Source organism: Rattus norvegicus, chromosome 8, assembly GCF_036323735.1.
Source record: "Rattus norvegicus strain BN/NHsdMcwi chromosome 8, GRCr8, whole genome shotgun sequence".
Lineage (NCBI taxonomy): Eukaryota > Metazoa > Chordata > Mammalia > Rodentia > Muridae > Rattus > Rattus norvegicus.
In genome coordinates this window covers 46728950-46801038 of record NC_086026.1, presented here as the reverse complement: position 1 = coordinate 46801038, position 72089 = coordinate 46728950, and the positions used below count along the sequence as shown (strand labels likewise).

At 40.4% G+C, this 72089-nt stretch overlaps 3 protein-coding genes across 6 annotated transcripts; all 3 read left to right on the top strand.

Annotated features, from left to right (window-relative positions):
• The first annotated feature begins 4 nt into the window (after nt 1-4).
• On the top strand, nt 5-5419 carry LOC134480031 (disks large homolog 5-like). 2 transcript variants are annotated; one of them, XM_063266322.1, is made up of 5 exons: nt 5-792; nt 1825-1993; nt 3210-3359; nt 4000-4186; nt 5132-5419. In XM_063266322.1, exons 1-5 carry the CDS (start codon nt 666-668, stop codon nt 5144-5146), a joined length of 648 nt encoding a protein of 215 aa, XP_063122392.1. In that variant the 5' UTR covers nt 5-665; the 3' UTR covers nt 5147-5419. The 2 variants fall into 2 exon arrangements, with proteins under 2 accessions (XP_063122392.1, XP_063122393.1); XM_063266323.1 differs by lacking the exon at nt 3210-3359.
• Nucleotides 5420-31645: 26226 nt separating this feature from the next.
• LOC134480026 (disks large homolog 5-like) lies at nt 31646-36695 on the top strand. Its single transcript, XM_063266316.1, has 5 exons — nt 31646-32081; nt 33111-33279; nt 34492-34641; nt 35277-35463; nt 36411-36695. The coding sequence occupies exons 1-5, from the start codon at nt 31955-31957 to the stop codon at nt 36423-36425; spliced, it is 648 nt and encodes a 215-aa protein (XP_063122386.1). The 5' UTR covers nt 31646-31954; the 3' UTR covers nt 36426-36695.
• Nucleotides 36696-54311: 17616 nt separating this feature from the next.
• LOC134478912 (disks large homolog 5-like) lies at nt 54312-59134 on the top strand. 3 transcript variants are annotated; one of them, XM_063266314.1, is made up of 5 exons: nt 54312-54511; nt 55545-55713; nt 56927-57076; nt 57712-57898; nt 58847-59134. In XM_063266314.1, exons 1-5 carry the CDS (start codon nt 54385-54387, stop codon nt 58898-58900), a joined length of 687 nt encoding a protein of 228 aa, XP_063122384.1. In that variant the 5' UTR covers nt 54312-54384; the 3' UTR covers nt 58901-59134. The 3 variants fall into 3 exon arrangements, with proteins under 3 accessions (XP_063122384.1, XP_063122383.1, XP_063122385.1); XM_063266313.1 differs by lacking the exon at nt 58847-59134 and having other exon boundaries at nt 57712-58659; XM_063266315.1 differs by lacking the exon at nt 56927-57076 and having other exon boundaries at nt 54313-54511.
• Nucleotides 59135-72089: the final 12955 nt, after the last annotated feature.

Below are 72089 nucleotides of genomic sequence, written 5' to 3'. Positions count from 1 at the left end.
GAATTTTGTGGCAACTGTCGAATGTTAAGCTAAGGACAAGGCTTCATGAGTGTTCCCATAACACACACCCATGTCGCAACCTAACCTACAGGCTATTTCTTGATGTGATTTCAAGCACGTGTACGTAAGGAGACAGGAGAACCTTCTGACTGCTTATTCGAACTGGTATTATTTCTCAGGAATTTTTAATGGCTGATATTGATGAGTAAGGATAATTTGACTTAAGATGAGATATTTTTGGGCAGGATTTAGAGGGAAAAATTCATTAAAATGCATAGGAAATACTCAGGTTTTTTTTTTTCAGCTGGGGAGCGAACCCAGGGCTTTCTGCCTCCTAGGTAAGCGCTCTACCACTGAGCTAAATCCCCAGGCCCTACTCAGGTTTTTATAATCAAGCCTGGACGAAAATTTGGTCTTGCATGCAGGAGTTGTTCAGTGGCTATGCCCTGGGAAGGTCTCCAGGAAAGGGCACCTCAGCTTATGCACTGTACAGGGAGACTATTAGCAGGGAGGCAATGTCTGTTCACCATGACATCAGGGACCTTCTTGGACATTCTATTGTGTCCTAGAGAGTTCTTGGCATACTCTGTGATGTCACCAGTGTTGTAGTAACCACCAGTGCCCTACTTTTTCTCAGTCCCTGCCTGGCAGATACACAGGAAGACATGTTTTCCCAGCTTCGCAAGAATTTTGGGAGAGTGAACGCCGATTTTGGACAGACTGGAGTGAGGGAATCTCGCCTTTCATCAAAAATAAATGATGGACGACGAAAGCTGGCCTGGGGAATGCTGAGTAAGTTCTGTGACTTGTATGCTGAGCTTTCTGTCAGAGGGAGAATAGGCTTATGCTGACCTGTCTAGCAATAGGCCAGAACAACTGGAGTATCTGCAAAGGAATTGAATTTCCATGAAGATCACAATTCCTAAAAGTCAAGGATTTCAGAACATTAGTTTGCCCATCCCCAAAGGGAGGATATGGTAAGGCCAATGCTATTATTCTGTTAACTTCTGGCCTTCACTTTTAACGTGCATATGATACTTTACATTGATATAATAACACGATCAGGAGACACTGAGTGTCCAACTTTATTGAATTTAGACAGGGCATCAATCTACTTCACTCTCATTGCTTCTTTAAATAAAGTAGATCTCTGTCTTTACTATCAGGGAGAGAATTATGCTTCTGGCCATATGTTCTTAGAACTCCTCTGACTTTTTCTAATTGGCAGAGATGGGACATCCTTAGCATTATAAATTAGACTTTGTGTGTTACAAACATTTTTTTACAGTACTAAAACTATTTGTAGAAGGTAGACCAAGATTCAGCCTGTAACCAATTGGCACTTCTGTGGCATTTGGTGTTTCAGTTAGGGGAACTTATAAGTCCGTTGACCATGACATCCCCCGCAATGCTTTTAAATTCCAAATGGTGTGGCCTAGAGTATCAGTGCAGGACATCTGAGTATCTTCAATCACTCAAATCTTTTGGAGTTGAATTTATCATCTGACTTCTGAAAGTACAGCGGTGAGGGTCCTGAAAGAAAGTTGTACCCTGTTAACTTGATAACAATCCCGTAGAAGCCATCTCTGCGGTACATGTAGCATGGGTCAGCAGGCATAGGGAACACCCGGCATCTGACATCTCTTGGTCTCTATAGAGTGCTGAGAGTGTTGACTTCCCCTGAGGAGGTCTCTTAGGCAACAACAAACTCTTTGTGGTGACACTGTGTTCTACACATGTTCTCCTCCTGTTTGGGGCTTGCGATGGTCTATGCACACTCATCAGTTTCCCCAAAAATGTTCACTTGTGTTCTTCTACCTACAGACGGTGGGAGACTGACATCATCCCCTGGCCCTGTGGTAATCAACAAGGAGGCCCACACGGAGAACACAGAAGAGCAGAGACTGATTAGACAGCTGCAGTCAGCTACTGAGGAGAGAAATGAGCTAAGGGATCTCCTGACTTACGTGACAGAGAGATACAGGAACAACAGGTATGCATTGCTCCAAACTGCCTTGTGTCATTCATGGACCTGCAGAGTCACCTACATCTTATTCTATTAAGGTGTTGGGGTCTAGAAAGCTGTGCCTCCCAAAGAACTTGTCCTAAACCTCATTTCTGATATAGAGGAGATTCAGAACCTGACCCTTGGTCAGGAGTGAGGTGGGAAATGGTCTCATCTGCAGTCTCCAGCTGAAAATCTGAACTTGTGGCCTTAGTGTGGATTCAGGGATAACGTTACTGGAGCATGAGTTCCCAGTGTGCATTTGGAAAGCCCTTGACAGGTGGTAGCTTTGCAAGGTTCTAGGTGCTGTGAGTTTGGGTGTGTGCTAGGAAGGTGACTGAGTGCTGGACTCTTGTTGCAGTAGCCTGAGGTGACAGATCCCAAATTGTTCATCTCAATGTTTGACTAGATGGCCAGAGACACAGGGCTTTTCCTTCTTTTTTCTTTACCTCTGAGCCAATAATGTGGCATGCGTTTTTTCTGATTCTGATTGTGTTCTCCGTTTGCATATTTCCCTCCCTTTTTCATTCTCTTACTGTTTACTTTTCTTTTCCTGTGTGTGTGTCCCAGTTTCTGTGTCTCTGTGTGTACACACCTACATGCATATGCGCAATTTTTATATGTATATATTTCCCCCCCACACTTGGAATCTAGGGGTCTATGTTTTTTCCTGAGTATATTCATGTATAACAATGTCATGGTGATGTGAGTGCTTTGTTTTGGGAGTCCCTCTTTCAACTGCAAACTTCTTTGCCAATGTGGTCACATTTGTCTGTATATTTGTGCCATTTGGGCAGATTATAATTTTGTGGCGATTTATGGTCTCAACTCCATAATTGTGTGAATTGTGTGTCTCTACAATATTAATTATTCAGGATGTAGAATTCCTGTTGTCAAAACAAGAAAATTGAAATCACAGTTTTCTAGATCTTGGATGTGGGAGAGCTGTGGCCTAGGCCCTTGTTAGCATAAGTAGCTTGACTGCAGATCCAGCCCTTCTGAGTGAAGAAAGGGAACCTGGGAACCCTTTATCTCGATGCCGAGCTTATGGGGTCCTGGGCCCAGAATAACAGGTTTCTGAAGCTGAAGAAGCTCCCAATATGTAGAACTCAGAAATTGTCCTCCCAGGACTGGGGTACTAGAAGACCCAGCCTGAGTTCATATATTCCTAAACACAGATGTTCATTGGGTTTTACTCTCCTAGGGCCAGCCGCTACATCAGGTCAAATCCATTTTATGAAAAATTGAAGATAAAGGAGAGGGAGGTCATGTCATTACTGCACAACTTAGAGATGAGGAACATCGAGCATTGTGAGAAATTTCAGGAGCTCCAGAAGGAGATTAACTTTTATCGGTGAGCACTGGTCAGAGAGGCCATTAACTGTTCTTTGCCCACACCTGCCTTCCTTTGTTCTGATTGGAGGTCTGCAGCTCTGTTCCATGTCTTGTGCTCTTTAAACATCACTGTGTCCTGGGTCTATTGGACTCAGTTTTTAGGTCCACAGGAGACTGTTACTCATACCCAGAGTGTCTAGAGATCTTCAGAAGGCTCTAGGTAGACCAGTACTGATTCAGCGCACCAAATGGCTAATAGGCTGAACTGGGCCTCTGGGGTCACACCAGGTTTAACAAAACTCAATGTGTGGACCAACTGCATAACATGACCTTCCCTTAATTCTACTGACCTCCTTTGAGGGTATTTGCCCACTATTTATTAATGTTGCCCCCATGCATTTTCTTTCCATGGATAGATGTAGATCCCCTGTTGTTTTGGAGAGACATGGTACTTGGGTACTTATTGGTACTTGGGTCACTGAATCAATTTATTCTTCCCTGAATTGGCTGCTTGATGTTTGTTCAGCAGCCTTGTGTGCATAGAGAGGTAGTATATGAAGTTTTCACTGGTATCTAGGTCCAGGGCAAGTTTGTGGGACTTGGGAGTAGAAATGGGAGGAAGAAGCTGCAGGATCTAACTATGCAGAGTGTGTTTCCAGCTACCTGCCCAGCCGGATCCATATGGACAAGATATGTGTGCAGAAGAAGTTGTTCCCATTCAAGAAGGCGAGCAAAGCAGAACATCTGGATTGTGCACCGCTGGTACAGAAATACTTGATTGACTTGCACAAGAATGATAAGGATGAACAGGATAAGAAGAGCAACCTCCAGACCCAGCAACATCTGGTAGGGGCAAGCAGCTGTGTCAGTTTAACAACATCTCATTCCATTTGCTAATTTCATACCTGTTTGCTTTCCCCTACCACCTTACTAATTTACACTCCCAACAAGCCAACCACCTCATGCAATTGAACTGTTCATTGCTCTGTCTATGCACAAGTATTCACGGAAGTCCAGCACTTTTCAGAAACTGAATGGTTAACAAGTATGCTTTGCTGCTCTTTTTGAAGCTGCAGTCTAGAAATGGTGACAGACAATTGATATCATAATATTTCCTGTCCCAGTGATAGAATGGATGCTATGTAGCACTTTGAACAAGTTTTGGTCCTGTGATAAATGACATTTTTTGGTCATGTGACCTCCAAGTTGGGAAGCACCTTTCTGTGATAATTACCACGTGCAAATGGCAAATTAATCCTTGTCATTGTCTTTAATCTTGGTGACACATGGCCTTCACATTTCTTCCTGTAACCCAATGAGGTCTCTTCCCATTGCCCTGTTCTTGGTTTGCACTGGTTTAAGTCTGAGTCCCAGATGGGCAGCCCACATTACTGTCAGGGTTGCTGTAGACTTTACCCTGCCCACAGACACACCAGCAATGTTATCAGTTAACACATCAATGGTGACGTCCAATAGAGCTGAGGTGGTACAAGGCAGAAACCTGACAGCTGGCATGCAGGTCTCCAACAAATCAGTGTCTGAATAACTGCCTTCCTCTCCCTGGTCTCAGAAAGTGCAAGAGAGCGGGAATGGGACACAGCAGGAAGGGAGCATCCTGAAGAATGGGTTGCTTTCTCAGGAGTCCCCTGCTGACTACCATCCTGAATAGTAACAACATATTTTGGATGAATAATATCCCTCACAGTTAATTTATTAACTGCTAAGAAACCCTAAATTTATCTTTCACTAAGCCAGCCTGACTGATTGAGGTCTTACTCCCTTTCTTTTTAGGATAACACCACTTGAGAGAAGACTTGGGGACTGCAATGCCATTTTGCCTGCTAGAGGAGAAACAGCAATATAACTGTGCTTCAAAATGTTCACTAAGAATATGCTGTTTAGAAATATTTTTTTATGATTTTAAATGAAGTTTTCTTTTTGTTATTTCATAGTTATATGTTCTTGTTAATATTTTTCACGTTTGAAAATACTTTTAAATATATTAATATTCATTTTAATACTTTTTTGTTTTAAATTGCATTCCTTATGAATAAAATTTGATTTGTAAGTCTTGACTCTTGAAACCATCTTGCTTATTCAAGTGTTCTGTCCCCTCCTGTGCTCTTAAAACTGACGGCTAGAGATGGATTCTGCATGGTCCAGAGTTTCTGGCCTAAACAGTGAATTCAAAGTCACCAAGGGGTACTAAGTGTGATAGCGTATATTGGCTGGATAATGTGTTCTTTTCTTGGATGCACATTTTATGATGTGATCACTGCCATTCTTTATCCATGCGGTCATGTGTTCTGCTAATCTTAGTATATAATAGTCTACAACACACATTCATCATTGATCCTGGGTACCACATATTGACTAATATACACTCATAGTTGTAGAGCTGCAGAAAAATTGACAATGATTCCAAAGAAATATAGAAGTAATCATAATGGAGAACCATGTGCTTCGTGCTTTCTTGCAGTACGCGGTCAATATACCCACACAGATAATGACCTTCAAAATCATCTTGGGAAATAGGTTTTGATAAATGCTGTTGTCCTAGACCATACATATGCTGTGTTGTTATTGTTGCGGATTAGGCATAGAATGCTCATTTATGTCAATGGGTCTTTTTCTCTACTGAATGTCTGTGGCTTGTCCTGGGTGAAATTCCCTCATAGTCCAAAAGAAGAAATCACATCCCCTGTTGTAGATGATTGTTAGGAACCATGTGCTTCTTCTGAGAGAGCAGCAGATGCTCTAACCTGTGAGGCAAGACCACAGCTCCTGCAGGATGCTTTTGTATTTTGAGAGCATGTGCTCTCTTAGGTGGACAAGGTCACCTCCAATTAAATAGAAAGATCTCAGGAAATGTGTATTCACATTTACCTTACTGAGCTGTGCAGGCTCAATGTGTTAGGCTACCAGGAATCCATACAGGGCCCTCTGTCATTCTGGATTCAGGATGTTCCTCCAGCATCACTTAGTTTCCATATTAGAGCAGATCCTTCACCTAGTATCAGTGATGACCATATCTACTATGCACATTTATAAATACAGAATGGGGACTATCTTCCTGCAGGCCAGCTGCACATAATGAATTCTTTTGATAGACAGCAAGAAAATTATCTTAATCTAAGCAGTTTAGGGAGGAACCTAAGAGCAAAAATAGTGAATGCAGCCTACAGCTGTGAGCACATGTTTCATTTGGATAGCAAGCCTGTGCAAACCCAGAACCTAGGTGGGCCAGTAAAAGCTGCCTTTTTTCCATGACAAATCTAGGTCCCTGTTGTAACAAGTATTTTTTCCAGGTGACTGATTTCCAATTTATGGAATTGAACTGATTTACTCAGAGTCTGAGTTACTCAAAACGTAAAAATACAGAAGTAATAATCCAGAATGTCCACAAACAGTTGCTGTCACACCAGGGCTTTAAAGCTCAGCAGTTACAGAAGCAATGTAGTGTTTGTTTATTCTCAAACATAGGTCCTCTAGTCATTCATTATGAGCTAACCATGCCACAGAAAGAGTCATCTGTATCAAAACAGAAGCTAGTGGTAACTCGATATCCACCACACTATAACATTGTTACTGTAGTTGAGGTCCTCAGTTACTAGGTAAGGACCTGGGTCTTGCTACACATACTCATAATTTATAAGACTTCAAGACCATATGGGCTTTGTCCTGTTAATGCTACCATTGGCATACAAACCTTGGATAAATTCAACTGACTTCTGTAACAGGAAACAAAATTTCATGTCATCCCTTTCTGAACAAACTGTCCTTAGTGTAAAGTGTAATCTCAGGGGCCTTCCATTCTCTCTGTGATTCCCAAACATTTCAAGTCTTCAGACATTTCTGTCATTGTCCAGTACATGTCTTGAGATGTCCACATTGTCAGCTAGGTGTCTTCATCCAGCTTGGCCTGTAATTTTCTAGAACATTAATAGTGTTCCAGCCTTAGGATTCAGTGTTACAGTACTTGACAACCTGCTGAAAACCCTACTTTCCACCCTAGTCCTGTGTGCTATGGAAAAGAAAATAACGAACCCCAATTGCACTTGAAGGATAACCTCCAACAAAAGGAGAGGCTGCATATAACCTTTTAAGTAACTCTAAGCCACCATTTCCCCACACCTTCCTCCATTTATTCAATTACTAGTATATTTTCATTAATGCTCACCTTATTTTGGTGTACAAAGAATATGCACCATGTCAGTAAAGTGTGTGTGTGTGTGTGTGTGTGTGTGTGTGTGTGTGTATGTGTGTTCATGTCTAGGTTTGTGCCTGTTCTTCCATGAACTCACTATAAAATTTTATAAAATGACTTAGAAGACTCTAGTGAAAACTGTCGAGGTGCATGCAGACTTGCGTTACTACTGTCCCATGGTACCTTGCAGGAAACACTGAAACTATGGCCTACTTTAATACAACCTGAATCCGGGCTCTTCATGGTTCTCAGTAACATTTTGACATCGGCACCACTATAGAGAGCAGCAAAAGCTTCATTTAAGACATGCTGTTGGTACCAAGGTGAGGCAAAGCAGGTAGTAGGATGTGATGGCAGCAAATAAACAGGCTTTTCCCTGTCCTGTGTGTCTTTCCATCCACAGAGGTCTCTCCTGCAGGAAATACTTTCACGTGCTTCTTTAAAAGCACTTGTTCCTCACATCTAGATCAGCTGTGAATATAGACTTTTCCAGGTAAGTTGAGTGCTCCCACTCCCAGCTCAGAGCTGCACCACCATAGGGTCCTCCAGCCACAATGAAGGGTAGGTCCCATGGAGGAGTTAGAGCAAAGTGCCCCTTCTGAGAAGTGACATAGAAAAGAAGGTTAAGAAATTATAGTCAACACCCAAGTGTTTCTTGTGGAGAAAGGAACCAGATCACACTGTTAAACAGTGTAGTCTATCACAGGAACCAGTTCTTTGCCTGCAGAAGATTTTTCTGGAGATTAGTTGCCCAGTCAGAATGGGGTTACATTCTTGATCCTTGCTCACTCCCACAACAAAAGCTCCTCCCCTAGAAGTCCTTGAGTTGACCCAAGTCCTTTTAGGACCAACAGACAAGAGAGAACAGAGTGCATCCAAGGGAAGAGAAGAGGCCAGAATGATTATAACCTGGAGAAATCCCCCAAATCGGCCACCTAACAACTCTAGGGTTTGTGCATATTGTGGATTTCAGAATCTTAAGGTCAGATTTTTCTGATAACACCTGCTAGGTGAAGCTGAAGTCTACTGTAGGTGGGATTATCCCAGGCAAGGAGGGGATCTGGGTCTCCAGGCCTGGCCAGCTTCTTCATTCTCCTGAAAGTAAATGTTGGTCAGCTCTAAATCTGAAGTGGGAGTTGGTTTTTCTCAACTCGAACAGATGATATTTCAATTCTCATACACTATGTGAGAGACACACAGTTACCCACGGGGGATTTGAACTTATTTCTGTACAAGTGACTGTGGGCCGAAAGAGGGAAACCATTCCTGCCTTTAGCATTCTGCCTTTTTCAGAGACTACAGGGACTAGCTTCCTGGACAGACATGTACAAGCAGACAGACATTGTAAGGGGGAAAATTAAGGTAAGAAATGTGCTGGGGACAGTGATTTCAGATTGTGCCTTTAGCAAGAAAACTCTGTTGTCATTAAGGCAAGCAGCCTTGAGCCTGCTGACACTTGTTACCACTTCTCCGTGTCTCTGCCATTATGACTACTCCAGGTCCTCCTTATATAAAGGCTTTCTTTTAAAAACATTATATAAAGCAATGTTTCTCAGCCTGTGAGGCACAACCTCTCACACTGACAGCATATCAGATACGTTGCATATAAGATACCTTGCATATTATGACTTATAAGAACAGCAATATCAAGTATGAAGTAGCAATGAAAATGTTATGGTTGGAGTCACCACAGCACGAAGAGCTGTATTACAGAGTTGCAGCACTAGGAGTGTTGAGACCCACTGCCATAGAAGCTGACACATGGGAACAGACTCCTCAGATGAGGAGAGGCACATGGCAAGGGATACTGTGTCCCACCCTAGGACCCAGAGGCAGAATCTATCCCAGGAGTCTGTGTGCTCATCTTGTCTTCAGTTCTCCCAGGTTCAAGAATAGCATTGATCATCTCAGGAGAGTCAGCTTGCACAGCCCACATCAGGCCCAATGCTTCCCTTCACAGAGAAGGATGTGGGTCTAACTGACAGCCAGTGAGACTGAGGGATCTGGTGATCATTGGTTCTGAGCTGTGATTTCTTCACCTGTAAAATGGAGGCCTTTCTGCTGAATTGGGTTGTTGTGGAGATGAACAGAACATACACACTTGTCAGGGCCTCCCTGGCATGGTTAATTGGAAATTTTCTCTGGTGATGCATTTAAAAGTAGAATCTCCAGCCACATGGGTTAGATGCCGGGCACCTTACAGGTGGTGTAAACGTACTGTGACTATAATGCTACCTCGAATTTAAACCAAAGGATCTTGTTTTGAATTTAAAAAGATGAATCAAGTATAAACTGCCAATGTGAAATTGTCATGATCAAAATTAAGCTAATTCCTCTGAAGTCATTTAGTTTTTCTTTTTCTGCATCTATATTGAAGGCATCTAGAGTAGCACTAAATGAGATCCTAAAGCCTTCTATTAAAGTGCTACCCATCCATTCCTCTCTCCTTGAGGACCTCTCAGGTGACTAAAGGAAACCTGATTTCTTGTTAGATTGTTCCCAGCTGGTGTGATCTCTCTGTCCATGGACCTTGCCAAAAGCTGCAGAGCCAATGTGTTGTTTTACAACACAAAATTCCAGACATTAATTTTACCAATGAAGTTCCTGGACTCAGATGCTGACGTCAAGTAAAGCTCCCAAGTGTCTTTCCTAAATCACTGACCTCCCAGACGAAGGGGATTCTTGTTCCCTCTGAACACTTTCTTAAATATCCTTCAAATCAAAGACTTTCCATTGCCTTAGTTATCTTCATTTGCTTTCAAGTCCTGCCTTGATCTGCTCTGGACCTAAGTGCACTTTTTACCTTTGCAAGAAAGGTGTGTGGTAGGTGAGCCATACAGTAATAAATAATACAGTCCATGTTTACAGCAAACAAACGGCTCTTGCATAAATGTCTGTGCCCTGGCAATGCTAACACACAAAGTAGTTTTTCATTAAATAATACATTCTTTGAGATCACAGTCTGATCAGTTATTTTGTAACCTAACTTACAAATGTTCTCTCTATTATATAAATCAAGTTCCCTCATGTGTATTCTGGTCTTTCTCTGTCATGTCTGATTGCATCATCGTAGGAATCCCAGGGAACATAAATCCCGGGCTTTAGAAACTGTTGTATTTGGCCAACCAGGAAAGAAACCCATCTAGGAGACTACTGATACTTGCCACACAAGTTCACCTCCCTATTTTCATATACTTTATGGCAAGAGGTCACCATTCCTGACCATGTCTCATTATCCATCAGGAAAATAAATTGAAGAGTTGGGGTCAAGGAGGTCACCCAAGAAAGCACAAAAATCCATCTCAGATAAACATTTACAATATATTGAATCCAAAATATCCATGAATTTCAGGACACAACTTAAGTCTAAACCTAAGGATAACAGATATAGAAGAGAATTGAAAAAATCAAAAAAAAAGAAAAAAAGAAAAAAGAAAAAGAAAAAAAGAAAAAAAACCCAACAAGCCTACAAAACATCAAATTAATTGTAGGAGAAAAATTCCTTCCTTCACATAAAAATTAAAACATTAAATGCACAGATCCAAGAAAGAACATGAAAAAGAGGTAAGGTATAAATATCCAGTACCAAATGAATTCAGACCTATTTGAATTACACCACATTTCTCAACAGAGACTCTAATAGCCAGAAAATCTTGGGCAGATGTAATGCAGACCCAAGCTCCTATACACTGTGTAATTCCCAATCACCATAAATGGAGAAACCAAGATATTACATGACAAAATCAAATTTAAACAATATTTTTCTCTAAGAAAGCACAAAAGAGGATGATAGGAGGTAAAATCCAAGACAATGAATTAAATTTTACCCAAGAAAAGCCAAGAAATTAATCATCTGACAAAAATTTCAAGAAAGAAAGGACACAAACATAATTTCGACTATAACCAGAAAAAGAAGAGAAAGCAGCAATCATTGGTCTTTAATACCTAACCAGACCCTCTGTGACCAATTCCCCAGCTCCTAGGGATTTAACTGCAAGCCAACGTGTATACAAGTATGGGTCTATGGTCCTAGGTACTGTGTATAAGAGGATTGATTTATTTTGTATCAATGTGGTTGTAGGACCTTGACTCTGGTAGACCTGTTGCCCCACCAAATGGAGATCCTAGAGGTGTGAGGTGGGAATGGATATGTGTGAGTTGGGGAGCACTGTTATATAGGGAAAGCTGAGCAGAAATGTGATGATAGGCTTCATTAGGGGATTTTGGAGAGAGGAACAACATTGGAAATGTAAATAAATAAAATAAACAATTAATAAGAGGTAGCCAAAAATCAAATAAAAAGTAAAAAGGTAAAGGAAAAATTAAACCAACCAAAAAAAAAAAAAAAGAAAAGAAAGAAAGAAAGAAAAAAGAGAAAACCCTGTACAGGATTGACCTAATTCTGCTTGTATTTTAATGCTGATTGGTAGAATGTAAGACTGGTTAAACCCCCAAAAAGTGATCCTGCTCCCAGTTAATTGTATTATAAAGAAGCACAGCAGAGAGATTGTGGAGGTGAGTTTTTGAGGGCTTTGCTAGAGAGGATCACTAGGATCAATAAGGAAGAAGTAGCTGCCAAAGAAGAAAGGACTAATGGATGCGATGGTGAGGAAGGAGGAAGCAGGACAGCAGCCACGGTTTAAGGCAGAGGATAGCCTGATCCTGAGGGCTGTCCAAGTGGAATAAAGAGCAGCCAAGATGCTGCATAATAAGTAAGAGTTCAGAGTCATTGTTTGGAAATGAGACCTATTTCCATGCAGGACAGGCAGCTGCCCAGCTACTGTGCTGATTAAGGGATATTATAAATAATTTAAAAACTATGTATAACCAGTAAGCCAGCTCTATAGAGGATCCTAATAGGAATACTTTATTTGCAAGGAAGGATAAAATACCAGAGGACACAGGAAATAAATTTACACCACTAGGACAGTCAATCAAAAGCAGCCTACAAAAATCTCATAAATTAACCAAATGACAACAGTTAACACAGAGGTTTAAATAATATTTTCATGTCACTAAACTCAATTCCCTAGTAAACAATCATATATTTAGCCTGAAACAGGATTACCATCATGAGAGATATACAGGTTATACTAGAGAAACAGAACTAAGAAACATGTCCCTATAGCAATCCTATGCAGTTTCTCTATCTAGCTAACGGAATAGATTTCAAACTCATCCTGTCCAGAGATGTAAGGAAATTCACTTCATATTTTGCAATTACTAAAACATACTACGATTCTAAATATATACATATTAACACAGGCTTCCCAAATTTAAAAATATATGTTATCAGATAGCTATGAAACTACAGATTCGTTCTAATAGTGTTTGTGATTTCTTTTGCTTCTCCATTCTGACCACTTAACAGATCATATGCAAATAAACAAAACAGGAGGTGCAGAATTAAGTGACATCATCAGGCAAATGGAACTAACAAACTACAGTGAACTATACATATATTTTCTATCAGCCTGTGGACATTTCTCCAAAATTGACCAGAGAGTAGCAAAAAAAACAAGCCTCAGAAAATATAAGAGCATTGAAATAATGTTGTGCTTTCTATCTCAACCCAAAGGAATCAAACTGGTATCACACAATTAAAGGAACAGAAAATACAGACACTCATGGAAAGTAAGTAACATAAACAATATACTACTGAAAGGGTAAGGGGAGAAATAAATAAGGAAAAAGGAAGAATTCCTAGAAATGAGTGACATTGAAAACACAACCACCATCCACAGATCTATATGATACAACAAATGTTTATGAATTATGTTTCAATCAGCAAAGGCAGAGGAGTGAACCCATCTAATCTCTTTCTCTTATGTCAGAAGGAGAGAATGTGGAGTGTGGGCTATTGCGAATATGCCTTGAATTGGCTGGCCATCCTTCCCAACTTCACTTTGCAATGATAACATATGTGATTTGGCATTACACATTGGATGTGTGTAATTGGCCATTTGACTTGATAGGGGGAATAATTAAGGGACTGCCTGTAGTTTTATGAAGCTCTTTGGATAAACTGTGTAGACAGTAAACTATAGGGCTTTTGCAAAGCGAGCTAAGTGCATTTTTCATTATGATATGTTTAAGATCCTATGGACAATTAGGAGTAGAATGTGGTCTTTTGAATGATAATGGTCTCCATAAACTCACATGTATGAATGTTTGTTGCTGGTTAGAGGAAATGTTCGGGAAGCAGTAGAAGATATAGTTTTGTTTTGTTTTCTTTTGTTTTGTTTTGTTTCGTTTTGTTTTGTTTTTTTGTAGGATTGTTCTGGGATTGGCCTTTGAGGTTTCCAAATTCAATACCATTTACACTTAAGTCTCATTTTCTCAGTGTCCAACTTGCAGATAAGATGTAAGATCTCAGCTAGTTCTCTAGAAACACGGTGACCTACCTGCTGCCATGTACCCCTGATATCAGACTAATGATCCTTGAAACTGTAAGCCCCAATAAACTCTTTCTTCGAAAAGTTCCCTTGCTCATGGTATCTCTTTGCAGCCTATAAAACAAACAAAGATTGGAAGGAACACATGAGTGAAAAATTTCTCAATAGAATCCTGGCAAATAAAATTCAGACATATACCAAACATATCAGGTACCATGATCAAGCTGGCTTGACTCCAGAGAGCGAGAATGTTTCAACAAATACAGATGAATAAGCAATACACCACATGAAACCAAGAACAGGAAACACATGATCATTGCACTAGAGGCAGACAATTTCTTTGGCAAAGTCTCACAGTGATACACAAAATAGTCCTGGAGAATCTGGGATATGGAGAAGATGTACCTTAACAATATAAAGGCAATATACAAGGCCAACAGCATCCTAACTGGAGAATATCTTAATGCATTTCACTAAAATAAGTAATAAGTCACAGGTGTTCAATCTTTTCATCTAATCCAAGTAGTATGTGAAGTCTTATCCAAAACCGAAAATAGAAAGATGGAAAGGCATGTCCATATGAAGGAAAGCAGTCAGAGTATTCTCATTTGCAGGTGATATGATCTATATGTAAAGAACACTACAGTTCCACTAGAAAACTCCTACAGCTCATGGTCCCATTAACTGAAATCACATTAAAATCAATAAAATTCCTGTATACCAACAATAAATATCAACAAACATACCAAAAAAACAAAAACATTCAGAATAGCTTTAAAAATCTTGTAATAAATCTAAGAAAGTGAAGACTTGTTACAATGAAAACATTACAACAATTAAGAAAAAAATTGAAGAAACCAGAAAATGAAAAGACCTTTCATTTTCATGCATCAGTATGATTAATATTGTTATATCAAATCCTAGCAGAATCATTTACTAGTTAAGATCCATCCTGTCCTAATTAGGATGCAGGGCTTTATGGGAATGAAAAAAAGATCTCAAAATCCATGAAAGCACAAATGAGCAGGGCAGTCAGACACTGCTAAATAGTAAAACAGTACATCACTGCAGGATGCATCACCTTTAATAATTTCAAGTTCATTTTGGAGAATAGTAAAAAAGAAACCCAGCCTGTTGATGTCATGAGAACAGACACAAAGTCTATAGGAATTATATAAAAGACCCAGTTATTGGTGTATGTTCTCATCAGCCTCTGGTTTTTGAAAAAGAGGCCAAACTAACAAACAAAACAAAACAAAAAACCCACCACCACCACCACCTCCACACACAAGATGCAGTTTTCAATCTGTTTCTTGCAACCCCTTCTCAGGGCAATCACTCATGAGACATACTTTATACAGGATAATTACATTACAATTCCAAAGAGTAGTAATCTTACATTTATGACTTAGCAATGAAATGATTTTGTAATTGGGGGTTGGTTACCACAATGTGAAAAACTGGATTCCTTGAGATGTTTTCGGTCATGGTAGTTTTTTGCAGTAATAGATATGTGACGGATATATAAACTGGAACCAGCACTAGTGGACTTTTTTTTGCGAGGAATCTCTTGTTTTTTGGAGGAGGGTGTAAGACTTTGTGTGGGAAAACTTTTGAAATATGTAAGCAGATCATAACAGTCCATTTTAGTTTGCCACATGGGAGACATAAGTATTGTGAGTAGTGTGCAAAATAGAGCTTCTCTGAAAGACTTCAAAGGATTGCAGGAATTCTATTGGTGACTGGCATAGAAGTAATTAACATTATTTTGGCAAACAATCTGTCTCTTTTCTGCCTGTATACTAAGAAGATAAATGAAGCTATATAAAATAGTAATTGACCAATTATTTTGAGCAAACATCAAGATGTAGATAGTGTGTGACCTTCCTCAAATTGTATGAATGTGTGTTTGTATTTTCAATTGTTAATGTAGCAAAGACTTCAGTTATTCCCTCCACATTCAGGGCCTGAAAGCATAGGAAACTGTAAGAAATCACAGGATTTGGAAAATATCCCAATTATTGCAAGGTCCCCAAAACTTGTTGTCACCCCACACTCATAGAGATACAACTTTAGAGAACATGACACCCTCATTCTCAAAAGAAGGATGGGTGGCTGCTTATTTGTCTTCAGTGGGTTAGAGATGTTTATTGTCATTTAGTGGGTTGGATGCAAGTTTTTACTGGTCATGGAATGTGAGGAAACAGTAAAGGAGAATAGAATCAGGGACATCTTACTTACTTTCTCTTTCTCTCCTCAACCATTTATCTCTCCTATCTAGGGTTTTGTGAAGCAGGAGAAAGGGGCTAACATGACAAAAAGCATAGATTATTCAATCTTTTTTTATACTAGGAAGCAACACCAAGTGTCAAATATTTTAGGATGACATGGAATTTGAATGATGATAGAATTTCATATTATACTTGAATAAATGATTAAACTCTTGTTTAAGATATAAGTATATGCATCTTATTCACAATACGGTGTAAAATTCTAATTGTATAAAATTACTACTGTACACTGCCATGGATAATTAAGGAATGCAAATAGTACTATCCAACTATAAATAATCAGTGTTCTAGCGATGTTAGGTACTTGTTTAGTTAGGTACAGAAATAAGCTTTATTTAGCTTCTTGTATATGTATTCAAATTAAACAGTAAATCCTTTGAAAAAATTCCACATTTGTGCACTGAGATAGACTTTACATAAAAAGATGGTTCTCTAATTCTTTAGAGATCTGAAGAATCTGCCATTTCAAATGTCCTAGTAGTCAAAGGCTTTTCACAGTGGGAGAGACCTCAACTCCGAGCAGTGTCCTCAAGCTATTCTGAAGAAAATGATGTGCACTAAAGAACCCTAACTGGAGTGTCCTTCATATGTGGCAAAGTGGCCATGGGGTGAAACACTAACCACTTACCTCCACTGCTGCCAGAAAGCTGTCCAGACTGTGGAGAAGGGGATCATGGGGAAATCTATTGTCCCAGGCTTTGGAGAGAAAGTGAGGATAGTCCTTCAAGTGACCTACTTCAGAGTAGTGTTGTCAGCGCCCCTGACCCGTTCAATTGACACTGGATGCCACAATGACACAAGAATATTTGCTGACTGTCTGTCACGGTAGCCAACAATTTCTGTCATTTCTTTAGAATTGGAAGCTATTTGCTCTGATATTCCTGTTTCTTCAGGCAACATTTCTCCTTCTCAGGTCTCAAATGGAGTTGAAGACTAGATAGTTTACTGTTAAATTTTCTTGTCATGAGACTCAGAAAAGAAAACGAGTTCACCATCACACAGGAATGTGACAACTAGGAACCTGACAGGACCAGGGGGGACATGGGAGGTCCAGAATGAGGGGCTCGACAGACAACCCACTGCAGCATCAAAATGCCCGCCACAACCGCTCGGGCACCATAAATCCTGAGCCCCAATGGGGATGACAACAGAATGTGCGTGGCCTGAGTGCTGCCCCGGACTTTTCAAAGCTTGTATCACCCCCGAGCACTTAGAAGAGCTTGAGCAGAGAGGGAGATGCCCAGAAGCTGCTGCTGTAGTAGGAGGCATTTTCAGCTGTTGGAGGTGGAGGTAGAGGCAGAGGTGGGATGGGAGGAGTTTCCCTGGAAGGACCAGAACAGACAGTGTTCTTACCATGCCAGAACCACACCCAAATACACCCCACCCCCACAAATACCCAGTCCACTGCCAAACCTCTGCACGCTAAGCATTCACTTCTTTATCCCCAATGTGCACATTTTAATTTTTTTAAAATTCTCATTTGTTCTCTGTGAATTTCGCAACATGCAGTTCAACTACGTTGATATCCACCACCCCCTCATATCTGAAGTCCACCCTTGCATCCTTCTCCATATCAGAGAAAAAAATGATCTACTTGTGGAAGATGAAAAAAGAAAATATAAAAAATGGCAATATGTCCACAAAAGAGGTATAAAATTAAAAGGTGAAGGACATAGACCCTTAAATTGTTTACAATGAAAAATAGTACTTTTTGATTCAGGGAAGTTATTATGGTTAATAAATGAAAGTTATGATAGACAGAGGATAAAAAAGTTTAAGAACTGAGAGAAAGTGATTCAGGTACAAAATTTTACACTAATATAATTTAGTTAATGAAGTACCTTCTCCAATTTTGCCAATAGAAATGGACTGAATATTGGGACTCTCATTCTTATGTGATGCATCTCAAAATTTATCTTACTTTATCTAGCTTATCAATGTAAAGATAAGGGTATTTCTTGGTGTAAAAGAGGAAATGCTGAGGTGACGTCTCTTTGTACTAAGGTGTGTCAACTTCAATTCTTAGTTCTTTACTGGCAGAGAGCTAAGTGATAGCAGGATTTCTTTCTAATCATTTTATGATCCATCATCAGGTTTGCTACTTTGTAGATGTTTGTCCTTCTCACCAGCTCAACACAAGCTGAGAGTTCTATCAGGTCTTGTCTCACTGCCGATTGTACGTAATGAAGATCTTATGGCCAAGAGCTACCTCAGAATGTATGTGGGCAGAACTCCAGGCAAACAGAGGAACATAGGGTGAGGCAAGCTGAAGCTGGAGATTCAGAATAGACATGGTAGGGAAGCGATATGGACCAAAACAGTACGTACTTGTAAAGAGATAATCACCACTTTGGTCTTAAAACTAGAAGAATGGGGTTAAATTTACAGAAGGTGAGGGCATGCCCAGTGAAAGGCCCAAGGTAAAAACTGTCAGATAGGATCTCATGGTATAGCTTACAGAGGCCTGTGAGCAATGGTCCTTTGGTGAAATTGGTGCAATGAGGAGAACCCCACAAGCAGCATGAGGGTGCCTTCATTGGTGGCTCCAACATTTTACTTTTCCTCTGTCAATTGGACTCCAAACTGTTCCTAGCACAATAATGATTTCAACTCTTTCTCCTAAGGGATTTTGTGGCAACTGTGGAATGCTAAGTACAAGGCTTCATGAGAGTTCCCATAACACACACCCATGTCGCAACCTACCATGCAGGCTATTTCTTGATGTGATCTCAAGCACATGTACATAACGAGACAAGAGAATCTTTTGACTGCATATTCAAACTGGTGTTATTTTTCAGGAATTTTTAATGGCTAATATTGCTGAATGAGGATAATTTGAGTTAAGATGAGACATTTTTGGGCAGGAATAGCAGGGAAATATTCATTAAAATGCATAGGAATTACTAAGGTTTTCATAATCAAGCCTTGAGGAATACTTGGCCTTGGAATCAGGAGTTGCTCAGTGTCTATGCCCTAGGAAAGTCTCCTGGAAAGGGCACATCAGCTTATGCACTATACAGGGAGGTTATTAGCAGGGAGGCAAATTCTGTTCACTATGATATCAGATGTCCCTTCTTGGAAATTCTATGGTTTCCTAGAGAGTTCTTGGCATCCTCTGTGATGTCACCAGTGTTGTAGTAACAACCAGTGCCCTACTTTTTTCAGTCCCTGCCTGGCAGATACATAGGAAGACACGTTTTCCCATCTTCCCAAGAATTTTGGGAGAATGAATGGCAATTTTCGACAGAGTAGTGTGAGGCAATCTGGCCTTTCATCAAAAAAAAAATAATGAACAAAAGAAACAAGTCTGGGGAATGTGGAGTAAGTTCTGTGAATTGTATTCTGAGCTTTCTGTCAGATGGAGTATAGGTTTAGGCTGATATTTCTAACAATGGGCCACAACAACTGGAGCATCTGCAACGGAATTGAATTTCTATGAAGATCACAATTCCTGAGAGTCAAAGATTTCAGAACATTAGTTTTCCCATCCCCAAAGGGAGGATATGGTAAGGCTAATGCTATTATTCTGTGAACTTCTGGCCTTTACTTTTAAAGAGCATATGTTACATATGTTATGTTACATTGATAAAATAACACCATCAGGAGACATTCGGGCTCCAACATTTCTGAATTTAGACAGGGCATCATTCTACCTCGCTCTCATTGCTTCTTTAAATACAGTAGACATCTGACTTTAGCTTGCCTTGTAATTTTGTAGAACATTAATAGTGTTCCAGCCTTAGGATTTCATTCAATGTTACAGTACTTACCAAATATTCTGAAAACCCTAGCTTCCACCCTAGTCCGGTGTGCTATGGAGAAAGAAAATAACGAACCCCAATTGCACTTGAAGTTTACCCACCAACAAGAAGAGAGCCTGGTGAGGACCTTTTAAGTAACTATAAGCCACAGTCTCTACACAGCTTCCTCCACTTATTCAATCATTAGTATATTTTCATTAATGCTCACCTTATTTTTGGTGTACAAAGAATATGCACAATGTCAGTAAAGTATATGTATATGTATGTATGTGTGTGTGTGTGTGTGTGTGTATGTTCCTGTCTATGTTTGAGCCTGTTCTTCCATGAACTCACTATAAAATTTTATAAAATGACTTAGAAGACTGTAGTGAAAACTGTCCAGGTTCATGCAAACATGCATTACTACTGTCCCATGGCACCTTGCAGATAACACTGATACTGTGGCCTACTTTAATACAGCCTAAGTCCGGGCTCTGCATGGTGCTCATTGACATTTTGACATCGGAACCACGACAGAAATCAGCAAAAGGTTCATTTATTACATGCTGTTGTTACTAAGGTGAGGCAAAGCCTTGCCCCATATAGAGACTGGTAGGATGTCATGGCAGTACATAAACTCGCTTTTCCCTGTCCTGTGTGTCTTTGCCTGCAGAGGTCTCTCCTGCAGGAAATACTTTCACATGCTTCTTTAAAAGCACCTGTTCCTCACATCTAGATCAGCTGTGAAAAGAGGCTTCTCCAAGTCAGTCTGAGTGCTCCCACTCCCTGCTCAGAGCTGCAACACCATAGGATCCTCCAGCCACACTGAACGGTAGGTCCCTTTGAGGAGTTAGACGAAAGTGCCCCTTCTCAGAAGTGATTTAGAACAGAAGGTTGAGAAGTGAGAGTCAACACCCAAGTGCTTCTTCCTGGAGAAAGCAACCAGATCTCCCTGTTAAACTGTGTAGTCTATCACAGGACCCAGTTCTTTGCCTGCAGAAGATTTTTCTGGAGATTAGTTGCCCAGTCAGAATGGGGTTACATTCTTGATCCATGCTCACTCCCACAACAAAAGCTCCTCCCCTAGAAGTCCTTGAGTTGACCCAAGTCCTTTTAGGGCCAACAGACAAGAGAGAACAGAGTGCATCCAAGGGAAGAGAAGAGGCCAGAATGATTATAACCTGGAGAAATCCCCCAAATCGGCCACCTAACAACTCTGGGGTTTGTGCATATTGTGGATTTCAGAATCTTAAGGTCAGATTTTTCTGATAACACCTGCTAGGTGAAGCTGAAGTCTACTGTAGGTGGGATTATCCCAGGCAGGGAGGGGATCTGGGTCTTCAGGCCTGGCCAGCTTCTTCAATCTCCTGAAAGTAATTGTTGGTCAGCTCTAAATCTGAAGTGGGAGTTGGTTTTTCTCAACTCAAACAGATATTTCAATTCTCATACACTATGTGAGAGACACACAGTTACCCACGGGGGATTTGAACTTACTTCTATACAAGTGACTGTGGGCCAAAAGAGGGAAACCATACCTGCCTTTAGCATTCTGTCTTTATCAGAGACTACAGGGACTAGCTTCCTGGACAGACATGTCCAAGCAGACAGACATTGTAAGGGGGAAAATTGAGGTAAGAAATGTCATGGGGCCAGTGATTTCAGATTGTACCTTTAGCCAGAATATCTCTGGAGGCATTAAGGCAAGCAGCTTTGGGCCTGCTAAAACTTGTCACTACTTCACGGTGTCTCTGCCTTTATGTCTGCTCCGGGTCCTCCTTATATGAAGGCCTTTCTTTTAAAAAAATATATATAAAGCAATGTTTCTCAGACTATGAGGCACAACTTCACACACAGATTGCATATCAGATACCTTGCATATTATGACTTATAAGTACTGCAAAATTCATTAGGAAGTAGCAATGAAAAAATTTTATACTTGGGGTCACCACAGCATGAAGAGCTGTATTAAAGAGTTGCAGCACTAGGAGTGTTGAGACCCACTGCCATAGAAGCTGACACATGGGAACAGACTACTCAGATGAGGAGAGGCACACGGCAAGGGATACTGTGTCCCACCCTAGGACCCAGAGGCAGAATCTATCCCAGGAGTCGGTGTGCTCATCTTGTCTTCAGTTCTCCCAGGTTCAAGAAGAGCATTGATCATCTCAGGAGAGTCAGCTTGCACAGCCCACATCAGGCCCAAAGCTTCCCTTTACAGAGAAGGATGTGGGTGTAACTGACAGCCAGTGAGACTGAGGGATCTAATGATAATTGGATCTGAGCTGTGATTTCTTCACCTGTAAACTGGAGGTGTTTCTGCTGAATTGGGTTGTTGTGGAGATGGACAAAGCATACAAACTGATCAGGGCCTCCCTAGCATGGTTGATTGTAGATTTTCTCTGGTGATCCAATTAAATTAGAATTTCTAGCCACGGAGTGTTAGATGCTGGGCACCTTAAAGGTGGTGTAAATATACTGTGATTCTAATGCTACCTCAAATTTACACCCTAGGCTCTTGTTTTAAATTTAAAAAGATGAATCAAGTATAAACTGCCAATGTGAAATAATCATGGTCAGAATTCATCTAATTCCTGTGAAGTTATTTAGTTTTTATTTTTCTGCATCTATCTTGAAGGCATCTAGAGTAGCACTATTGAGATCCTAAATCCTTCTATTAAGGTGCTACCCATCCATTCCTCTCTCCTTGAGGACTTCACAGGTAACTGAATAAAACCTGATTTCTTTTCAAATTGTTCCAAGCTGGTGTAATCTCTCTGTCCATGGACCTTGCCAAACGCTGCAGAGCCAATGTGCTGTTTCACAACACAAAATTCCAGACATTAAGTTTACCAATGACATTTCCAGACTCAGATGCTGACATCAAGTAAAGCTCCCAACTGTCCTTCCTAATTCACTGACCTCCCAGAGAAGAGGATTCTTGTTCCCTCTGAACACTTTCTTAATAATCCTTCAACTCTAAGACTTTCCATTGCCTTAGTTATCTTCATTTTCTGTGAAGTCGTGCCACGATCTGCTCTGGACCTAAGTGCACTTTTTACCTTTGCAAGAAAGGTGTGTGGTAGGTGAACCATACAGTAATAAAGTCCATGTTACAGGAAACAAACAGATCTTGCGTAAATGTCCTTGCCCTTGCAATGCTATACCAAACCATAGTTTTTCGTTAAATAATACATTCTTGGAGATCACAGTGTGATCAGATATTCTGTATCCTAACTTAATAAGTTAGAACATTAATAATGTTCTCTCTATTATACAAATCACATTCTCTCATGTGTATTCTGGTCTTTTTCTGTCATGTCTGATTGCATCATCATGGGACCCCAAGGAATATCAATCCTGGGCTTTTGAAACAGTTGCATATGTCCAACCAGGATCCAAAACCACCCAGAAGACTACTGATACTTGACACACATAAATTGACCTCACTAATTTCATATAGTTTATGGCAAGAGGTCACCATTCGTGACCATGTCTCATTATCCAACAAGATAATAAATGGAAGCGTAGGAGTCAAGGAGGTCTGCCCACAAAGCACAAAAAATCCATCTCAGATAAACATGTACGGTTTGTTGAATCCAAAATATCCATGAATTTCAGGACTCAATGTAAGTCCAAACCTAAGGATAATAGATATTGAAGAGAATTAAGAGTTCCAGCTCATAGGTTCAGTAAATATCTTCAACAAATCATCGCAGAATACTTCCGTAAGCTGAAGAAAGAAAAGGCCAAAACATACAACAAGCCTACAGAACGCCAAATTAATTATACCAGAAAAATTCCTCCCTTCACATAAAAATTAAACACTAAATGCACAGATACAAGAAAGTACATTAAAAGGGGTAAGGTACAAATATCCAGTACCAAATTAATTCAGACCAATTTGAATTACACCAGCCTTCTCAAGAGAGACTCTAAAAGCCAGAGAATCTTGGGCCGATTTAATGCAGACCCAAGCTCCTATACACTGAGTAATTCCCAATCGCCATAAATGGAGAAACCAGGATATTACATGACAAAATCAAATTTAAACTATATTTTTCTCTATAAAGCACACCAGAGGATAATAGGAAGAAAACTCCAAGACAATGAACTAACTATTATCGTAGAAAATCCAAGAAATTAATCATCTCACAATAATTACAAAAAAGAGAAGTATACAAACATATTTTTACCTATAACCAAAAAAAGAAGAGAAAGCAGCAATCAGTGGTTTTAAATATCTAACCAGACCCTCTCACACCAATCTTCCTTGGTCCTAGGGAGTAAATAACTAGGCAATGTGTATACAAGTATGGGTCTATTGTCCCAGGTACTGGGTAGAAGAGGATTGACTTATCTGGTATCAATGTGGTGGTAGCACCTTGACACTGGTAGGAATGAGGCCCCACCAAATGGAGATCCTAGATGTGTGAGGTGGGAATGGATATGTGTAGTTCGGGGAAGGCTGTTATATAGAAAATGCTGAGAAGAAATATGATGATGAGGCTTGATGAGGGGAGTCTGGAAAGCGGGATAACATTTGAAATGTAAATTAATAAAATAACCAATTAAATAAAGATAGCCAAAATTAAAATAAAAAGTAAAAAGTTAAAAGAAAAATTAAACCAAAACAAAATGAAAGAAAACCCTGTGGTGTATTGATAAAATTCAGCTTGTATTTTAATGCTAATTTGTAGAATGTAAGACTGTTTAACCCCCAGAAAAGTGACCCTGCTCCCAGTTAATTGTGATTATAAAGAAGCACAGCAGACAGATGGTGGAGGTGAGTTTTTGAGGGCTTTGCTAGAGAGGATCATGAGGGGGGAAGAAGGAAAAAGCTGCCAAGAAGAAAGGAAGAATGGATGTGAGGGAGAGGAGAGAGGAAGGAGGACAGCAGCCATGGGTTAAGACAGAGGAAAGCCTGGTCCTGAGGGCTGTCCACGTGGAACAAAGAGCAGCCAAGATGCTACATAGTAAGTAAGAGTTCAGAGTCATTGTTTGGAAATGAGACCTAATTCCATGCAGGACAGGCAGCTGCCCAGCTACTGTGCTGATTAAGGGATATTATAAATAAATTAAAAACTATGTATAACCAGTAAGCCAGCTCTATAGAGGATCCTAATAGGAATACTAGAGTTTGCAGGGAAGGATAAAATACCAGAGGTCACAGGAAATAAATTAACACCACTAGGACAGTCAATCAAATGAAATCAATGAAAAAGTCAAAAATTTTAAAAAATGACAAAATTAACACAGAGGTTTGACAAATATTTACATATCACTAAACTCAATTCCCCAGTAAACAAACATATATTAAGCCAGAAACAGGATTACCATCCTGAGAGATATAGAAGGTATACTAGTGAAACCGAACTAAGAACCATGTCCCTATTCAGTTTGTCTATGTAGCTGACAGAATAGATTTCAAACTCATCCTGTCCAGAAGATGTAAGGAAATTCATTTCATACTTTGCAATGACAAAAAGATACTACAATTCTAAATATACACATATTAAACACAAGCTTCTCAAATTTAAAAATATACATTATCAGATACATATGAAACAACAGATTAGTTATAATAGTGGTTGTGACTTGTTTAAATTGTCTATTCAGACCACCTAACAGATCACATGCAAATGAACAAAACAGGAGGAGCAGAATGAAGGTACATCGTCAGGCAAATGAACCTAACAAACTACATTGAACTATACATATACTTTCTATCATCCTGTGGACCTTTCTCCAATATTGACCACATATAAGGATGCAAAACAACCCTCAGGAAATATAATAAAGTTGAAGTAATGTCATGCATTCTATCTGAGCACAAAGGAATCAAAGTGGTATCACACAATTAAAAGTACAGAAAATACACACACTCATGGAAAGTAAGTAACATAAACAATACAACAACTGAAAGGGTCAGGGAAGAAATAAATAAGGAAAATTTAAAATAGGTCTAATCTCTTTGTCTACTATCAGAAGGAGAGAATTTGGAGTGTGTGCTCTTGGGATTATGCCTTGAATTGGCTCACCACATTCCCAATTTCCCATGGTAATGATAAGATATATGATTCGGCATTACACATTGGAAGTGTGTAATTTGCCTTTTGATTTCATATGGGGGAAATAATTACAGTGCTGCCTGGAGTTTTATGAAGCTCTTTGGATGAACTATGTAGACTGTAAAAGACTACAAGGATTTTTGAAGGTGTGGGAAATGCAATTTTATTTTGATATGTTTAAGATCCTATGGAAAATTGTGAGTAGGATATGGTGAATTGAATGATAATGGCCCACATAAACTCACATGTATGAATGTTTGTTTCTTGTGAGAGGAAATGTGCAGGAAGAATTATAATATATGTATGGGTTGGAGGAGTATTATGGGATTGGACTTTGAGGTTTCCAAATTAAATACCATTTATACTTAATGCTCACTTTCTCTGTCTCCAACTTGCAGATAAGATGTAAGCTCTCAGCTAGTTCTCTAGAGACATGGTGACCTACCTGCTGCCATGTACCTCAGCATAATAGCCATAGCTCAGAATCCTTGAAACTGTAAGCAACAATATACTCTTTCTTCTATAAGTTCCCTTGGTCATGGTGTCTCTTCACAGACTATAAAACAAAGATTGGAAGGAATACTTAAGTGAAAATTTTCTCAATAAAATACAGGCAAATAAAATTCAGACATATACCAAACATATCAGGTACCATGATCAAGATGGCTTGACTACAGAGGGGCAAGAATATTTCAACAAATACAAATGAATAAACAATACACCAAATGAAACCAAGAACAAGAAACACATGATCATTGACTAGAGGCAGACAATTTCTTTGGCAAAATCTCACAGTGATACATGAAATAGTCCTGGAGAATCTGGGATATGGAGAAGATATACATCAACATTATAAAGACAATATACAAGGCCAACAGCATCCTAACTGGAGAATATCTTAATGCATTTCCCTAAGATAAGTAATAAGTCACAGGTGTTCAATCTTTTCATCTAATCCAAGTAGTATGTGAAGTCTTATCCAAAACAGAAAATAGAAAGATGGAAAGGCCATGTCCATATGAAGGAAAGCAGTCAGAATTTTCTGATTTGCAGGTGATATGATCCATATATAAACAGCACGATGTTTCCACTAGAAAACTCCTACAGCTCATAGACCCACTCACTAAAATCACATTAAAGTCAATAAAATTCCTGTATACCAACAATAAATATCAACAAACATACCAAGAAAAGAAACCCATTCAGAATAGCCTTAAAAATTTTGTAATAAATCTAAGGAACTGAAGACTTGCTACAAAGAACACATTAAGAAAAATAAGAAAAAACTGAAGAAAGCAGAAAATGAAGACACCTCTCGTTTTCATGTATCAATATGACTGATATTTTTTATCGAATTCCTACCAGAATCGTCTACAAGTTTAAATCCATCCCGTCCTAAATGTGATGCAGGGCTTCATGGGAATGAAAAAAAGATCTCAACCAATGAAAGCATAAATGAAGGGCAGTCAGACACTGACAAATAGTAAGACAGTAAAACACTGCAGGACGCATCATCTTCAATAATTTCAAGTTCATTTTGGGGAATAGTAAAAAAGAAACCCAGCCTGTTGATACAATGAGAACAAACACAATGTCTAAAGGAAGATAATAAAGGACGCAGATATTGGTGTATGTTCTCATCAGCATCTCGGTTTTGACAAAGAGGCCAAAGTAACAAACAAAAGAAAACAAAAAACCCACAACCACCACCTCCACACATAAGGTGCAGTTTTCAACCAGTTGGTTGCAACTACTTCCTGGGGCAATCACATAGGAGACATACTTTATACAGGATATTTACATTACCATTCAAAAGAGTAGTAACCTTACATTTATGACTTAACAATGAAATAATTTTGTAGTTGGGGGTTGGCTACCACAACGTGAAACACTGTATTCCTTGACATGCTTTTGGTCACGGTATTTTTTTGAAGTAACAGAAATGTGACTGATATATAAACTGGTACCAGAGGGAGTGGACTTGTTTTTGTGAGGAATCTCTTGTTTTTTGGAGGAGGGTGGAATACTTTGGATTGGGAAAACTTTTGAAATATGTAAGCAGATCATAACAGTCCATTTTAGTTTGCTACACGGGAGACATAAGAATTGTGAGTAGTGTGCAAAATAGAGCCTCTCTAATGAGACTTCAAAGGATTGCAGGAACTCTATTCGTGACTGGCTTAGAAGCTATTAACATTATTTTAGCAAACGATCTGTCTCGTTTCTGCCTGTATACTAAGAAGATACCTGAAGCCAAATAAAAAAGTAACTGAACAATTGTTTTGAGCAAACTTCAAGAGGTAGATATTGTGTGACCTTCCTCAAATTGTATGAATGTGTGTTTGTATTTTCAATTGTTAATGTAGCCAGGACTTCAGTTAATCCCTCCACATTCAGGACTTGGAAGCATATGAAACTGCAAGATCTCACAGGATTTGGAAAATATCCCAATTATTGTAAGGTCCCCAAAACTTGTTGTCACCCCACACTCATAGGGATACAACTTTAGAGAACATGACACCCTCATTCTCAAAAGAAGGATGGGTAGCTGATTATTTGTCTGCAGTGGGTCATAGATTTTTATTGTCATTTAGTGGGTTGGTTCCAAGTTTTTACTGGTCATGGTCAGTGAGGAAAGGGTAAAGGAGATTAGAATCAGGGATGTCTTACTTATTTTCTCTTTCCCTCCTCAACCCTTTTCTCTCCTATCTAGAAGTTTTGGGAAGGAGGAGAAAGGGGCTAAAATGATAAAAAAGCATAGGTTATTCAATCTCTTTTTGTACTAGAAAGCAACACCAAGTCTCAAATATTTCAGGATGTCATGGATTTCGAATTTAAAATTGTATTTGCATAAATGATTGAAATCTTGTTTCAGATATAAGTATATGCATCTTATTCACAATGTGGTGTATAATTCTAATTGTATAAAATTACTACTGTACACTGCCATGGATAATTAAGGAATGCAAATAGTACTATCCAACTATAAATAATCAGTGTTCTAGTGATGTTAGGTACTAGTTCAGTTGGTACAGAAATGAGCTTTATTTAGCTTCTTTTATATGTATTCAAAGGTACAGAGAAAGTAAATCCCTTGAAAAAAAGCCACGTTTGTCCAGTGAGATATACTTTACATAAAAAGGTGGTTCTCAAATCCTTTAGAGACCTGAAAAATCTGCCATTTCTGATGTCCTAGTAGACAAAGGCTTTTCACAGTGGGAGAGACCTCAACTCCTTGCAGTGTCCCCAAAATATTCTGAAGAAAATGATGGGCACTAAAGAACCCTAACTGGAGTTTCCTTCAAATGTGGCAAAGAGGCCATGGGGTGAAATACTACCCACTTACCTCCACTGCTGCCAGAAAGTTGTCCAGACTGTGGAGAAGGGGATCATGGGGAAGTCTGTTGTCCCAGGCTTTGGAGAAAAATAGGATAGTCCTTCAAATGACCTACTTCAAAGGAGTTTTGTCAGCGCCCCTGGCCCATTCAATTGACACTGGATGCCACAATGACACAAGAATATTTGCTGACTGTCTGTCATGGTAGCCAACAATTTCTGTCATTTCTTTAGAATTGGAAGCTATTTTCTCTGAATTTCCTGTTTCTTCAGGCAACATTTCTCCTTCTCAGGTCTCAGATGGAAATGATTAGATAGTTTACTCTTAACCTTCTCTTGTCATGAGACTCAGAAAAGAAAACGAGTTCACCATCACACAGGAATGTGACAACTAGGAACCTGACAGGACCAGGGTGGACATGGGAGGTCCAGAATGAGGGGCTCGACAGACAACCCACTGCAGCATCAAAATGCCCGCCACAACCGCTCTGGCACCATAAATCCTGAGCCCCGACGGGGATGACAACAGAGTGTGCATGGCTTGACTGCTCCCCTGGACTTTTCAAAGCTTGTATCACCCCCGAGCACTTCTGCTTGAGCAGAAAGGCAGATGCCCAGAAGCTGCTGCTGTAGTAGGAGGCAGTTATGGCAGTTGGAGGTGGAGGTGGAGGCAGAGGAGGGATGAGAGATGAGGGAGGAGTTTCCCTGGAAGGACCAGAACAGACAACATTCTGACTACTCCAGAACCCCACCCAAACCCAGCCCACGCCACAAATGCAGAGTCCACTGCCATACATTTCCATGCTAAGCATTCATTTCTTCATCCCCACTGTGCTCATTTTAGTTTTTTTAAACTCCTTGTTTGTTCTCTGTGAATTTCGCATCATGCAGCTCAACTCCGTTGACATCCACCATCACCTCATATCTGAAGTCCACCCTTGCATCCTTCTCCATATCAGAGAAAAAATAATCTACTTGTGGAAGTTGAAAAAAGAAAAAAATGGCAATATGTCCACAAAAGAGGTGTAAAATTATAAAGATGAAGGACATAAACCCTTAAATTATTTAAAATTAACAAAATTGTTTTTCATTTCAGGAGAGTTGTTATGGCTAATAAGTGCAAGCTATGATAAATAGAGAATAAAAAAGCTTAAAAAGTGAGAGAAAATGATTCAGGTACAAAATTTTACACTAATATAATTTAGTTCATGAAGTACCTTCTCCAATTTTGCCAAATACAAATGGACTAAATGTTGTGACAGTCATTCTTATCTGATGCATCCTATAAATTTTCTAATTTTATCTAGCTGATCAGTGTTAAAGATAAAGTTATTTTTTTTGGTGTAAAAGGGGAAATGATGAGGTGAGCTCCCTTTGTACTAAGGTGTGTCAACTTTCAATTGTTAGTTCTTTACTGGCAGAGAGCTAAGTGCTGGCAGGATTACTGTCTTGTCATTTCTATGGTCCATCATCAAGTTTGCTATTTTGTAGATGTTTGTCCTTCTCACCAGCTCAACACAAGCTGAGAGATCTCTTAGGTGTTGTCTAACTGCCGATTGGACAAAATAAAGATCTGAAGGCCAAGATATGCTGCAGAAAGTATGTGGGCAGAACTCCAGGCTTACAGAGGAACACAGGGTGAGGAAAGCTGAAGCTGGAGCTTCAGAATAGACATGGTAGTGAAGTGATATGGACCAAAGCAGGGCATAGGGGTTAAGAGATAATCACCGGTTGGGTCTCAAAACTAGAAGAATGGGGTTAAATTTAGAGAAATAGTTCATGCCCTGTGAAAGGCCTAAGACACAAACTGTCAGTCAGAATCTCATGGTAGAGCTTACAGAGGCCTGTGAGCAATGCTCCTTTGGTGACATTAGTAAAAATAGGAGAACCCCCAAGCAGCATGAGGGTGCCTCCATTGGTGGCTCCTACATTTCACTTTCCTTTGGCAATTGGACTCCACACTGTTCCTAACAACATAATGATTTCAACTCTTTCTCCTAAGGAATTTTGTGGCAACTGTTGAATGCTAAGCTAAGGACAAGGCTTCATGAGTGTTCCCATAACACACACCCATGTCGCAACCTAACCTACAGGCTATTTCTTGATGTGATTTCAAGCACGTGTACATAAGGAGACAGGAGAACCTTCTGACTGCTTATTCGAACTGGTATTATTTCTCAGGAATTTTTAATGGCTGATATTGATGAGTAAGGATAATTTGACTTAAGATGAGATATTTTTGGGCAGCATTTAGAGGGAAAAATTCATTAAAATGTATAGGAATAACTCAGGTTTTTATAATCAAGCCTTGACGAAAATTTGGTCTTGCAAGCAGGAGTTGCTCAGTGACTATGCCCTGGGAAGTTCTCCAGGAAAGGGCACCTCAGCTTATTCACTGTACAGGGAGATTATTAGCAGGGAGGCAATGTCTGTTCACCATGACATCAGCGGTCCCTTCTTGGACATTCTATTGTGTCCTAGAGAGTTCTTGGCATCCTCTGTGATGTCACCAGTGTTGTAGTAACCACCAGTGCCCTACTTTTTCTCATTCCCTGCCTGGCAGATACACAGGAAGACATGTTTTCCCGGCTTCGCAAGAATTTTGGGAGAGTGAACGCTGATTTTGGACAGACTGGAGTGAGGGAATCACGCCTTTCATCAAAAATAAATGATGCACAACGAAAGCTGGCTTGGGGAATGCTGAGTAAGTTCTGTGAATTGTATGCTGAGCTTTCTGTCAGAGGGAGAATAGGCTTATGCTGACCTGTCTAGCAATAGGCCAGAACAACTGGAGTATCTGCAAAGGAATTGAATTTCCATGAAGATCACAATTCCTAAAAGTCAAGGACTTCAGAACATTAGTTTGCCCAACCCAAAGGGAGGACATGGTAAGGCCAATGCTATTATTCTGTGAACTTCAGGCCTTCACTTTTAACGTGCATATGATACATTACATTGATATAATAACACGATCAGGAGACACTGAGTGTCCAACTTTATTGAATTTAGACAGGGCATCAATCTACTTCACACTCATTGCTTCTTTAAATATAGTAGATCTCTGTCTTTACTATCGGGGAGAGAATTATGCTTCTGGCCTTATGTTCTTAGAACTCCTCTGACTTTTTCTAATTGGCAGAGATGGGACATCCTTAGCATTATAAATTAGAGTTTGTGTGTTACATTTTTTTACAGTACTAAAACTATTTGTAGAAGGTAGACCAAAGATTCAGCCTGTAACCAATTGGCACTTCTGTGGCATTTGGTGTTTCAGTTAGGGGAATTGATAAGTCCGTTGACCATGACATCCCCCGCAATGCTTTTAAATTCCAAATGGTGTGGCCTAGAGTATCAGTGCGGGACATCTGAGTATCTTCAATCACTGAAATCTTTTGGAGGTTGAATTTATCATCTGACTTCTGAAAGTATAGCAGTGAGGGTCCTGAAAGAAAGTTGTACCCTGTTAACTTGATAACAATCCTGTAGAAGCCATCTCTGTGGTACATGGAGCATGGGTCAGCAGGCATAGGGAACACCCGGCATCTGACATCTCTTGGTCTCTATAGAGTGCTGGGAGAGTTGACTTCCACTGAGGAGGTCTCTTAGGCAACAACAAACTCTTTGTGGTGACACTGTGGTCTACACATGCTCTCCTCCTGTTTGGGGCTTGCCATGGTCTATGCACACTCATCAGTATCCCCAAAAATGTTCACTTGTGTTCTTCTACCTACAGAGGATGGGAGACTGACATCATCCCCTGGCCCTGTGGTAATCAACAAGGAGGCCAACACGGAGAACACAGAAGAGCAGAGACTGATTAGACAGCTGCAGTCAGCTACTGAGGAGAGAAATGAGCTAAGAGATCTCCTGACTTACGTGACAGAGAGATACAGGAACAACAGGTATGCATTGCTCCAAACTGCCTTGTGTCACTCATGGACCTGCAATGTCACCTCCATCGTATTCTATTAAGGTGTTGGGGTCTAGAAAGCTGTGCCTCCCAAAATACTCGTCCTAAACCTCATTTCTGATATAGAGGAGATCAGAACCTGACCCTTGGTCAGGAGTGAGATGGGAAATGGTCTCATCTGCTGCCTCCAGCTGAAAATCTGAACTTGTGGCCTTAGTGAGGATTCAGGGATAACGTCACTGGAGCACGAGTTCCCAGTGTGCATTTGGAAAGCCCTTGACAGGTGGTAGCTTTGCAAGGTTCTAGGTGCTGTGAGTTTGGGTGTGTGCTAGGAAGGTGACTGAGTGCTGGACTCTTGTTGCAGTAGCCTGAGGTGACAGATCCCAAATTGTTCATCTCATTGTTTGACTAGATGGCCAGAGACACAGGGCTTTTCCTTCTTTTTTGTTTACCTCTGAGCCAATAATGTGGCATGCATTTTTTCTGATTCTGATTGTGTTCTCCGTTTGCATATTTCGCTCCCTTTTTCATTCTCTTACTGTTTACTTTTCTTTTCCTGTGTGTGTGTCCCAGTTTCTGTGTCTCTGTGTGTACACACCTACATGCATATGCACAATTTTTATATGTTTATATTTCCCCCCACACTTGGAATCTAGGGGTCTATGTTTTTTCCTGAGTATATTCATGTATAACAATTTCATGGTGATGTGAGTGCTTTGTTTTGGGAGCCCCTCTTCAACTGCACACTTCTTTGCCAATGTGGTCACATTTGTCTGTATATTTGTGCCATTTGGCAGATTATACTTTTGTGGCGATTTATGTTCTCAACTCCATAATTGTGTGAATTGTGTGTCTCTACAATATTAATTATTCAGGATGTAGAATTCCTGTTGTCAAAACAGGAAAAATGAAATCACAGTTTTCTAGGTCTTGGATGTGGGAGAGCTGTGGCCTAGGCCCTTGTTAGCATAACTAGCTTGACTGCAGATCCAGCCCTTCTGAGTGAAGAAAGGGAACCTGGGAACCCTTTATCTCGATGCCGAGCTTATGGGGTCCTGGGCCCAGAATAACAAGTTTCTGAAGCTGAAGAAGCTACCAATATGTAGAACTCAGAAATTGTCCTCCCAGGGCTGGGGTACTAGAAGACCCAGCCTGAGTTCATATATTCCTAAACGCAGATGTTCATTGGGTTTTACTGTCCTAGGGCCAGCCGCTACATCAGGTCAAATCCATTTTATGAAAAATTGAAGATAAAGGAGAGGGAGGTCATGTCATTACTGCACAACTTAGAGATGAGGAACATCGAGCATTGTGAGAAATTTCAGGAGCTCCAGAAGGAAATTAACTTCTATCGGTGAGCACTGGTCAGAGAGGCCATTAACTCTGCTTTGCCCACAGGTGACATCTTTTGTTCTGACTGGAGGTCTAGCAGCTCTGGCTCCATGTCTTGTGCTCTTTAAACATCACTGTGCCCTGTGCCTTTTGGACTCAGTTTTTAGGTCCACAGGAGACTGTTACTCATACCCAGAGTGTCTAGGCATTTTCAGAAGGCTCTAGGTAGACCAGTACTTATTCAGCTCACCAAATGGCTAATAGGCTGAACTGGGCCTCTGCGGTCACACCAGGTTTAACAAAACTCAGTGTGTGGACCACATGGATAACATGACCTTCCCTTAATTCTACTGACCTCCTTTGAGGGTATTTGCCCACTATTTATTAATGTTGCCCCCATGCCTTTTGCTTCCATGGATAGATGTATATCCCCTGTTGTTGTGGAGAGAAATGAACGCTTTTTGGTACTTGGGTCACAGAAACAATTTAGTCTACCCTGAATTGGCTGTTTGATGTTTGTGCAGCAGCCTTGTGTGTATCAAGATGTATTCTATGAAGTTTTCACTGGTATCTGGGTCCAGAGCGTGTTTGTGAGACTTGGGAGTAGGAATGGGAGGAAGAGGGTGCAGGATCTAACTATGCAGTGTGTGTTTCCAGGAACCTGCCCAGCCGGATCCATATGGACAAGATATGTATGCACAAGAAGTTGTTCCCATTCAGAAAGGAGAGCAAAGCAGAACAGCTTGATTCTGCACCGCTGCTACAGAAATTTTTGTTTGATTTGAACAAGAAAGATAAAGACGAACAGGAGAAAACCAGCAACCTCCAGACCAAGCAACTTCTGGTAGGGACAAGCAGCTGTGTCAGCCTAAAAATATCTGATTCCATTTGCCAATTTGATACATGTTTGCTTTCCCTACCACCTTAATAATGTACACTCCAACAATACAACCACCTCATGCTATGGAATGTTCATTCCTCTGTCTGTGCACGAGTATTCTGGGAAGACAACCACTTTTCAGGAACTGACTTATTAACAACTATGCTTTGGTGCTCTTTTTGAAGCTGCAGTCTGGAAATGGTGACAGATGAATAACCTATCATATTACTGCATGTCCCTGTGATAGAATGGATGCTATGTACCACTTTGAACAAGTTTTGTTCCTGTGATAAATGATATTCTGTGGTCATGTGACCTCCAAGTTGGGAAGCACCTTTCAGGGATAAGAACCGAGTGCATATGGCAAATTATTCTTTGTCATTGGCTTTCATCTTGGTGACAGGTTGACTTCTCCTTTCATCCTGCAACCCAATGAGGTCTCTTCCCATTGCCCTGTTCTTGGTTTGCACTGGTTAAAGTCTGAGGCCCAGATGGGCAGCCCACATTACTGTCAGGGTTGTTGTAGACTTTGCCCTGCCCACAGACACACTAGCAATGTTATCAGTTAACACATCAATGGTGACCTAAAATAGAGCTGAGTGGGTAGAAGGCAGCAACCTGACAGCTGGCATGCAAGTCCCCAACACATCAGTTTCTGAATAACTGCCTTCCTCTCCCTGGTCTCAGAAATTGCAAAAGAGCTGGAATGCGACACACAGCAGGAAGAGAGCCTCCAGAAGAGTAGGTTGCTTTCTCAGGATTCCCCTGTGGACCTCCATCCTGGATAATACCAACATTTTTTGGATGAATACTCTCCCTCATAGTTTAATTTATTTTTTGCTAAGAAACACTAAATTTATCTTTCACTAAGCCAGCCTGACTGATTGATATCTTATTCTCTTCCTGTTTAGGATAACACCATTTGAGAGACCACTTGGGGACTGCATTGCCATTTTGCCTGCTAGAGGAGAAACAGCAATATAACTGTGCTTCTAAATGTTCACTAAGAATATGCTGTTTAAAATATTTTTGTTATGATCTTAAATGAAGTTTTTGTTTTGTTATTTCGTAGTTATATGTTCTTGTTAATATTTTTCACATCTGAAAATACTTTTATATATTTATATTAATATTCATTTTAATCCTTTTTTGTTTTAAATTGTATTCCTTATGAATAAAACTTGATTTTTAACTCTTGACTCTTGAGACCATCTTGCTTATTCAAGTGTTCTGTCCCCTCTTGTGCTCTTAGAACTGACAGCTAAAGATGGATTCTGCACGGTCCAGAGTTGCTGGGCTAAATAGTAAATTCAAAGCCACCAATGGTTACCTAGAGTGATAGTGTGTTTTGTGTGGATAATGTGTTCTTTTCTTGGGTGCACATTTTATGATGTGATCACTGCCATACTTTATCCATGCGGTCATGTTTTCTGCTAATCTTAATAAAACAGTCTACAACACACGTTCATTATTGATCCTGTGTAGCACATTTTGATTAATATACACTCATATTTGTAGAGCTGTAGACAAATTGACATTTCCAAAGGTATATGGAAGTAATCCTAATGGAGAACCATATGCTTCAGTCTTTCTTGCAATACACTGTCAATATACCCCCACAGATAATGACCTCCAAAGTCATGTTGGGAAAAAGGTTTTGATAAATGCTGTTGTCCTAGACCATACATATGCTGTGTTTTTATTGTTGTGGATTAGGCGTAGAATGATCATTTATGTCAATGGGTCTTTTTCTCTATTGTATGTCTGTGGCCTGTCCTGGGTGAATTTCCCTCATAGTCCAAAAGAAGGAATCACATTCCCTGTTGTAGATTATTGTTGGGAACCATGTGCTTCTTCTGAGAGAGCAGCAGAGGTTCTAACCTGTGAGGCATCACCACAGATCCTGCAGGTTCTAACCTGTGAGTCATCACCACAGATCCTGCAGGTGGCTTTTGTCTTTCCAGGGCATGTGCTCCCTTAGGTGGACAGGGTACCTCAAATTAAACAGAGAGATCTCAGGAAATGTGTATTCTTACTGAGCTGTGCAGGCTCAATGTGTTAGGCTACCAGGCATCCATACAGGGCTCAGGTGGCCCCACTGCTCATTGAGGATTCAGGATGTTCCTCCAGCATCACTTAGTTTCCATATTAGAGCAGATACTTCACCTAGTATCAGTGATGACCATATCTACTATGCACATTTATAAAATACAGAATGGAAACCATCTTCCTGTAGGCCTGCTGCACATAATGAATTCTTTTGATAGATATTAAGAAAATTATCTTAATCTAAGCCGTTTAGGGAGGAACCTCAAGAGCAACCATAGTGAATGCAGCCTACAGCTGTGAGCACATGTTTCTTTTGGATAGCAAGCCTGTGCAAACCCAGAACCTAGGTGGGCCAGTTCAAGCTGCCCTTTTTCCGTGGCAAATCTGGGTTCCTGTTGTAAAAGTATTTTTTTCCAGGTGACTGATTTCCAATTTATGGAATTGAACTGACTTACTCAGAGTCTGAGTTACTCAGAAAGTTAAAGTTCAGAAGGAATGATCCAGAATGTCCACAAACAGTTGCTGTGACACCAAGGCTTTTAAGAGCTCAGCATCTAGAGAAGCAATGTATTGTTTGTTTATTCTCAAGCATAGGTCCTCTAGTCATTCATTATAAGCTGACCATGCCACAGAAAGCGTCGTCTGTATCAAAACAGAAGCTAGTGGTAACTAGATATCCACCACACTTTCACATTGCCAGTGTATTTGAGCTTCTCAGTTACTATGAAAGGACCTGGAAGAGCTAGTGTCTTGCTATACATATTCCTAATTTATTAGCCTTCAAGACAAGGTGTGCTTTGTCTTGCTAATGCTACCACTGGCATACAATACCTTGCATAATTTCTACTGACATCTGTGACAGGAGACAATAGTTCAAGTTATCCCTTACTTGAATAAACTGTTCTTAGAGTAAATTGTAGTCTGAGGGGCCTTCCATTCTCTCTGACATTGTAAACATTTCCAGTCTTCAGAAAAGTCTGTCACTGTCCAGTACAAATCTTAAGATGTCCACACTGTCAGCTAGGTGTCTTCATCCAGCTTGCCCTGTAATTTTGTGTAACATTAATAGTGTTCCAGCCTAAGGATTTAATTCAATGTTACAGTACTTGCCAAACATGCTGAAAACCCTGGTTTCCACCCTAGTCCTATGTGCTATGCAAAAAGAAAATAGGGAACCCCAATTGCATTTGAAGTTTAGCCTCCAGTAAAAGAAGAGCCTTCATAGGACCTTTTAAGTAACTCTAAGCCCCAGCTTCACCACAGCTTCTTCCATTGATTTAATAATTAGTGTATTTTCATTAATGCTCACCATATTTGTGGTTTGCAAAAAATATGCACCATGTCAGTAAAGTATGGGCGTGTGTGTGTGTGTGTGTGTGTGTGTGTGTGTGTATGTGGGTGTCTTTGATTGTTCATGTCTATGTTTGAGCCTGTTCTTCCATGAACTCACTATAAAATTTTACAAAATGAATTAGAAGACTACAGTGAAAACTGTCGAGGTGCATGCAGACTTGGGTTACTACTCTCCCATGGTACCTTGCAGATAACACTGAAATTGTTGCCTACATTAATACAGCCTAAATCCAGGCTATGCATGATTCTCAGTGAGACTTTGACATCGGCTCCACTACAGAGAGTGGCAAAACTTCATTTATTACATGCTCTTGTTACCAAGGTGAGGGAATACTTCACCCCACAGAGAGTCTGGTAGGTTGTGATGGCAGCAAATGAACTCCCTTTTCCCTGTCCTGCCTGACTTTGCCAGCAGAGTGGGCTTTCCTGCAAGAAAAACTTTCACATGCTTCTTTAAAAGCACCTGTTCCTCACATCTAGATAAACTTGAAAATAGGCTTCTCCAAGTCAGTCTGAGTGCTCCTACTCCCAGCTCAGAGCTGTAACACCATAGGATCCTCCAGCCACACTGAAGGGTAGGTCCCATGGAGGAGTAGAACAAAGTGTCTCTTCTGAGAAGTGACTTAAAACAGAAGGTTGAGAAGTGATACTCAACCCCCAAGTGCTTCTTCCTGGAGAAAGCAACCAGATCTCCCTGTTAAACAGTGTAGGCTCCCACATGACCCAAGTCTTTGCCTGGGGAAATTTTCTGGAGCTTAGTTGCCCAGTCAGAATGGGGTTGCATTCTTGATCCATGTTCACTCCTACAACAAAAGTTCCTCCCCTAGAAGCCCATGAGTTGACCCAGGTCCTTCTAGGACCAACAGACAAGAGAAAACAGAGTGCATCCAAGGGGAGAGAAGAGGGCAGAATTATTATAACATGGAGAAACTCCCCAAATCGGCCACCTAACAACTAAAGGGTTTGTGCATATTGTGGATTACAGAATCTTAAGGACAGACTTTTCTGTAACACCTGCTAGGTGAAGCTGAAGTCTACTGTGGGTGGGATTATCCCAGCAGGGAGGGGATCTGAGTATCCAGGCCTGGCAGGCTTCTTCATTCTCCTGGAAGTAATTGTTGGTCAGCTCTAAATCTGAAGTGGGAGTTGGTTTTTGTCAACTCAAACAGATGATATTTCAATTCTCATCCACTATGTGAGAAACAGACAGTTACCCACGGGGGATTTGAACTTACTTCTATAAAAGTGACTGTGGGCCGAAAGAGGGAAACCATTCCTGCCTTTAGCATTCTGCCTTTATCAGAGACTACAGAGACTAGCTTCCTGGACAAACGTGTCCAAGCAGACAGACGTAACGGAGAAAATTGAGGTAAGAAAAGTAATGGGGACCGTGATTTCACATTGTGCCTTTAGCCAGAAAGCTCTGCTGTTGATAATGCAAGCAGCCTTGGGACTGCTAAAACTTGTCAGTATTTCATGGTTTCTCTGCACTTAGGACTGCCTCAGGTCCTCCTTATATGAAGGCCTTTCTTTTAAAAATAAATTGTATAAAGCAATGTTTATCAACCTGTGAGGCACAACCTCTCACACAGATTGCATATCAGATACCTTGATAACAGATACCTTGCATATTATGACTTATAAGAACAGCAATATTTATTACGAAGTAGCAATGAAACAATTTTATGGTTGGGGTCACCACAGCATGAAGAGCTGTATTGCAGAGTTGCAGCACTAGGAGTTTTGAGACCCATTGCCATAGAAGCTGACACATGGGAACAGACTCCTCAGATGAGGAGAGGCACATGGCAAGGGATACTGTGTCCCATTATAGGACCCAGAGGCAGAATCTATCCCAGGAGTCTGTGTGCTCATCTTGTCTTCAGTTCTCCCAGGTTCAAGAATAGCATTGATCATCTCAGGAGAGTCAGCTTGCACAGCCCACATCAGGCCCAAAGCTTCCCTTCACAGAGAAGGATGTGGGTGTAAGTGACAGCCAGTGAGACTGAGGGATCTGGTGATCATTGGTTCTGAGCTGTGATTTCTTCACCTGTAAACTGGAGGTGTTTCTGCTGAAGTGGGTTGTCGTGGAGATGGACAGAGCATACACACTGATCAGGGCCTCCCTGGCATGGTTAATTGGAAATTTTCTCTGGTGATGCATTTAAAAGTAAAATCTCCACCCACGTGGGGTTCAATGCTGGGCACCTTAAAGATGGTATTAACGTACTGTGACTGTAATGCTACCTCGAATTTACACCCTATGCTCTTGTTTAAATTTAAAAAGACGAATCAAGTAAAACTGCCAATATGAAATAATCATGATCAGAATTGAGCTAATTCCTGTGAAGTCATTTAGTTTTTCTTTTTCTGCATCTATATTGAAGGCATCTAGAGTAGCACTAAATGAGATCCTAAAGCCTTCTATTAAAGTGCTACCCATCCATTCCTCTCTCCTGAGGACCTCTCAGGTGACTAAAGGAAACCTGATTTCTTGTCAGATTGTTCCCAGCTGGTGTGATCTCTCTGTCCATGGACCTTGCCAAACGCTGCAGAGCCAATGTGTTGTTTTACAACACAAAATCCAGACATTAATTTTATCAATGAAGTTCCCGGACTCAGATGCTGTTGTCAACAAAACTCCCAAGGGTCCTTCCTAATTCACTGACCTCCCAGAATAAGGGAATTCTTGTTCCCTCTGAACACTTTCCTAAAAATCCTTCAACTCTAAGACTTTCCATTGCCTTAGCTACCTTCATTTCCTTTCAAGTCCTGCCTTGAATGCTCTGGACCTAAGTGCACTCTTTACCTTTGCAATAAAGGTGTGTGGTAGGTGAGCCATACAGTAATAAACTCGATGTTTACAGGAAACAGCTCTTGCATAAATGTCTGTGCCCTGGCGATGCTATACCACAAAATAGTTTTTCATTAAATAATACATTCTTGGAGATCACAGTGTGATCAGATATTTTGTAACCCAACTTTCAAATGTTCTCTATTATATAAATCAAGTTCCCTCATGTGTATTCTGGTCTTTCTCTGTCATGTCTGATTGCATCATCGTAGGAATCCCAGGGAACATAAATCATGGGCTTTTGAAACTGTTGTATATGGCCAACCAGGAAGGAAACCTATCCAGGAGGCTACTGATACTTGACACACAAATTTACCTCCCTATTTTCATATAGTTTATGGTAAGAGGTCATCATTCCTGACCATGTCTCATTATCCCGCGGGATAATAAATGGAAGAATTGGGATCAAGGAGGATCACCACACAAAGCAAAAGAATCCATCTCAGATGAAAATGTATGGTGTATTGAATCCAAAATAGCCATGAATTTCAGGACACAATTTAAGGCCAAACCTAAGGATAATAGATATAGAAGTGAATTGCAATGGCCAAAAAAATACAAAAAGCCTACAGAATGCCAAATTAATTGTACCAGAAAAATTCCTCCCTTCACATAAAAATTAAAACACTAAATTCACAGATCCAAGAAAGAACATTAAAAAGGGGTAAGGTATAAATATCCAGTACCAAATGAATTCAGACCTATTTGAATTACACCAGAGTTCTCAATAGATACACTAATAGCCAGAATATCTTGGGCAGATGTAATGCAGACACAAGCTCCTATACACTGTGTAATTCACAATCACCATAAATGAAGAAACCAAGATATTACATGACAAAACTAAATTTAAACAATATTTTTCTCTAAGAAAGCACAACATAGGACAATAGGAGTTAAACTACAAGACAACGAACTAAATTTTACCCAAGAATATCCAAGAAATTAATCATCTCACAATAATTTCAAGAAAGAGAAGCACACAAACATAATTTCCTCTATAACCAGAAAAAGAAGAGAAAGCAGCAATCATTGGTCTTTAATATCTAACCAGACCCTCTGTGACCAAACCCACAGCTCCTAGGGATTTAACTGCCAGCCAACTTGTATACAAGTATGGGTCTATGGTCCTAGGTACTGTGTATGAGGATTGATTTATTTTGTATCAATGTGGTTGTAGGACCATGATTCTGCTACGCCTGTTGCCCCACCAAATGGAGATCCTAGAGGTGTGAGGTGGGAATGGATATGTGTGAGTTGGGGAGCACTGTTATATAGGGAAAGCTGAGCAGAAATGTGATGATAGGCTTCATTAGGGGATTTTGGAGAGAGGAACAACATTGGAAATGTAAATAAATAAAATAAACAATTAATAAGAGATAGCCAAAAATCAAATAAAAAGTAAAAAGGTAAAGGAAAAATTAAACCAACCAAAAAAAAAAAAAAAAGAAAAGAAAGAAAGAAAAGAAAACCCTGTAGGGGACTGACCTAATTCTGCATGTATTTTAAAGCTAATTGGTAAATTGGTAGAAAGTAAGACTGGTTAAACCTCCCAAAAAAGTGACTCTGCTCCCAGTTAATTGTGATTATAAAGAAGCACAGCAGAGAGATGGTGGAGGTGAGTTTTTGAGGGCTTTGCTAGAGAGGATCACTAGGAGGGAAGAAGGAAGAAGAAGCTACCAAAGAAGAAAGGAAGAATGGTTTATCTCTGAACCCCATTTTTTAATAGGGTTATTTGTTTCCCTGCGGTCTAACTTCTTGAGTTCTTTGTATATTTTGGATATAAGGCCTCTATCTGTTGTAGGACTGGGAAAGATCTTTTCCCAATCTGTTGGTTGCCGTTTTGTCCTAACCACAGTGTCCTTTGCCTTACAGAAGCTTTGCAGTTTTATGAGATCCCATTTGTAGATTCTTGATCTTAGAGCATAAACAAAGAATTCACAGCTGAGGAATGCCGAATGGCTGAGAAACACCTAAAGAAATGTTCAACATCTTTAGTCATAAGGGAAATGCAAATCAAATAACCCTGAGATTTCACCTCACACCAGTGAGAATGGCTAAGATCAAAAACTCAGGTGACAGCAGATGCTGGCGAGGATGTGGAGAAAGAGGAACACTCCTCCATTGTTGGTGGGATTGCAGACTGGTAAAACCATTCTGGAAATCAGTCTGGAGGTTCCTCAGAAAATTGGACATTGAACTGCCTGAGGATCCAGCTATACCTCTCTTGGGCATATACCCAAAAGATGCCTCAACATATAAAAGAGACACGTGCTCCACTATGTTCATCACAGCCTTATTTATAATAGCCAGAAACTGGAAAGAACCCAGATGCCCTTCAACAGAGGAATGGATACAGAAAATGTGGTACATCTACACAATGGAATATTACTCAGCTATCAAAAACAACGAGTTTATGAAATTCGTAGGCAAATGGTTGGAACTGGAAAATATCATCCTGAGTGAGCTAACCCAATCACAGAAAGACATACATGGTATGCACTCATTGATAAGTGGCTATTAGCCCAAATGCTTGAATTACCCTAGATCCCTAGAACAAACGAAACTCAAGACGGATGATCAAAATGTGAATGCTTCACTCCTTCTTTAAATGAGGAAAAAGAATACCCTTGGCAGGGAAGGGAGAGGCAAAGATTAAAACAGAGACTGAAGGAACACCCATTCAGAGCCTGCCCCACAGGTGGCCCATACATATACAGCCACCCAATTGGACAAGATGGATGAAGCAAAGAAGTGCAGACTGACAGGAGCCGGATGTAGATCGCTCCTGAGAGACACAGCCAGAATATGGCAAATACAGAGGCGAATGCCAGCAGCAAACCACTGAACTGAGAATAGGTCCCCCGTTGAAGGAATCAGAGAAAGAACTGGAAGAGCTTGAAGGGGCTCGAGACCCCAAAAGTACAACAATGTCAAGCAACCAGAGCTTCCAGGGACTAAGCCACTACCTAAATACTATACATGGACTGACCCTGGACTCTGACCCCATAGGTAGCAATGAATATCGAGTAAGAGCACCAGTGGAAGGGGAAGCCCTGCGTCCTCCTAAGACTGAACCCCCAGTGAACTAGACTATGGGGGGAGGGCGGCAATGGGGGGAGGGTTGGGAGAGGGACACCCATAAGGAAGGGGAGGGGGGAGGGGGATGTTTGCCCGGAAACGGGGATAGGGAATAACACTTGAAATGTATATAAGAAATACTCAAATTAATAAAAAAAAATATAGTAAAAATGGCCATTTTACCAAAAGCAATCTACAGATTCAATGCAATCCCCATCAAAATACCAATCCATTTCTTCAAAGTGTTAGACAGAACAATTTGCAAATTCATCTGGAATAACAAAAAACCCAGGATAGCTAAAGCTATCCTCAAAAATAAAAGGACTTCAGGGGGAATCACTATCCCTGAACTCAAGCAGTATTACAGAGCAATAGTGATAAAAACTGCATGGTATTGGTACAGAGACAGACAGATAGACCAATGGAATAGAATTGAAGACCCAGAAATGAACCCACACACCTATGGTCACTTGATTTTTGACAAAGGAGCCAAAACCATCCAATGGAAAAAAGATAGCATTTTCAGCAAATGGTGCTGGTTCAACTGGAGGGCAACATGTAGAAGAATGCAGATCGATCCATCCTTATCACCCTGTACAAAGCTTAAGTCCATGTGGATCAAGGCCCTCTACATCAAACCAGACACACTCAAACTAATAGAAGAAAAACTAGGGAAGCATCTGGAACACATGGGCACTGGAAAAAATTTCCTGAACAAAACACCAATGGCTTATGCTCTAAGATCAAGAATCGACAAATGGGATCTCATAAAACTGCAAAGCTTCTGTAAGGAAAAGGACACTGTGGTTAGGACAAAATGGCAACCAACAGATTGGGAAAAGATCTTTACCAATCCTACAACAGATAGAGGCCTTATATCCAAAATATACAAAGAACTCAAGAAGTTAGACCGCAGGGAAACAAATAACCCTATTAAAAAATGGGGTTCAGAGCTAAACAAAGAATTCACAGCTGAGGAATGCCGAATGGCTGAGAAACACCTAAAGAAATGTTCAACATCTTTAGTCATAAGGGAAATGCAAATCAAAACAACCCTGAGATTTCACCTCACACCAGTGAGAATGGCTAAGATCAAAAACTCAGGTGACAGCAGATGCTGGAGAGGATGTGGAGAAAGAGGAACACTCCTCCATTGTTGGTGGGATTGCAGACTGGTAAAACCATTCTGGAAATCAGTCTGGAGGTTCCTCAGAAAATTGGACATTGAACTGCCTGAGGATCCAGCTATACCTCTCTTGGGCATATACCCAAAAGATGCCTCAACATATAAAAGAGACACGTGCTCCAGTATGTTCATCGCAGCCTTATTTATAATAGCCAGAAACTGGAAAGAACCCAGATGCCCTTCAACAGAGGAATGGATACAGAAAATGTGGTACATCTACACAATGGAATATTACTCAGCTATCAAAAACAACGAGTTTATGAAATTCGTAGGCAAATGGTTGGAACTGGAAAATATCATCCTGAGTGAGCTAACCCAATCACAGAAAGACATACATGGTATGCACTCATTGATAAGTGGCTATTAGCCCAAATGCTTGAATTACCCTAGATCCCTAGAACAAACGAAACTCAAGACGGATGATCAAAATGTGAATGCTTCACTCCTTCTTTAAATGAGGAAAAAGAATACCCTTGGCAGGGAAGGGAGAGGCAAAGATTAAAACAGAGACTGAAGGAACACCCATTCAGAGCCTGCCCCACAGGTGGCCCATACATATACAGCCACCCAATTGGACAAGATGGATGAAGCAAAGAAGTGCAGACCGACAGGAGCCGGATGTAGATCGCTCCTGAGAGACACAGCCAGAATATGGCAAATACAGAGGCGAATGCCAGCAGCAAACCACTGAACTGAGAATAGGTCCCCCGTTGAAGGAATCAGAGAAAGAACTGGAAGAGCTTGAAGGGGCTCGAGACCCCAAAAGTACAACAATGTCAAGCAACCAGAGCTTCCAGGGACTAAGCCACTACCTAAATACTATACATGGACTGACCCTGGACTCTGACCCCATAGGTAGCAATGAATATCCTAGTAAGAGCACCAGTGGAAGGGGAAGCCCTGCGTCCTGCTAAGACTGAACCCCCAGTGAACTAGACTATGGGGGGAGGGCGGCAATGGGGGGAGGGTTGGGAGAGGAACACCCATAAGGAAGGGGAGGGGGGAGGGGGATGTTTGCCCGGAAACCGGGAAAGGGAATAACACTTGAAATGTATATAAGAAATACTCAAGTTAATAAAAAAAAAAAAGAAAGGAAGAATGGATGTGATGGAGAGGAGGGAGGAAGCAGGACAGCAGCCATGAGTTAAGACAGAGGAAAGCCTGGTCCTGAGGGCTGTCCAAGTGGAACAAAGAGCAGCCAAGATGCCACACTGTAAGAAAGAGTTCAGAGTCATTATTTGGAAATTAGACATAGTTCCATGCAAAACAGGCTGCTGCCCAGCTACTGTGCTGATTATGTGATATTATAAATAAATTAAAAACTACGTATAACCAGTAGCCACCTCTATAGAGGATCCTAATAGGAATACTTTATTTGCAGGGAAGGATAAAATACCAGAGGACACAGGAAAAAAATTTACACCACTAGGACAGTCAATCAAAAGCAGCCTACAAAAGTCTTAAAAATTAAGAAAATGACAATAGTTAACACAGAAGTTTAAATAATATTTACATATCAATAACCTCAATTCCCTAGTAAACAATCACATATTTCGCCTGAAACAGGATTGCCATCATGAGAGATATAGAGGGTATACTAGGGAAACAGAACAAAGAACCATGTCCCTTTAGCAATCCTATGCAGTTTCTCTATCTAGTTGACAGAATAGATTTCAAACTCATCCTGTCCAGAAGATATAAGGATATTCACTTCATACTTTGCAATTACTAAAACCTACTACAATTCTAAATATATACATGTTAACAAAGACTTCCCAAATTTAAAAATATATGTTATCAGATAGCTACAGGTAGTTATAATAGTGAAACTACAGATTAGTTATAATAGTGGTTGTGATTTGTATTACTTCTCCATTCTGACAACTTAAGAGATCATATGCAAATAAACAAAATAGGAGAAGCAGAATTAAGTGACATGATCAGGCAAATGGAACTAAAAAACTACAGTGAACTATACATATATTTTCTATCAGCCTGTGGACATTACTCCAAAATTGACCACAGATTAGGAAAAAAAATAAGCCTCAGAAAATATAAGAAAGTTGAAGGAATGTTGTGCATTCTATCTGAGCCCAAAGGAATCAAACTGGTATCACACAATTAAAAGTACAGAAAATACACACACTAATGGAAAGTAAGTAACATATACAATACACTACTGAAGGATCAGGTGAGAAAAAAATAAGGAAATATTAAAATTCCTAGAAATGAGTGACATTGAAAACACAACCACCATCCACAGATCTATATGATACAATAAAAGTTTATGAATTATGTTACAATCACCAAAGCCAGAGGAGTGAACCCATATAATCTCTTCATCTTCTGTCAGAGGTAGAGAATGTGGAGTGTGCGCTCTTGGGATTATGCCTTGAATTGGCTTGCCACCTTCCCAACTTCCCTTTGCAATGATAACATATGTGATTTGGCATTACACATTGGATGTGTGTAATTGGCCATTTGATTTCATAGAGGGAATAATTAAGGGACTGCCTGCAGTTTTATGAAGCTCTTTGGACAAACTGTGTAGACTGTGAAAGACTATAGGGCTTTTGGAAAGCGAGCTAAGTGCATTTTTCATTAAGATATGTTTAAGATCCTATGGACAATTGGGAGTAGAATGTGGTCTTTTGAATGATAGTGGCTCCAATAAACTCACATGTATGAATGTTTGTTGCTGATTAGAGGAAATGTGCGGGAAGAAGTAGAAGATATGTTTTTTTTTTTTTTTTTTTGTAGGATTGTTATGGGATTGGGCTTTGAGGTTCCCAAATTCCATACCATTTATACTTCACTCTTACTTTCTCTGTGTCCAACTTGCAGATAAGATGTAAGATCTCAGCTAGTTCTCTAGAAACATGGTGGCCTACCTGCTGCCATGTACCCCCACATACTGATCACAGACTCATGATTCTTGAAACAATAATCCCCAATAAACTCTTTTTTTGAAAAGTTCCCTTGCTCATGGTGTCTCTGCGAATCCTAGAAATAAAGATCGGAAGGAACACTTAAGTGAAAAATTTCTCAATAAAATCCTGGCAAATAAAATTCAGATATATCAGGTAGCATGATCAAGTTGGCTTGCCTCCAGAGAGCAAGAATGTTTCAACAAATACAAATGAATAAACAATACACAACATGAAATCAAGAACAGGAAACACATGATCATTGCACTAGAGGCAGACAATTTCTTTGGCAAATTCTCACAGTGATACATGAAATAGTCCTGGAGAATCTGGGATATGGAGAAGATATACCTTAACATTATAAAGACAATTTAGAAGGCCAGCAGCATCCTAACTGGAGAAAATCTTAATGCATTTCCACTAAAATAAGGAATATGTCACAGATGTTCAATCTTTTCATCTAATCCAAGTAGTATGTGAAGTCTTCTCCAAACAATATGAAAACAGAAATATGTAAAGGCATGTCCATATGACGGAAAGCAGTCAGAGTATTCTCATTTGCAGGTGATATGATCCATATGTAAAGAACACTACGGTTCCACTAGAAAATTCTTACAGCTCATGGACCCACACACTGAAATCACATTAAAATCAATAAAATTCCTGTATACCAACAATAAATATCAACAAACATACCAAGAAAACAAACACATTCAGAATAGCCTTAAAAATCTTGTAATAAATCTAAGAAAGTGAAGACATGTTACAATGAAAACATTAAGAAAAATAACAAAAAATTGAACAAACCAGAAAATGAAAACACTTCTCATTTTCATGCATCAGTAGGATTAATATTTTTATATCAAATCCTACCAGAATCATCTACATGCTTAAATCCATCCCGTCCTAATTCTGATGTAGGGCTTCAGGGAATGAAATAAAGATCTCAACCAATGAAAGCACAAATGAGCAGGGCAGTCAGATACTACTACATAGTATACATTACATCACTGCAGAATGCATCACCTTTAATAATTTCAAGTTCATTTTGGGGAATAGTAAAAAAGAAACCAAGTCTGTTGATATCATGAGAAGAGACACAAAGTCTATAGGAATTATATAAAAGACCCAGATATTGGTGTATGTACTTATCAGCCTCTGGGTTTTGAAAAAGAGGCCAAACTAAGAAACAAAACAAAACAAAAAACCCACCACCACCACCACCACCTCCACACACAAAGTGCAATTTTCAACCCGTTGGGTCCAACTACTTCCTGGGGCAATCACATAGAGACATACTTTATACAGGATATTTACATCACCATTCAAAAGAGTAGTAACCTAACTTTATGACTTAGCAACGATATAATTTTGTAGTTGGGGGTTGGTTACCATAAGGTGAAAAACTGTATTCCTTGAGATGCTTTTAGTCATGGTATTTTTTTGCAGTAACAGATATGTGACTGATATGTAAAATGGTACCAGCACTAGTGGACTTGTTTTTGTGAGGAATCTCTCTCATTTTTTTGGGGGGGGACGGTGTAAGACTTTGGATAGGGAAAATTTTGAAATATTTAAGCAGATCATAACACTCCCTATTAGTTTGCCACATGGGTGACATAAGTATTGTGAGTAGTGTGCAAAATAGAGCCTCTCTGATGAGACTTGAAAGGATGGAGGAATTCTATTGGTGACTGGCTTAGAGGCAATTAGCAATATTTTGGCAAACAATCTATATCCTTTCGGCCTGTATACTAACAAGATACCTGAATCTAAATAAAAAAGTAACTGACCGAAAGTTTTGAGCAAAATCAAAGGTAGATAATGTGTGACCTTCCTCAAAAGGTGTGAATGTGTGTTCATATTTTCAATTGTTAATGTAGCCAGGACTTTAGTTAATCCCTCCACATTCAGTACCTGGAAGCATTTGAAAGTGCAAGATCTCACAGGATTTGGAAAATATCCCAATTATCGTAAGGTCCCCAAACTTGTTGTCACCCCACAAAGATATGGATACAACTTTAATGAACATGACACCCAAACTCTCAAAGGAAGGATGGGTGGCTGCTTATTTGTCAGCAGTGGGTTATAGATGTTCATTGTCATTCAGGGGGTTGGTTGCAATTTTTACTGGTCATGGTCAGTGAGGAAACAGTAAAGGAGATTAGAATCAGGGATATCTTTCTTACTTGCTCTTTCTCTCCTCAAAACTTTTTCTCTGCTATCTATGGTTTTGGAAGCAGGAGAAAGGGGCTAACATGACAAAAAGCATAGATTATTCAATCTTTTTTTATACTAAGAAGCAACACCAAATGCCAAATACTTTAGGATGACATGGAATTTGAATGATGATAGAATTTCATATTATACTTGAATAAATGATTAAACTCTTGTTTAAGATATAAGTATATGTATCTTATTCACAATACGGTATAAAATTCTAATTGTATAAAATTACTACTGTACACTGCCATGGATAATTAAGGAATGCAAATAGCACTATCCAACTATAAATACTCAGCGTTCTAGTGATGTTAGGTACTTGTTTAGTTAGGTACAGAAATAAGCTTTATTTAGCTTCTTGTATATGTATTCAAATTAAACAGTAAATCCTTTGAAAAAATTCCACATTTGTGCACTGAGATAGACTTTACATAAAAAGATGGTTCTCTAATTCTTTAGAGATCTGAAGAATCTGCCATTTCAGTTGTCCTAGTAGTCAAAGGCTTTTCACAGTGGGAGAGACCTCAAGTCCGGGCAGTGTCCTCATGCTATTCTGAAGAAAATGATGGGCACTAAAGAACCCTAACTGGAGTGTCCTTCAAATGTGGCAAAGTGGTCATGGGGTGAAATACTGTCCACTTACCTCCACTGCTGCCAGAAAGCTGACCAGACTGTGGAGAAGGAGATCATGGGGAAGTCTATTGTCCCAGGCTTTGGAGAGAAAGTGAGGATAGTCCTTCAAATGACCTACTTCACAGTAGTGTTGTCAGAGCCCCTGACCCATTCAATTGACACTGGATGCCACAATGACACAAGAATATTTGCTGACTGTCTGTCACGGTAGCCAACAATTTCTGTCATTTCTTTAGAATTGGAAGCTATTTTCTCTGAATTTCCTGTTTCTTCAGGCAACCTTTCTCCTTCTCAGTTCTCAGATGGAGATGATTAGATAGTTTACTCTTAACCTTTTCTTGTCATGAGACTCAGAAAAGAAAACGAGTTCACCATCACACAGGAGTGTGACAACTAGGTACCTGACAGGACCAGGGGGGACATGGGAGGTCCAGAATGAGGGGCTCGACAGACAACCCACTGGAGCATCAAAATGCCCGCCACAACCGCTCTGGCACCATAAATCCTGAGCCCCTACGGGTTTGACAACAGAGTGTGCATGGCCTGACTGCAGCCCGGGACTTTTCAAAGCTTGTATCACCCCCGAGCACTTCTGCTTGAGCAGAAAGGCAGATGCCCAGAAGCTGCTGCTGTAGTAGGAGGCAGTTATGGCAGTTGGAGGTGGTGGTGGAGGAAGAGGAGGGATGAGAGAAGAGGGAGGAGTTTCCCTGGAAGGACCAGAACAGACAACATTCTGACTACTCCAGAACCCCACCCAAACCCAGCCCACCCCACAAATCCCAAGTCCACTGCCAAACCTCTCCATGCTAAGCATTCATTTCTTCATCCCCACTGTGCTCATTTTAGTTTTTTTAAACTCCTTTTTTGTTCTCTGTGAATTTCGCATCATGCAGCCCAACTCCGTTGATATCCACCATCACCTCATATCTGAAGTCCACCCTTGCATCCTTCTCCATATCAGAGAAAAAATAATCTATTTGTGGAAGTTGAAAAAAGAAAAAAAATGGCACTATGTCCACAAAAGAGGTGTAAAATTATAAAGATGAAGCACATAAACCCTTAAATTATTTAAAATTAACAAAATTGTTTTTCATTTCAGGAGAGTTGTTATGGCTAATAAGTGCAAGCTATGATAAATAGAGAATACAAAAGCTTAAAAAGTGAGAGAAAATGATTCAGGTACAAAATTTTACACTAATATAATTTAGTTCATGAAGTACCTTCTCCAATTTTGCCAAATACAAATGGACTAAATGTTGTGACAGTCATTCTTATCTGATGCATCCTATAAATTTTCTAATTTTATCTAGCTGATCAGTGTTAAAGATAAAGTTATTTTTTTGGTGTAAAAGGGGAAAGGATGAGGTGAGCTCCCTTTGTACTAAGGTGTGTCAACTTTCAATTTTTAGTTCTTTACTGGCAGAGAGCTAAGTGCTGGCAGGATTACTGTCTTGTCATTTCTACGGTCCATCATCAAGTTTGCTATTTTGTAGATGTTTGTCCTTCTCACCAGCTCAACACAAGCTGAGAGATCTCTTAGATGTTGTCTAACTGCCGATTGGACATAATAAAGATCTGAAGGCCAAGATATGCTGCAGAAAGTATGTGGGCAGAACTCCAGGCTTACAGAGGAACATAGGGTGAGGAAAGCTGAAGCTGGAGCTTCAGAATAGACATGGTAGGGAAGTGATATGGACCAAAACAGGGCATAGGGGTTAAGAGATAATCACCAGTTGGGTCTCAAAACTAGAAGAATGGGGTTAAATTTAGAGAAGATAGTGCATGCCCTGTGAAAGGCCTAAGACACAAACTGTCAGTCAGAATCTCATGGTAGAGCTTACAGAGGCCTGTGAGCAATGCTCCTTTGGTGACATTAGTAAAAAGAGGAGAACCCCCAAGCAGCATGAGGGTGCCTCCATTGCTAGCTCCTACATTTCACTTTCCTTTGGCAATTGGAATCCAAACTGTTCCGAACAACATAATGATTTCAACTCTTTCTCCTAGGGATTTTGTGGCAACTGTCGAAGGCTAAGCTAACGACAAGGCTTCATGAGTGTTCCCATAACACACACCCATGTCGCAACCTAACCTACAGGCTATTTCTTGATGTGATTTCAAGCACGTGTACATAAGGAGACAGGAGAACCTTCTGACTGCTTATTCAAACTGGTATTATTTCTCAGGAATTTTTAATGGCTGATGTTGATGAGTAATGATAATTTGACTTAAGATGAGATATTTTGGGGCAGGATTTAGAGGGAAAAATTCATTAAAATGCATAGGAATTACTCAGGTTTTTATAATCAAGCCTTGACGAAAATTTGGTCTTGCAAGCAGGAGCTGCTCAGTGGCTATGCCCTGGGAAGGTCTCCAGGAAAGGGCACCTCAGCTTATGCACTGTACAGGGAGATTATTAGCAGGGAGGCAATGTCTGTTCACCATGACATCAGCGGTCCCTTCTTGGACATTCTATTGGGTCCTAGAGAGTTCTTGGCATCCTCTGTGATGTCACCAGCGTTGTAGTAACCACCAGTGCCCTACTTTTACTCAGTCCCTGCCTGGCACATACACAGGAAGACATGTTTTCCCGGCTTCGCAAGAATTTTGGGAGAGTGAATGCCGATTTTGGACAGACTGGAGTGAGGGAATCTCGCCTTTCATCAAAAATAAATGATGGACAACGAAAGCTGGCCTGGGGAATGCTGAGTAAGTTCTGTGAATTGTATGCTGAGCTTTCTGTCAGAGGGAGAATAGGCTTAGGCTGACCTGTCTAGCAATAGGCCAGAACAACTGGAGTATCTGCAAAGGAATTGAATTTCCATGAAGATCACAATTCCTAAAAGTCAAGGATTTCAGAACATTAGTTTGCCCATCCCCAAATGGGGGATATGGTAAGGCCAATGCCATTATTCTGTGAACTTCTGGCCTTCACTTTTAACGTGCATATGATACGTTACATTGATATAATAACACGATCAGGAGACACTGAGTGTCCAACTTTATTGAACTTAGACAGGGCATCAATCTACTTCACTCTCATTGCTTCTTTAAATAAAGTAGATCTCTGTCTTTAGTATCAGGGAGAGAATTATGCTTCTGGCCTTATGTTCTTAGAACTCCTCTGACTTTTTCAAATTGGCAGAGATGGGACATCCTTAGCATTATAAATTAGAATTTGTGTGTTACAAACATTTTTTTACAGTACTAAAAGTATTTGTAGCAGGTAGACCAAGATTCAGCCTGTAACCAATTGGCACTTCTGTGGCATTTGGTGTTTCAGTTAGGGGAATTGATAAGTCCGTTGACCATGACATCCCCCACAATGCTTTTAAATTCCAAATGGTGTGGCCTAGAGTATCAGTGCAGGACATCTGAGTATCTCCAATCACTCAAATCTTTTGGAGGTTGAATTTATCATCTGACTTCTGAAAGTACAGCGGTGAGGGTCCTGAAAGAAAGTTGTACCCTGTTAAGTTGATAACAATCCCGTAGAAGCCATCTCTGTGGTACATGGAGCATGGGTCAGCAGGCATAGGGAACACCCGGCATCTGACATCTCTTGGTCTCTATAGAGTGCTGGGAGAGTTGACTTCCACTGAGGAGGTCTCTTAGGCAACAACAAACTCTTTGTGGTGACACTGTGTTCTACACATGTTCTCCTCCTGTTTGGGGCTTGCCATGGTCTATGCACACTCATCAGTTTCCCCAAAAATGTTCACTTGTGTTCTTCTACCTACAGATGATGGGAGACTGACAGCATCCCCTGGCCCTGTGGTAATCAACAAGGAGGCCAACACGGAGAACACAGAAGAGCAGAGACTGATTAGACAGCTGCAGTCAGCTACTGAGGAGAGAAATGAGCTAAGAGATCTCCTGACTTACGTGACAGAGAGATACAGGAACAACAGGTATGCATTGCTCCAAACTGCCTTGTGTCACTCATGGACCTGCAATGTCACCTCCATCGTATTCTATTAAGGTGTTGGGTCTAGAAAGCTGTGCCTCCCAAAATACTCGTCCTAAACCTCATTTCTGATACAGAGGAGATTCAGAACCTGACCCTTGGTCAGGAGTGAGATGGGAAATGGTCTCATCTGCTGCCTCCAGCTGAAAATCTGAACTTGTGGCCTTAGTGAGGATTCAGGGATAACGTTACTGGAGCATGAGTTCCCAGTGTGCATTTGGAAAGCCCTTGACAGGTGGTAGCTTTGCAAGGTTCTAGGTGCTGTGAGTTTGGGTGTGTGCTAGGAAGGTGACTGAGTGCTGGACTCTTGTTGCAGTAGCCTGAGGTGACAGATCCCAAATTGTTCATCTCAATGTTTGACTAGATGGCCAGAGACACAGGGCTTTTCCTTCTTTTTTGTTTACCTCTGAGCCAATAATGTGGCATGCATTTTTTCTGATTCTGATTGTGTTCTCCGTTTGCATATTTCGCTCCCTTTTTCATTCTCTTACTGTTTACTTTTCTTTTCCTGTGTGTGTGTCCCAGTTTCTGTGTCTCTGTGTGTACACACCTACATGCATATGCACAATTTTTATATGTTTATATTTCCCCCCACACTTGGAATCTAGGGGTCTATGTTTTTTCCTGAGTATATTCATGTGTAACAATTTCATGGTGATGTGAGTGCTTTGTTTTGGGAGCCCCTCTTCAACTGCACACTTCTTTGCCAATGTGGTCACATTTGTCTGTATATTTGTGCCATTTGGGCAGATTATACTTTTGTGGCGATTTGTGTTCTCAACTCCATAATTGTGTGAATTGTGTGTCTCTACAATATTAATTATTCAGGATGTAGAATTCCTGTTGTCAAAACAGGAAAAATGAAATCACAGTTTTCTAGGTCTTGGATGTGGGAGAGCTGTGGCCTAGGCCCTTGTTAGCATAAGTAGCTTGACTGCAGATCCAGCCCTTCTGAGTGAAGAAAGGGAACCTGGGAACCCTTTATCTCGATGCCGAGCTTATGGGGTCCTGGGCCCAGAATAACAAGTTTCTGAAGCTGAAGAAGCTTCCAATATGTAGAACTCAGAAATTGTCCTCCCAGGGCTGGGGTACTAGAAGACCCAGCCTGAGTTCATATATTCCTAAACGCAGATGTTCATTGGGTTTTACTCTCCTAGGGCCAGCCGCTACATCAGGTCAAATCCATTTTATGAAAAATTGAAGATAAAGGAGAGGGAGGTCATGTCATTACTGCACAACTTAGAGATGAGGAACATCGAGCATTGTGAGAAATTTCAGGAGCTCCAGAAGGAAATTAACTTCTATCGGTGAGCACTGGTCAGAGAGGCCATTAACTCTGCTTTGCCCACAGGTGCCATCCTTTGTTCTGATTGGAGGTCTAGCAGCTCTGGCTCCATGTCTTGTGCTCTTTAAACATCACTGTGTCCTGGGCCTTTTGGACTCAGTTTTTAGGTCCACAGGAGACTGTTACTCATACCCAGAGTGTCTAGGCATCTTCAGAAGGCTCTAGGTAGACCAGTACTTATTCAGCTCACCAAATGGCTAATAGGCTGAACTGGGCCTCTGCGGTCACACCAGGTTTAACAAAACTCAGTGTGTGGACCACATGGATAACATGACCTTCCCTTAATTCTACTGACCTCCTTTGAGGGTATTTGCCCACTATTTATTAATGTTGCCCCCATGCCTTTTGCTTCCATGGATAGATGTATATCCCCTGTTGTTGTGGAGAGAAATGAACGCTTTTTGGTACTTGGGTCACAGAAACAATTTAGTCTTCCCTGAATTGGCTGTTTGATGTTTGTGCAGCAGCCTTGTGTGTATCAAGATGTATTCTATGAAGTTTTCACTGGTATCTGGGTCCAGAGCGTGTTTGTGAGACTTGGGAGTAGGAATGGGAGGAAGAGGGTGCAGGATCTAACTATGCAGTGTGTGTTTCCAGGAACCTGCCCAGCCGGATCCATATGGACAAGATATGTATGCAGAAGAAGTTGTTCCCATTCAGAAAGGAGAGCAAAGCAGAACAGCTTGATTCTGCACCGCTGCTACAGAAATTTTTGTTTGATTTGAACAAGAAAGATAAAGACGAACAGGAGAAAACCAGCAACCTCCAGACCAAGCAACATCTGGTAGGGACAAGCAGCTGTGTCAGCCTAAAATTATCTGATTCCATTTGCCAATTTGATACATGTTTGCTTTCCCTACCACCTTAATAATGTACACTCCAACAATACAACCACCTCATGCTATGGAATGTTCATTCCTCTGTCTGTGCACGAGTATTCTGGGAAGACAACCACTTTTCAGGAACTGACTTATTAACAACTATGCTTTGGTGCTCTTTTTGAAGCTGCAGTCTGGAAATGGTGACAGATGAATAACCTATCATATTACTGCATGTCCCTGTGATAGAATGGATGCTATGTACCACTTTGAACAAGTTTTGTTCCTGTGATAAATGATATTCTGTGGTCATGTGACCTCCAAGTTGGGAAGCACCTTTCAGGGATAAGAACCGAGTGCATATGGCAAATTATTCTTTGTCATTGGCTTTCATCTTGGTGACAGGTTGACTTCTCCTTTCATCCTGCAACCCAATGAGGTCTCTTCCCATTGCCCTGTTCTTGGTTTGCACTGGTTAAAGTCTGAGGCCCAGATGGGCAGCCCACATTACTGTCAGGGTTGTTGTAGACTTTGCCCTGCCCACAGACACACCAGCAATGTTATCAGTTAACACATCAATGGTGACCTAAAATAGAGCTGAGTGGGTAGAAGGCAGCAAGCTGATAGCTAGCATGCAAGTCCCCAACACATCAGTTTCTGAATAACTGCCTTCCTCTCCCTGGTCTCAGGAATTGCAAAAGAGCTGGAATGGGACACACAGCAGGAAGAGAGCTTCCTGAAGAATAGGTTGCTTTCTCAGGATTCCCCTGCGGACCGCCATCCTGAATAATACCAACATTTTTTTGGATGAATACTCTCCCTCATAGTTTAATTTATTTTTTGCTAAGAAACACTAAATTTATCTTTCACTAAGCCAGTCTGACTGATTGATATCTTATTCTCTTTCTGTTTAGGATAACACCACTTCAGAGACCACTTGGGAACTGCATTGCCATTTTGCCTGCTAGAGGAGAAACAGCAATATAACTGTGCTTCTAAATGTTCACTAAGAATATGCTGTTTAGAAATATTTTTGTTATGATCTTAAATGAAGTTTTTGTTTTGTTATTTCATAGTTATATGTTCTTGTTAATATTTTTCACATCTGAAAATACTTTTATATATTTATATTAATATTCATTTTAATCATTTTTGTTTTAAATTGTATTCCTTATGAATAAAACTTGATTTGTAACTCTTGACTCTTTAGACCATCTTGCTTATTCAAGTGTTCTGTTCCCTCTTGTGCTCTTAGAACTGACAGCTAATGGTGGATTCTGCATGGTCGAGAGTTCCTGGGCTAAATAGTAAATTCAAAGCCACCAATGCTTACCTACAGTGATAGTGTGTTTTGTGTGGATAATGTGTTCTTTTCTTGGATGCACATTTTATGATGTGATCACTGCCATACTTTATCCATGCAGTCATGTTTTCTGCTAATCTTTTTTTTTTGATAAATTTTTTTTAATTTATTTAATAATTAATAATAATTCTTTGGTTTCCGGGCAAACATCCCCCTCCCCCCTCCCCTTCCTTATGGGTGTTCCCCTCCCAACCCTTCCCCCATTGCCGTCCTCCCCCCAACAATCTAGTTCCCTGGGGGTTCACTCTTAGCAGGACCCAGGGCTTCCCCTTCCACTGGTGCTCTTACTAGGATATTCATTGCTACCTATGAGGTCAGAGTCCAGGGTCAGTCCATGTATAGTCTTTAGGTAGTGGCTTAGTCCCTGGAAGCTCTGGTTGCTTGGCATTGTTGTACATATGGGGTCTCGAGCCCCTTCGAGCTCTTCCAGTTCTTTCTCTGATTCCTTCAATGGGGGTCCTATTCTCAGTTCAGTGGTTTGCTGCTGGCATTCGCCTCTGTATTTGCCCCATTCTGGCTGTGTCTCTCAGGAGCGATCTACTTCTGGCTCCTGTCGGTCTGCACTTCTTTGCTTCATCCATCTTGTCTAATTGGGCGGCTGTATATGTATGGGCCACATGTGGGGCAGGCTCTGAATGGGTGTTCCTTCAGTCTCTGTTTTAATCTTTGCCTCTCTCTTCCCTGCCAAGGGTATTCTTGTTCCCCTTTTAGAGAAGGAGTGAAGCATTCACATTTTGATCATCCATCTTGAGTTTCATTTGTTCTAGGCATCTAGGGTAATTCAAGCATTTGGGCTAAAAGCCACTTATCAGTGAGGGCATACCATGTATGTCTTTCTGTGATTGGGTTAGATCACTCAGGATGATATTTTCCAGTTCCAAACATTTGCCTACGAATTTCATAAAGCCGTTGTTTTTGATAGCTGAGTAATATCCCATTGTGTAGATGTACCACATTTTCTGTATCCATTCCTCTGTTGAAGGGTATCTGGGTTCTTTCCAGCTTCTGGCTATTATAAATAAGGCTGCTATGAACATAGTGGAGCACGTGTATTAGAATGGCTACTCCAGCTTGCTTCTTCTGACCATTTGCTTGGAAAGTTGTTTTCCAGCCTTTCACTCTGAGGTAGTGTCTGTCTTTGTCTCTGAGGTGTGTTTCCTGTAGGCAGCAGAATGCAGGGTCCTCGTTGCGTATCCAGTTTGTTAATCTATGTCTTTTTATTGGGGAGTTGAGGCCATTGGTGTTGAGAGATATCAAGAAATAGTGATTATTGCTTCCTGTTATATTCATATTTGGATGTGAGGTTACGTTTGTGTGCTTTTCTTCTCTTTGTTTTGTTGCCAAGACGATTAGTTTCTTGCTTCTTCTAGGGTATAGCTTGCCTCCTTATGTTGGGCTCTACCCTTTATTATCCTTTGTAGTGCTGGATTTGTAGAAAGATATTGTGTAAATTTGGTTTTGTCATGGAATATCTTGGTTTCTCCATCTATGTTAATTGAGAGTTTTGCAGGATACAGTAACCTGGGCTGGCACTTTTGTTATCTTAGGGTCTGTATGACATCTGTCCAGGATCTTCTGCCTTCATAGTTTCTGGCAAAAAGTCTGGTGTGATTCTGATAGGTCTGCCATTATATGTTACTTGACCTTTTTCCCTTACTGCTTTTAATATTCTTTCTTTATTTTGTGCGTTTGGTGTTTTGACTATTATGTGACGGGAGGTGTTTCTTTTCTGGTCCAATCTATTTGGAGTTCTGTAGGCTTCTTGTATGCCTATGGGTATCTCTTTTTTTAGGTTAGGGACGTTTTCTTCTATGATTTTGTTGAAGATATTTACTGGTCCTTTGAGCTGGGAGTCTTCACTCTCTTCTATACCTATTATCCTTAGGTTTGATCTTCTCATTGAGTCCTGGATTTCCTGTATGTTTTGGACCAGTAGCTTTTTCTGCTTTACATTATCTTTGACAGTTGAGTCAATGATTTCTAGGGAATCTTCTGCTCCCGAGATTCTCTCTTCCATCTCTTGTATTCTGTTGGTGAAGCTTCTATCTACAGCTCCTTGTCTCTTCTTTTGATTTTCTATATCCAGGGTTGTTTCCATGTGTTCTTTCTTGATTGCTTCTATTTCCATTTTTAATTCCTTCAACTGTTTGATTGTGTTTTCCTGGAATTCTTTCAGGGATTTTTGTGTCTCCTCTCTATGGGTTTCTACTTGTTTATTTATGTTTTCCTGGAATTCTTTCAGGCATTTTCGCGATTCCTCTCTGTAGGCTTCTACTTGTTCTCTAAGGGAGTTCTTCACTTCTTTCTTGAAGTCCTCCAGAATCATGATCAAATATGATTTTGAAACTAGATCTTGCTTTTCTGGTGTGTTTGGATATTCCATGTTTTTTTTGGTGGGAGAATTGGGCTCCGATGATGCCATGTAGTCTTGGTTTCTGTTGCTTGGGTTCCTGCGCTTGCCTCTCGCCATCAGATTATCTCTAGTGTTGCTTTGTTCTGCTATTTCTGACAGTGGCTAGACTGTCCTATAAGCCTGTGCGTCAGGAGTGCTGTAGACCTGTTTTCCTGTTTTCTTTCAGCCAGTTATGGGGACAGAGTGTTCTGCTTTCGGGCGTGTAGTTTTTCCTCTCTACAGGTCTTCAGCTGTTCCTGTGGGCCTGTGTCTTGAGTTCACCAGGCAGGTTTCTTGCAGGGGAAATGTTGGTCCTACCTGAGGTTCCGAGGCTCAAGTGTGCTCGTGGGGTACTGCCTAAGTCCTCTCCGCGGCGGCAGCAACAGAGAAGATCTGGGCCGCTCTTTCCGGGATCCTCCGTGCACCAGGGTTCCAGATGGCGTTTGGTGTTTTCCTCTGGCGTCTGGATGTGCGCAGAGTGCAGTCTCTTCTGGTTTCCCAGGCATGTCTGCCTCTCTGTAGGTTTAGCTCTCCCTCCCACGGGATTTGGGTGCAGAGAACTGTTAATTCGGTCTGTTTCCTTCAGGTTCCGGCGGTGTCTCAGGCACAGGGGTCCTGCAGCTCCTGGGCCCTCCCCTACGGGAACTCAGAGGCCTTATACAGTTTCCTCCTGGGCCAGGGATGTGGGCAGGGGTGGGCAGTGTTGGTGGTCTCCTCCGCTCTGCAGCCTCAGGAGTGCCCACCTGACCAGGCGGTGAGGTCTCTCTCCCACAAGGTTTGGGAGCAGAGAGCTGCTGCGGGCCGGGCGTTTTCTGCTAATCTTAATAAAACAGTCTACAACACACGTTCATTATTGATCCTGTGTAGCACATTTTGACTAATATACATTCATATTTGTAGAGCTGTAGAAAAATTGACATTTCCAAAGGTATATGGAAGTAATCCTAATGGAGAACCATATGCTTCAGTCTTTCTTGCAATACACTCTCAATATGCCCCCACAGATAATGACCTCCAGAGTCATGTTGGGAAAAAGGTTTTGATAAATGCTGTTGTCCTAGACCATACATATGCTGTGTTTTTATTGTTGTGGATTAGGTGTAGAATGATCATGTATGTCAGTGGGTCTTTTTCTCTACTGTATGTCTGTGGCCTGTCCTGGGTGAATTTCCCTCATAGTCCAAAAAAAGGAATCACATTCCCTGTTGTAGATCATTGTTGGGAACCATGTGCTTCTTCTGAGAGAGCAGCAGAGGTTCTAACCTGTGAGTCATCACCACAGATCCTGCAGGTTCTAACCTGTGAGGCATCACCACAGATCCTGCAGGTGGCTTTTGTCTTTCCAGGGCATGTGCTCCCTTAGGTGGACATGGTACCTCAAATTAAACAGAGAGATCTCAGGAAATGTGTATTCTTACTGAGCTGTGCAGGCTCAATGTGTTAGGCACCCAGGCATCCATAGAGGGCTCAGGTGGCCCCACTGCTCATTGAGGATTCAGGATGTTCCTACAGCATCACTTAGTTTCCATATTAGAGCAGATCCTTCACCTAGTATCAATGATGACCATATCTACTATGCACATTTATAAAATACAGAATGGAAACTATCTTCCTGTAGGCCTGCTGCACATAATGAATTCTTTTGATAGATATTAAGAAATTTATCTTAATCTAAGCAGTTTAGGGAGGAACCTCAAGAGCAACCATAGTGAATGCAGCCTACAGCTGTGAGCACATGTTTCTTTTGGATAGCAAGCCTGTGCAAACCCAGAACCTAGGTGGGCCAGTTCAAGCTGCCCTTTTTCCGTGGCAAATCTGGGTTCCTGTTGTAAATGTATTTTTTTCCAGGTGACTGATTTCCAATTTATGGAATTGAACTGACTTACTCAGAGTCTGAGTTACTCAGAAAGTTAAAATTCAGAAGGAATGATCCAGAATGTCCACAAACATTTGCTGTGACACCAAGGCTTTTAAGAGCTCAGCATCTAGAGAAGCAATGTATTGTTTGTTTATTCTCAAGCATAGGTCCTCTAGTCATTCATTAGAAGCTGACCATGCCACAGAAAGGGTCGTCTGTATCAAAACAGAAGCTAGTGGTACCTAGATATCCACCACACTTTCACATTGCCACTGTATTTGAGGTTCTCAGTTAATATAAAAGGACCTGGAAGAGCTTGTGTCTTGCAATACATATTCCTAATTTATTAGCCTTCAAGACAAGGTGTGCTTTGTCTTGCTAATGCTACCACTGGCATACAATACCTTGCATAATTTCTACTGACATCTGTGACAGGAGACAATAGTTCAAGTTATCCCTTACTTGAATAAACTGTTCTTAGAGTAAATTGTAGTCTAAGTGGCCTTCCATTCTCTCTGACATTGTAAACATTTCCAGTCTTCAGAAAAGTCTGTCACTGTCCAGTACAAATCTTAAGATGTCCACACTGTCAGCTAGGTGTCTTCATCCAGCTTGCCCTGTAATTTTGTGTAACATTAATTGTGTTCCAGCCTAAGGAGTTAATTCAATGTTACAGTACTTGCCAAACATGCTGAAAACCCTGGTTTCCACCCTAGTCCTATGTGCTATGCAAAAAGAAAATAGGGAACCCCAATTGCATTTGAAGATTAGCCTCCAGCAAAAGAAGAGCCTTCATAGGACCTTTTAAGTAACTCTACGCCCCAGCTTCACCACAGCTTCCTCGATTGATTTAATAATTAGTGTATTTTCATTAATGCTCACCATATTTGTGGTGTGCAAAAAATATGCACCATGTCAGTAAAGTATTGGCGCGTGTGTGTGTGTGTGTGTGTCTGTGTGTGTGTGTGTGTGTGTGTGTGTATGTGGTTGTCTGTGATTGTTCATGTCTATGTTTGAGCCTGTTCTTCCATGAACTCACTATAAAATTTTATAAAATGAATTAGAAGTCTACAGTGAAAACTGTCGAGGTGCATGCAGACTTGGGTTACTACTCTCCCATGTTACCTTGCAGATAACACTGAAATTGTTTGCCTACATTAATACAGCCTAAATCCAGGGTATGCATGATTCTCAGTGAGATTTGGACATCGGCTCCACTACAGAGAGCGACAAAACTTCATTTATTACATGCTCTTGTTACCAAGGTGAGGGAATACTTCACCCCACAGAGAGTCTGGTAGGTTGTGATGGCAGCAAATGAACTCGCTTTTCCCTGTCCTGCCTGACTTTGTCAGCAGAGTGGGCATTCCTGCAGGAAAAACTTTCACATGCTTCTTTAAAAGCACCTGTTCCTCACATCTAGATAAACTTGAAAATAGGCTTCTCCAAGTCAGTCTGAGTGCTCCTACTCCCAGCTCAGAGCTGTAACACCATAGGATCCTCCAGCCACACTGAAGGGTAGGTCCCATGGAGGAGTAGAACAAAGTGTCTCTTCTGAGAAGTGACTTAAAACAGAAGGTTGAGAAGTGATACTCAACCCCCCAAGTGCTTCTTCCTGGAGAAAGCAACCAGATCTCATTGTTAAACAGTGTAGGCTCCCACATGACCCAAGTCTTTGCCTGGGGAAATTTTCTGGAGCTTAGTTGCCCAGTCAGAATGGGGTTGCATTCTTGATCCATGTTCACTCCTACAACAAAAGTTCCTCCCCTAGAAGCCCATGAGTTGACCCAGGTCCTTCTAGGACCAACAGACAAGAGAGAACAGAGTGAATCCAAGGGGAGAGAAGAGGCCAGAATTATTATAACCTGGAGAAATCCCCCAAATCGGCCACCTAACAACTATAGGGTTTGTGCATATTGTGGATTTCGGAATCTTAAGGACAGACTTTTCTGTAACACCTGCTAGGTGAAGCTGAAGTCTACTGTGGGTGGGATTATCCCGGCAGGGAGGGGATCTGAGTCTCCAGGCCTGGCCAGCTTCTTCATTCTCCTGGAAGTAATTGTTGGTCAGCTCTAAATCTGAAGTGGGAGTTGGTTTTTCTCAACTCAAACAGGTGATATTTCAATTCTCATCCACTATGTGAGAGACACACAGTTACCCACGGGGGATTTGAACTTACTTCTATAAAAGTGACTGTGGGCTGAAAGAGGGAAACCATTCCTGCCTTTAGCATTCTGCCTTTATCGGAGACTACAGAGACTAGGTTCGTGGAAAACATGTCCAAGCAGACAGACGTAACAGAGGAAATTGAGGTAAGAAAAGTAATGGGGACCGTGATTTCACATTGTGCCTTTAGCCAGAAATCTCTGATGTCGATAATGCAAGCAACCTTGAGCCTGCTAAAACTTGTCACTACTTCACGGTGTCTCTGCACTTAGGACTGCCTCAGGTCCTCCTTATATGAAGGCCTTTCTTTTAAAAATAAATTGTATAAAGCAATGTTTATCAACCTGTGAGGCACAACCTCTCACACAGATTGCATATCAGATACCTTGATAACAGATACCTTGCATATTATGACTTATAAGAACAGCAATATTTATTATGAAGTAGCAATGAAACAATTTTATGGTTGGGGTCACCACAGCATGAAGAGCTGTATTAAAGAGTTGCAGCACTAGGAGTGTTGAGACCCACTGCCATAGAAGCTGACACATGGGAGCAGACTCCTCAGATGAGGAGAGGCACATGGCAAGGGATACTGTGTCCCACCCTAGCACCCAGAGGCAGAATTTATCCCAGGAGTCTGTGTGCTCATCTTGTCTTCAGTTCTCCCAGGTTCAAGAAGAGCATTGATCATCTCAGGAGAGTCAGCTTGCACAGCCCACATCAGGCCCAATGCTTCCCTTCACAGAGAAGGATGTGGGTGTAAGTGACAGCCAGTGAGACTGAGGGACCTGATGATCATTTGCTCTGAACTGTGATTTCTTCACCTGTAAAAAGGAGGCGTTTCTGCTGAATTGGGTTGTTGTGGAGATGGACAGAGCATACACACTGATCAGGGCTTCCCTGGCATGGTTAATTGGAAATTTTCTCTGGTGATGCATTTAAAAGTAGAATCTCCAGCCACGTGGGGTTAGATGCTGGGCACCTTAAAGATGGTATAAACGTACTGTGACTGTAATGCTACCTCGAATTTACACCCTATGCTCTTGTTTAAAATTAAAAAGACGAATCAAGTATAAACTGCCAATGTGAAATAATCATGTTCAGAATTGAGCTAATTCCTTTGAAGTCATTTAGTTTTTCTTTTTCTGCATCTATACTGAAGACATCTAGAGTAGCACTATTGAGATCATAAAGCCTTCTATTAAAGTGCTACCCATCCATTCCTCTCTCCCTGAGGACCTCTCAGGTGACTAAAGGAAACCTGATTTCTTGTCAGATTGTTCCCAGCTGGTGTGATCTCTCTGTCCATGGACCTTGCCAAACGCTGCAGAGCCAATGTGCTGTTTCACAACACAAAATCCAGACATTAATTTTACCAATGAAGTTCCCGGACTCAGATGCTGATGTCAAGTAAAGCTCCCAAGTGTCCTTCCTAATTCACTGACGTCCAAGAAGAAGGGCATTCTTGGTCCCTCTGAACACTTTCCTAAATATCCTTCAACTCAAAGACTTTCCATTGCCTTAGCTACCTTCATTTGCTTTCAAGTCCTGCCTTGATCTGCTCTGGACCTAAGTGCACTTTTTACCTTTGCAAGAAAGGTGTGTGGTAGGTGAGCCATACAGTAATAAAGTCCATGTTTACAGGAAACTAATGGCTCTTGCATAAATGTCTGTGCCCTGGCGATGCCATAACACAAAATAGTTTTTCATTAAATAATACATTCTTGGTGATCACAGTGTGATCAGATATTTTGTAACCTAACTTTCAAATGTTCTCTCAATTATATAAATCAAGTTCCCTCATGTGTATTCCGGTCTTTCTCTGTTATGTCTGATTGCATCATCGTAGGAATCCCAGGGAACACAAATCATGGGCTTTTGAAACTGTTGTAACCAGGAAGGAAACCTATCCAGGAGACTACTGATACTTGACACATAAATTCACCTCCCTATTTTCATATAGTTTATGGTAAGAGGTCATCATTCCTGATTATGTCTCATTATCCAGCGGGATAATAAATGGAAGAATAGGGATCAAGGAGGTCACCACACAAAGCAAAAGTATCCATCTCAGATGAAAATGTATGGTGTATTGAATCCAAAATATCCATGAATTTCAGGACACAATTTAAGGCCAAACCTAAGGACAATAGATATAGAAGCGAATTGCAATGGCCAAAAAAATACAAAAAGCCTACAGAACGCCAAATTAATTTTACCAGAAAAATTCCTCCCTTCACATAAAAATTAAAACACTAAATTCACAGATCCAAGAAAGAACATTAAAGGGAGTAGTACAAATATCCATTACCAAATGAATTCAGACCTATTTGAATTACACCAGAGTTCTCAATAGAGACTCTAATAGCCAGAAAATCTTGGGCAGATGTAATGCAGACCCAAGCTCCTATACACTGTGTAATTCACAATCACCATAAATGAAGAAACCAAGATATTACATGACAAAACCAAATTTAAACAATATTTTTCTCTAAGAAAGCACAACATAGGATAATAGGAGTTAAACTACAAGACAACGAACTAAATTTTACCCAAGAATATCCAAGAAATTAATCATCTCACAATAATTTCAAGAAAGAGAAGCACACAAACATAATTTCCTCTATAACCAGAAAAAGAAGAGAAAGCAGCAATCATTGGTCTTTAATATCTAACCAGACCCTCTGTGACCAAACCCACAGCTCCTAGGGATTTAACTGCCAGCCAACTTGTATACAAGTATGGGTCTATGGCCCTAGGTACTGTGTATGAGAGGATTGATTTACTTTGTATCAATGTGGTTGTAGGACCTTACTCTGCTAGGCCTGTTGCCCCACCAAATGGAGATCCTAGAGGTGTGAGGCGGGAATGAATATGTGTGAGTTGGGGAGCACTGTTATATAGGGAAAGCTGAGCAGAAATGTGATGATAGGCTTCATTAGGGGATTTTGGAGAGAGGAACAACATTGGAAATGTAAATAAATAAAATAAACAATTAATAAGAGATAGCCAAAAATCAAATAAAAAGTAAAGAGGTAAAGGTAAAATTAAACCAACCAAAAAAAAAAAAAAAAGAAAAGAAAACCCTGTAGGGGACTGACCTAATTCTGCTTGTATTTTAAAGCTAATTGGTAGAATGTATGACTGGTTAAAACTCCCAAAAAAGTGACTCTGCTCCCAGTTAATTGTGATTATAAAGAAGCACAGCAGAGAGATGGTGGAGGTGAGTTTTTGAGGGCTTTGCTAGAGAGGATCACTAGGAGGGAAGAAGGAAGAAGAAGCTGCCAAAGAAGAAAGGAAGAATGGATGTGATGGGGAGGAGGGAGGAAGCAGGACAGCAGCCATTAGTTAAGACAGAGGAAAGCCTGGTCCTGAGGACTGTCCAAGTGGAACAAAGAGCAGCCAAGATGCTGCATAGTAAGTAGGAGTTCAGAGACATTGTTTGGAAATTAGACCTAATTCCATGCAGGACAGGCAGCTGCCCAGCTACTGTGCAGATTAAGGGATATTATAAATAAATGAAAAACTATGTATAACCAGTAAGCCAGCTCTGTAGAGGATCCTAATAGGAATACTTTATTTGCAGGGAAGGATAAAATACCAGAGGACACAGGAAAAAAATTTACACCACTAGGACAGTCAATCAAAAGTAGCCTACAAAAGTCTTAAAAATTAACAAACTGACAATAGTTAACACAGAAGTTTAAATAATATTTACATATCAATAACCTCAATTCCCTAGTAAACAATCATATATTTCGCCTGAAACAGGACTGCCATCATGAGAGATATAGAGGGTATACTAGGGAAACAGAACAAAGAACCATGTCCCTTTAGCAATCCTATGCAGTTTCTCTATCTAGTTGACAGAATAGATTTCAAACTCATCCTGTCCAGAAGACATAAGGATATTCACTTCATACTTTGCAATTACTAAAACATACTACAATTCTAAATATATACATATTAACAAAGGCTACCCAAATTTAAAAATGTATGTTATCAGATAGCTACAGAAATTATAATAGTGAAACTACAGATTAGTTATAATAGTGGTTGTGATTTGTTTATTACTTCTCCATTCTGACAACTTAAGAGATCATATGCAAATAAACAAAATAGGAGAAGCAGAATTAAGTGACAAGATCAGGCAAATGGAACTAAAAAACTACAGTGAACTATACATATATTTTCTATCAGCCTGTGGACATTACTCCAAAATTGACCACAGATTAGGAAAAAAACAAGCCTCAGAAAATATAAGAAAGTTGAAGGAATGTTGTGCATTCTATCTGAGCCCAAAGGAATCAAACTGGTATCACACAATTAAAAGTACAGAAAATACACACACTCATGGAAAGTAAGTAACATATACAATACACTACTGAAGGATCAGGTGAGAAAAAAATAAGGAAATATTAAGATTCCTAGAAATGAGTGACATTGAAAACACAACCACCATCCACAGATCTATATGATACAATAAAAGTTTATGAATTATGTTACAATCACCAAAGTCAAAGGAGTGAACCCATATAATCTCTTCGTCTTCTGTCAGAGGTAGAGAATGTGGAGTGTGTGCTATTGGGATTATGCCTTGAATGGGCTTGCCACCTTCCCAATTTCCCTTTGCAATGATAACATATGTGATTTGGCATTACACATTGGATGTGTGTAATTGGCCATTTGATTTCATAGAGGGAATAATTAAGGGACTGCCTGCAGTTTTATGAAGCTCTTTGGACAAACTGTGTAGACTGTGAAAGACTATAGGGCTTTTGGAAAGCGAGCTAAGTGCATTTTTCATTACGATATGTTTAAGATCCTATGGACAATTGGGAGTAGAATGTGGTCTTTTGAATGATAGTGGCTCCCATAAACTCACATGTATGAATGTTTGTTGCTGATTAGAGGAAAAGTGGGGGAAGAAGTAGAAGATATTTTTTTTGTAGGATTGTTATGGGATTGGGTTTTGAGGTTCCCAAATTCCATACCATTTATACTTAACTCTCACTTTCTCTGTGTCCAACTTGCAGATAAGATGTAAGATCTCAGCTAGTTCTCTAGAAACATGGTGGCCTACCTGCTGCCATGTACCCCCACATACTGATCACAGACTCATGATCCTTGAAACAGTAAGCCCCAATAAACTCTTTCTTCGAAAAGTTCCCTTGTTCATGGTGTCTCTTCGAAGCCTAGAAAACAAAGATTGGAAGGAACACTTAAGTGAAAAATTTCTCAATAAAATCCTAGCAAATAAAATTCAGACACATCAGGTAGCATGATCAAGTTGGCTTGCCTCCAGAGAGCAAGAATGTTTCAACAAATACAAATGAATAAACAATACACAACATGAAATCAAGAACAGGAAACACATGATCATTGCACTAGAGGCAGACAATTTCTTTGGCCAATTCTCACAGTGATACATGAAATAGACCTGGAGAATCTGGGATATGGAGAAGATATACCTTAACATTATAAAGACAATATACACGGCCAACAGCATCCTAACTGGAGAAAATCTTAATGCATTTCCACTAAAATAAGGAATATGTCACAGATGTTCAATCTTTTCATCTAATCCAACTAGTATGTGAAGTCTTCTCCAAACAGTATGAAAACAGAAATATGTAAAGGCATGTCCATATGAAGGAAAACAGTCAGAGTATTCTCCTTTGCAGGTGATATGATCCATATGTAAAGAACACTACGGTTCCACTAGAAAATTCTTACAGCTCATGGACCCACTCACTGAAATCACATTAAAATCAATAAAATTCCTGTATACCAACAATAAATATCAACAAACATACCAAGAAAACAAACACATTCAGAATAGCCTTAAAAATCTTGTAATAAATCTAAGAAAGTGAAGACATGTTACAATGAAAACATTAAGAAAAATAACAAAAAACTGAACAAACCAGAAAATGAAAACACTTCTCATTTTCATGCATCAGTAGGATTAATATTGTTATATCAAATCCTACCAGAATCATCTACATGCTTAAATCCATCCCGTCCTAATTCTGATGTAGGGCTTCAGGGAATGAAATAAAGATCTCAACCAATGAAAGCACAAATGAGCAGGGCAGTCAGATACTACTACATAGTATACAGTACATCACTGCAGAACGCATCACCTTTAATAATTTCAAGTTCATTTTGGGGAATAGTAAAAAAGAACCAAGCCTGTTAATATCATGAGAACAGACACAAAGTCTATAGGAATTATATAAAATACCCAGATATTGGTGTATGTACTTATCAGCCTCTGGGTTTTGAAAAAGAGGCCAAACTAAGAAACAAAACAAAACAAAAAACCCACCACCACCACCACCACCTCCACACACAAGGTGCAATTTTCAACCC

Bases quoted from the DNA above. Each gene is read 5' to 3' on its own strand.
- LOC134480031 (XM_063266322.1), top strand. From the start codon at position 666: ATGTTTTCCCAGCTTCGCAAGAATTTTGGGAGAGTGAACGCCGATTTT. The intron at 1,994-3,209 runs GTATGCATTGCT...TTACTCTCCTAG, and splicing joins GAGAGATACAGGAACAACAG to GGCCAGCCGCTACATCAGGT. The intron at 3,360-3,999 runs GTGAGCACTGGT...GTGTGTTTCCAG, and splicing joins AAGGAGATTAACTTTTATCG to CTACCTGCCCAGCCGGATCC.
- LOC134480026 (XM_063266316.1), top strand. From the start codon at position 31,955: ATGTTTTCCCGGCTTCGCAAGAATTTTGGGAGAGTGAACGCTGATTTT. The intron at 32,082-33,110 runs GTAAGTTCTGTG...TTCTACCTACAG, and splicing joins GCTGGCTTGGGGAATGCTGA to AGGATGGGAGACTGACATCA. The intron at 34,642-35,276 runs GTGAGCACTGGT...GTGTGTTTCCAG, and splicing joins AAGGAAATTAACTTCTATCG to GAACCTGCCCAGCCGGATCC.
- LOC134478912 (XM_063266313.1), top strand. From the start codon at position 54,385: ATGTTTTCCCGGCTTCGCAAGAATTTTGGGAGAGTGAATGCCGATTTT. The intron at 54,512-55,544 runs GTAAGTTCTGTG...TTCTACCTACAG, and splicing joins GCTGGCCTGGGGAATGCTGA to ATGATGGGAGACTGACAGCA. The intron at 55,714-56,926 runs GTATGCATTGCT...TTACTCTCCTAG, and splicing joins GAGAGATACAGGAACAACAG to GGCCAGCCGCTACATCAGGT.